At 50.2% G+C, this 60,948-nt stretch overlaps 1 protein-coding gene and 1 long non-coding RNA gene across 3 annotated transcripts; one reads left to right on the forward strand and one right to left on the reverse strand.

The window, feature by feature from the left end:
* The first annotated feature begins 12,730 nt into the window (after positions 1-12,730).
* On the forward strand, positions 12,731-60,638 carry RPL38 (ribosomal protein L38). Of its 2 annotated transcripts, none has more exons than XM_057501672.1 (5): positions 12,731-12,734; positions 56,296-56,315; positions 56,468-56,528; positions 59,720-59,842; positions 60,564-60,638. In XM_057501672.1, exons 2-5 carry the CDS (start codon positions 56,313-56,315, stop codon positions 60,587-60,589), a joined length of 213 nt encoding a protein of 70 aa, XP_057357655.1. In that variant the 5' UTR covers positions 12,731-12,734; positions 56,296-56,312; the 3' UTR covers positions 60,590-60,638. The 2 variants fall into 2 exon arrangements, with proteins under 2 accessions (XP_057357655.1, XP_036756054.1); XM_036900159.2 differs by lacking the exon at positions 12,731-12,734 and adding an exon at positions 55,982-56,089.
* LOC130683605 (uncharacterized) lies at positions 27,964-45,761 on the reverse strand. The gene is made up of 3 exons (XR_008997437.1): positions 45,687-45,761; positions 32,527-32,598; positions 27,964-28,454 (listed from the first exon to the last, which is right to left on the reverse strand). It is a non-coding gene; the product is annotated as an uncharacterized LOC130683605 (long non-coding RNA).
* Positions 60,639-60,948: the final 310 nt, after the last annotated feature.

Genomic DNA, 60,948 nt, shown 5'->3' on the forward strand with positions numbered 1-60,948 from the left:
GAGGGAGAAGGAGAGACGGGTGCCCCCTGGAGCCACAAATCTGCAGCTGGAAAATGCTGCTACTGATGCTCTGAGAGTTGAGAGTGTTTTTCTTTGAATTGTGTTTCCTGGGTTGGGGCGCCTCAGGCCTCTCCTCCCCATGCCCCACCCCTGTCACTGGGTGTCTGTAAACAGGGCCCAACCTTGGGTCACCATCCCCTTCACCCCCTCTCCTGAGTCACGTCTGGCCAAATAACAATAGCGATTAGTGTATGGAAGTCTGTATCTTATGCCAGATGTCAGGCAAAGCACTTTATCTGCACAAACTCTGAGGCCCACATCTATGCTGAGAATCGGTGTGACCTTCCTTGTGTCCCTAGTTCAATGAAGCTCTGAGAGGTTGGGGAGCATGCTCAAGGTCACCCAGCTAGGAAGTGGTAGAGACAGTGTTCAAGGTCACCCTGTGAAAGTGGGCCCCTTCTGGTTTGACTCAGAACTGTACCTGCAGAGCCACAAGAAATCAATGAGCAAATGAATCCGGCTTGTCTGATCCCAGAGTCAGTGACCACCCCTCCCCTCTCAAGGTCCGGGGGGCTGCAAAGGGATGGCCTTGGCCAGAAAGGCCAGGACCAAAGACAGAGAGGGAACGTGAGACCCTCCTTCCAGACCCCGAGCACCCAACAGGGATCAGATTAGCCACTGCACCAAGGGTTCTGCTTCTGTAACCTGCCCCTAGACCCCCAGGCAGGAACCTGTCTGCCAGGAACACAAAGTTTGGTGGTCGGATCAGTTACCTGAAAGGAGGTTCCATTTATCTTGATGCACTGCTCATCCCCACCAAGGGAAATGTCTCACGTCTACGCCTGTCCCCTTTCCTTCTCTTTCCTTTCAAAATAAAATTAGAGGCAGCCAGCAAGAGCATTAAGCCCTTTCCAAATTTCCATTCCTCATCTGTCGTGTCAAAGCCAGGGCTTCTTGGCTGCAGTGCAGGGGTGGGGGTCTCTCCGCTGGGAGCAAAAGTTGGTGGGCAAGGACTGAAAAAGAACCCAGTTCAGGAGCTGAGGGGGAAGCCTGCCCCTCCATCACCAGGAGGTCGGAGCAGCAGCATTAGTGATTCAGCCCAGCAGGGAGGCTTTGAACCAGGCTGAGTCAAGACAATCAGAAAAACAACCCGAATCATGAACAGAGAAATAGAGGCCCCAGGAAGCCTCCTGACTTTCCTATCAAAGGAGAAGCAATCAGTGTATATGCAAAATGCTGCAGATTTCCATCGCAGGCATATCCCTGGAGTTAAAGCGCATGGGCTATGGAGGAGGCGGCCCTGGGTTCAAATCCCAGCTCTGCTACCTAGTAGCTGTGTGGCCTCAGGCAAGGTATTGAGCTTCCTTCAAATTCCATTTGCCTGCTGTAAAGTGGACCTGGCAGGGAGCAGATGGCACTCTCCAACTGACCCGGACAGCTTAATCAGGTGACCGGGGCAGGGGCACTGCAGACCTGGCGCAAAAGGAAAATGCAGGCCCCTCATTCAAAAAGGGTTCAGAATTTCAAGATGTTGGAGGGCAGCGGAGCAATCAACCAAGGGGGGGGACCCTTCTAAGCTCAGGGTGATTGCACAGGGCACCTGTCCATGAAGCTGGCCCTGGAAGGGACCGTTAGCCAAGACGGGGATGGGGTCACAGGAAAGCCCAGGGGTGCTGAAACTCGGAGCTGCAATGCCTGTGACGGCCTGGAGAAAGCTAGCACTGCTGCCCCTCAGTAGAGATGGCCGTGGAGCAGGGACGGAGCCTCTGCTGGCTGCCACCTGTCACCGGGAGGGGGGCACTCGGGGAGGCCCCCACCCCTCTTCCACGATCCTTACAACCCCTGCCCTCTGCGCCACCCAGCGAGGAGCCTGAGTGAAGAGAGCCTAGTGTGTGTGCTCCGCAGACCTGTCCCCAGGCTCAGAGCAGGTGGAGAGAGGATGTGAAGCCTGATCATCTCTCAGTGTTCTTGGGGGGACTTAGTGAATTTATGTGTATGAAAGCGTCTAGCAGAGAGGAGGGCCTTAAAAGTCATTCTGCCCCCACCTGGGGCCTGTGTGACTTTGCGTCACCTCCGTGTTCTTGTTCGGGATGCCACGTCTCACCTCCCTCCTCTCCTCTCCGGTAGGTTCCCTGAGGGTGGCGCCCATTTAGATGCATCTTTATATTCCCCGTGGCACCTCCTGGCCTGGGACACAGCAGGCCTTCAGCAAGGCTGACTGTGGAATGAATCAGTTGCAAGCAGGAACCACTCATTTACAGCAAGTCTGGGGCTGCCTCTGAAAGCTGCCTTCACGGGTGAGCCAGGATGGGTGGGAGGGAGGCACTGAGCAGGCTGGTTCCCCCAGGCTCTGGGCCCCCAGGCCAGGCCAGGCAGAGTCTACAGCCCTGGGGACACAGCAGCTGGACACAGGGAGGCAGAAAGGGGGGCTGCCAGCAAAGCCGGGGAAGGGGAGGCCCAGAGCTGGAGGCTCTGGCGGGAAGGGGAAAGTGGGTGGAAACCAGGGCTGCTCCAGGAGCCAGACCCCAGCCAACACGCAGAGGCCTCCTCCTGCTGCTTCTCAGGGACAGTCACCGCGAGGGGAACAGCTGCTCTCAGCTCTAGGGAATCATGCAGTCACACCGGCCAACACATTAGCAAAGTGTCATCCTGTCTGGGAAAAGCATCCTCGTGTGCAGGGAGCTTTCTGCACCTCCCAGCAGAGCCAGCTGCAGGCTGCGGGCCGGGGCAGCCAACATCACCCCAGGAGCCACTGTCCCCTTCCAAGGAGGAAAGAGACCCTGCCTCAGTCAGGGCTGCGGGCCAAGGGCAGAGTTCCCCCACCCGCCTGGCCTGGCTCAGCAAAGCTCCCAAATGGGGGCCAGCTTTGGAACGCCCCCTGTCCTTTCTTCCGGTCCATCGACATCGCACTCCATGGGACTGCGCCACTCCAGGGTGACCTGCGTGCACTGCCCAGCGCTGCCTCGGGGCCGTCTGGGGGTGAAGGAAAGCTGAGGAAGGCTTTCCTTCCCCTTCTGTACAAATTCTGTCTCCCCATGGTCATGATGTAGTTCCCCAGGAAGCAGGACCTGAGAGGAGCTGAGAAAGAAGTACAGGGGACCCCAGCAGGGGAACAGGGAGGGCAGCCAAGAAAGGGGTGCTAATAAGGCAGCTGCCAAAGAGGGAGACAGGGCTTGATCCCAAGGGGTAACTCTAAGAAGCAGTGCAAAGCCCACGACTGGGAATAAGCCACCCCCGGCCTCCCTGTAAAGAGTGAGCAGGGGTGTTGACATCCACTCGCAAGTGTCCTTGGTTGAGGGCTGCTCCTGGAGAACATTAATTCCAGGCTTTCTGACTCACTGCACGTGAAGGGAGCAGGGTCTTCCAAGGCACGTGGTGGCCCCCCCACAGGTTCCAAGGGGCTGAAGCCCGCAGGTGGGAGTTAGCCTGCAGGGCATTCAGCCTGCGTCACCCTCCAAGGCTCAACATGCATTTGTGCTTTCCAAAAGCATTTATTGAGTACCTATTAGTTTGTGCCAGGTACTCAGAGAAGATCCAGAGAAAATGAAGTGATTTCAGCATCTCCTGGGCGGTCGGGCACAAAGCAAAGCCTCCCAGGTCAGTGCTGCGGCGAAGGCATGGCTAACGTCTGACCCGGCGCAGGAGAGGGCCTGGGGCCGTCAGGAAAGCTTCCACAGAAGGAGCAGGCTTTGTTCTGGGTGACTTTTAATATCCTCTGGCTATTGATGACTCCCCAATTTATATTCCAGCCTTGAAGCACTTCCCTGAATTCCGGACTGGTAGACCTAACTGCCTACTTGACATTTCCACTTGGATGTTTAATACAGAACTAAAATTGATTATCTACCACTACATAACAAATGACCCCAAAACTTGACAGCTTAAAACATCCAACATTTATGATCTCACAGAGATTCTGAGGGTCAAGAGTCCAGCAGTGGCTTAGCTGGGTGGTCCTGGCTCAGGGCCACTCAGGAGCTGCAGTCAGTGTGCTGGCCAGGGCTGGTATCATCCAAAGGCTGGACTGGGGGATCTGCTTCCAAGCCCTTGCACATGGCTGCCGGCTGGAGGCTTCAGTTTCCTACCGCCTGGGCTTCCCCGTAGGGCTGCTTATGATATGGCAGCTGGCTTTCCCCAGAGCAGGTGACCCAAGAGGGAAATAGAGGCAGAGAATGAAACTGACAGGAGGCACAGCCTTCCAAACCTCATCTCAGAAGTGGCACAAATCTTCTGTTGGTGACACAGAGCAACCCTGGTAGAGTGTGGGAAGGGTCTACAAGGTGTGACTACAAGAAGTGGGAGCCACTGGGGTCACCCTGGAGGCCGTCAGCCACAGGATCTCAAACTGAACTTGTCCCAAACTTCTGAAATCTCCCCCTTTATCCCCGAGAACTTCTTTCACCATCTTACATGTAGCAAGTGGCAAATCCATCTTTCTGGTTGCACAGGTCACCCTCTTGCAGACATCCTTGACACCTTTGCCGTTCTCCCCATGCACTATCCTTCAGCAAATCCTGGTAGCCCTGCCTTCAAAATAAATCAGGATTCTGACCTTTGTTCATCACCTCCATGGCTACTATGCTGGCTTAAGGCACCTGGTTTATTATCTTTCCCCTGGATTGTTGCAGTGGCCTCCCAAGTAGCCTCCTTAATTTCATCTTCCAGAGTCCTACAGCCACAGTGGTCCTGTTAAAACTCCCCTGCTCAAAATCCCCCATGACAGTAAAAAGTCCTTACAAACATCTATAGGGCCCTCCACTATCTGACCCACCATCACCCTGATCTCATATTCTACTACTAACCTGCACACATTCCATCCAGCCATCCTGGATATTCCTCACACACTCCAGACACTCTCCTGCCTCAGGGCCTTTGCACTTGCTGTTCCCTCTCCCTGGAAAGCTCTTCCTCCAGGGCTCTACACAGCTGATTCCCTTGTTTCCGTCAAGTATTTACGCAATGTCCCTGCTTAGTGAAGCCTTCCCTGGCACCCCCTACTTGTAAGATTGCACCCTGACCCTTCCCATCCCCTTCTCTGCTTTGTTCTCCACCACCAGACCATATTGTATTTGGCTTATTTTTCTTGCTTGTTGTCTGTCTCCCTCATTAGAATGTAAGCTCCAGCAGGGTAAGGATTCTTCATCATGTTTTTCACTGTGCTATTCATAGCATCTAGGAGTGTGGGAGACACATCACAGTGCTAAAAAATACATGATGAATGGAAGGAGGGGCTGTGAAGGGGCTAGGGTTCAGTTATCTACTGCATTGTAACAAGCCACTCTAAACTGAGAGGCTTAAGGCATGTTGGACAGAACTTGGAAAGACTCATCGCTGCTCCATGTGGCAGTGGCTGGGTGGCTCAAAGGCAGGTTGACCCCACAGCTGGGGCTGGAACCATTTGAAAGCTCACTCATTTATATCTGGCAGTTGTTGCTGGCTGTCATCTGAGACCTCAGCTGGAGCAGCCCCCCAGACACCACACTGGCCTCTCCATGTGGCTCTTGGCTTCCTCACAATGTGGCCGCGAAGGCCTAAAAGCAATTGTCCTAAGAGACAGGAAGTCGAGCTGCCCGTTTCTTAAGGCCTAAGCACAGAAATTGGTGCAGCGTCATTTCTACCAACTCTATCAGTCAAGCAGTTGCAGAGCCCGGATGTAAGGAGAAAAGACCCAGACTCCACCTTTTGATGGGAGAAACAGCAAAAAATTTTAGGGCCAGGTTTTAAGACCTCCACGGAAGGGGAAAGGAAGGCAGCATGGTCCAGGCACCTACTTTGTGCCAGGCTCAGGGTAATGTTCCCACTTGTCAATACAGGGGAAGTGTCTGCCCACATGTTGCATTGTATAAAAGAGACATGTGTGTGGTATGCATCTGCTCCAGAACCTATGAAGTCCAGTTTTGTTCCTCTAAATCATACCACCTTTCAGAGAAGAGAGAGACATTCTTGATAGAGGGAGAAGTCTGGGCCAAACCCCAAACCCAGAAAAGAGGGTGGAGAACAAGGGCCCTATGCAAAGGCTTCCGCGGCCTCTCAGACCCCATCGCCTCTCCCACCCCTGAGCTCGCGGATCCTTCAGAGATGGTCCCTGGGCTCCAGAGAACCCATGCCACCCAGGAGAGAGGCTTCCGCTGTCGGGTTGTGAGCCCACTGAAGGCAGGGCATATCGCCTGGGCTGCTTCCGCATTCTCCGTAGACTCTGGCCAAGTGCTGGACACCTGCCAGGGGCAGCATAAATGTGGTGATCGGTGGAGGTGCTGGCCCCATGATCTACCTTCCCCATGCTAAGATTTGAGGACTGAAAAGCAGAATTCCCCTGAGAAGCAGATTCAGTCTCAAGCCCGGGGGCATTCTGAATCTTTTCCAAGAGAGCTTATTAGTCACAGATGGACTAAAACGACTTACTTTTCAAGCGGTAAGCACCATGCCTTTGCAGCCCAAAGAAAGGATCAGACCAGAGTTTCTCAAAGGGGCACTACTGACATTTTGGGTCATGTCATTCTTCATTTGGGGGGCATTGCAGGACATTTAGCAGCATCCCTGGCCTCTACCCTTTAGGTGCATGTAGCAACCAAAATGTCTCCCGACATTGCCAGCCTTCCCCCTGAGGGCAAAACTGCCCCAGGCTTGAGAAGCACTAGATTGGAGTGACGCTAAAGCAGCCTGATAGGCAATGTTTTCTCAGTTCTGGCTCTGATGATTACTCCTCCAGCTCAGTCGTAACTGCAGGTCCTCTTCACCATCTGGACGCTGTGAACATGCACTTGACCATGTAGCTCCCCTCACGCTGATTACTGGAAAACAGGAGCAAGCGTGATTCAGTGTCTGCCCCACTGGGGCAGGTCTGTTTAGTCTACTTCTGTTCCATCCTGCATTCTTTCTTCTCTCATCCAAATTTTTCATTTATATTGGTCTTCTTATATTCTCTGCATTCTGTTGTCTGCCCTTAATCTTTTCTAGTAAAAAGGAGGATACAAAGAAAAAAATAAATAACTGCTGTCCAGGGACATATCCAAAGGGATGACATCACAGAGAAACCAGACACTTGTCCAGAGGGAAATAGGACAACAATACTAAGGGGCCAGGAGGAGGCAGAACCAGGCATATCCAAGCTACTCGCAGGGCAAGACAGAGTGCGGGGAGAAGCGTGGGGGTGACCCAGGATGACCTTCTAGAAGGACAAATTAGAGATAGAGGCTGGCATGGTCAAAAACTCCCCCTGGGAAAAAGCCATGTCCTGCCTATTTCCTGTTCACAGGAAGATGTTTTAATTGATGGTGTGGGCCAGTGGCCAAACCCAGCTAGCCAACCATGTGAATGAACCATCTGGAAAGTAGATCCTCCAGCCCCAGGTGAGCCTCCTGAACTGATGCTCATGGAGCAAAGCCTGCCCAGTGTGCAGACTTATGAACAAAATAAATGCGAGTTGTTGTTTTTAGACACTAACTTTAGGAGTGGTTTTTTATGCAATAATAGATAAGTGGAAATCTTGGTTTCATCACTTAACCCCTCCGAGGTCCAGTTTCCTTATCTGAATTGTGAGCCTTAAAGGGACCATCTGAGCACCTGCATGGAGAAGGGTCTCCAGTATCACAGGCAGTTTGGTATTCCTGCAAAGGAGGGCAGGTACAAAGCCAACACACAGCCATGCCTCTGGGACAGTCAGAGGACAAATTAGACACGAAACCGTAACAGACCACGGAATGTACAGTCCTTCATCCAGAACTTCTTTCTGGGGCTCCTTGGGTATGCCTAAGTGAAGACTAGAAGGAGGCACAGACCTGTAGGAACAGGTAGGAGGAGACACCCCCAGACCTTGGCCCTGGCCCTTTTCTCTCCCTTTGTACCCTCTCTCCAGGGCTCTCCTCTGCCCCCAGGCTGGATTACTCTCTACAACCCCAGGCAAAGCATCTCCTCTGACTCCCCCGTGTGTGTACACCCCCCTGGGTGCTTCAAAGACCTTTACTCAATATATCCAAATCTAGTCCTGTGCCCACCGCCACCTACCCACCACCATCAGCTTGACCTTCTCCTTCTCTTCCTAGCTAGTGAATGGCTCTGTCCAGGGCTATGAGTTGTAAAGTGGCCAGCCTGCCTCTTTCTCCATCACTCCTGCATCCTAAATGTCACTGAGTCCTGATGGCTTTGCTTCCTAAATACCATTCAAACCGGTCCACTGCTCTCCATCCCCAGTGACATCCCCAACTGTCACCTGCATGGACCACTGCAGTGACCCCCTAATGTCCCTCCCACCATCTGTCTGTGACCTCCCACCTATTATCCACGCAGCAAGAGCAAGCTTTTCAAAATACAAAACAAATCATACTGCCTCTCTGCGTAAAACTTTCTGCTGATTTCTTAGCACTCTTAGGACAAACAATCATAGCCTGACACCACCTGGAACAGGCCCTACAAGGTCAGACACCTGTCCAAGCTGCCCACTGCATCCCAATTCACTCCCACCCCCTGCTTTCTATGTTTCAGTGCACTGTCTTTCTTTGGTTTCTCAAACTCTCCATGCTCCCTCCTGCCACAGGGCCTTTGCACATGCTGTTCCCTCAGCCTGGGATACTCTCCACCTCATCCACCTCCACACACACTTGCTCTCTAACTGGACCAACTCCTCTCTATCCAGCCCCACTGGGACCAAGTGGTATCTCTCCTTCATGGAATTAATATCCATTTAGCTTTGCATTCCTTTGTGTGACTCTTTGATGGATGTGTTCCTTCCACACTAAACTTGAAGCTCTTGAAGATGGTGACAGGTTTTTGTTACCATTAAGACCCAAGAAGATAGTCCAGGGCTCCAGCACATAGTAAGCACTTCACAAGCATTTGTTGAATGGACAACAAAGTGGAGGAGAGGATGTTGGGAGGCAAAACAATTAATGGTCACTTGAAAAGGTGGGCAGCATTTCATGGACTAGGTGGGATTTGAGATGACCTTAAACATGAATAGATTTTGTATTGACAGAGGCATCTGGGAGGCCATTCTAGGCACATGGAGCAGAATAAATGAAGAGGTAGGTACAGGGTGGTGTGTGTGTGTGTGTATGCATGTGTTTTGGGATGGATAAATAGTCAAGCTAGTGGAGGGGCAGGTTGCGAAAAAGTGGGACACCAGGTTTGATGGCAGGCAGAATACTGAGGGTCTTAGATCCAGAAAGAGGAGGTATGCAAAAAGAATAGATTTCAGAGCACAGGTGATTCCAGGCAGGCACTCAGCAGGAAGAGAGGATGCAAAGTCTCCTAGCAGAGGGAGTGGGGCATAGGGGCAGGGACGGCTGGCAGGCCAGTTAGGAAGCTGTTTGGCACCCAGGCATGCTCTGATGAAGACCTAGGTGGTGAAGACTGTGGGCATGGAGGGGTTGAGGTAGATAAGGAGACATTAAGAAGAAAGCCATCCACCAACCTGGTGACGGCTGTCTGCAAAGGACCTCAATGTAGGAAGGGTCTTCCTCCAGCCCATATCATAAGAAGCCAGACTGTCAGGCAGATGGCAGAGCAAGGCACTGGTGTGACACGCAATCTCTTTGTCCTTATATGCTCTACGCTCTACTTCGCATCCCCTACCGACCAAGCAGATCAATACCGGCCATCAGGACTGGTGCCAGCAACACAGGACAAGGGTTGGCTGTCTGGAACAGCCGGAAAATCCAGTAGAGCAGGGCTGCCTGGGTGACTTATTGCTTATTAATAATATAAATATGTAAATGATATGGGGGCCATATTGATCCTGACATGTGAACCATCCATCATGAAGTTAAGGAACAGAGTGTTATAAATATCAAATAAGTCTGCAGCCTAAGATATACCAAATAGGTGGGCAAAGGCTGCACAGGCCCCAAGGCAATTTTTAAAATGAGAGAAAAAACCCAAAAATGTGTGAGGGTGTGGGGGAGGGGGGAGAAAAGGGGTCCCGCAGAGGAAAAGGAGGTGAACGTGTGCAGGGAAATCTAGACTGAAATCTCCCCCTTTTCTCCTTCTCCGTGGGCAGGAAGAGCAATCAGCAGATTTCCAAAATCTCTTACTCGGGGTCTCCCAGCCTGGAAAAGCACCCACCCAGGTGTGAGGAGGGTCCCTCTCCACTTATGCCCAAGCAACAGAGCTTATAGGATAAGCACACAGGCTTGGAGTCAGGCAGGCCTGGAGTCAAATCCCACCTCCACTGTTGACTAGCTTTGCAAAATCCAGTGTAAGAATCAGTTTACTCATCTCTAAAATGGGAATGTTGGAACCAACCCGCAAGGCTGTTGTGGAGATGAAAGGAGACAGTGCCTATGACTCCCGCATCTGTGGTGGTTTTAATTACTGTGGCAGAGTGGCCTGGGGCCATCAGCTCCCGCAGACCTCTCCCTGCTTTGGGCCAGAATACCAAATCCCTCCATCGTGGACACCCTACCACTACCCTGAGAAGGTCCGCCCAGGGGAGTGGACTCGCAGGAATGGGTCCAGTGGGGAGGGAGCAGCCCATTCCTGGCCACACCCCTTATTCCCCAGCTCAGGTCTCCTGGCTGATGACGTTTGAATGCCCACCCACCGGAAATGGGTCTAGGGAAATCAGTGATTTGTATGTGGTCTCTGCCTGCAGGAACTTCAAGCTAGAGATGGCACCTAACTGGTGCCACGAAGAGGGGCTCAGTGCCCTGGGGGCTTATCGGTCAGCGAGGTCATGTCTGATTGAACGGGAGGTGAGCCGAAGATAGGTAACAAGAAGGTGGAATGGGTATGAACTCACCAGCCCGGCCCCGTGCAGGGTGGGAGGTGGCAGTGAAGCTCCCACTCTTGGCAACCCCATGGGAACACAGGCCCATGGCTGTGAGTGGGCACCACGCCCCTGCCACAGGGGAGCCAGGAGTGACCCTGCTAGGAAAGGCCCAGCCGGAGACTCAAGCACCCGTCTGTCCACACAGCACTGACTGCAGGTCCCGGAGTCCTCGTACAGGGGGCCTGGCCCTGCTCAGCTTCTGGGAGCCTGTCCCCAGATCAGGTCCCTCAGGGGACACTCAGCATGTGCAAAAAAGTTCTAGCTCTCAGGGCCAGGATCAGGGTGAAGGCCAGTGAGCTGAGTTAGACAACTGCAGGGTCACATCCTGCTGTTATTTAGTTTTTGATATTTTGTTCAGTGTTGATTTTTTTTGCATTTATTTTGTTTTATTTAAAAACAATGCATTAAAATAGTACTTACAGTGTTTACTAAGTCTTGGGCACACCCTTAAATTTTGTGCCTGAGGTGCTGCCTCACCCTAAGCCCATCCTGTGAGTGACCTTTTCCCCGTTATTTCTCCTCCTCACCATCATGCCTCTCTCCTGTTTCCAGTTGCCTCCAGCTCACTTCAGCTGCTTTCCCAGTTTTCTGTCATTGGTTCCTTTTCTAGAGGCTGATTGCATCTGTCCTTCTCAGCACCAGCCCCAGGGCCTCCAGGACCCACCTGGATCATGATAAGCCTTCATACCTGGTGGTGTAGGACGTGGGGGTGGGCAGGTCCCTCCGCCTAGGCATCATGGTGGAGAACGCCTCCACCAGGCACAGTCCGGCCCACTGCCGGCCCCAGGCTGACTTCCCGTTCTCATCTAGCATCACCTAACTGCTCACCAGATCCTGAGCATGGACAGCGGTGGCCTCATTTGACAGGTGGGGAACCAGATACCAGATGCCCAGAGAGGTTAGGCGATTTACCCAAGGTCACACAGCTAGTCAGTCAGTGCATCTAGGACGTGACCAAAGGTCAACGACTCAAGCAAAGTGCTACTTCACCAGACCCAACAGTTCCCAGAGTGTCACCCTGGGAACCCACATTCCATGGGCCTCGAGTTCATGAGGCTTGAAAGAATGGGCCTCATGGCCAGCCGGGTTTACCCTGCCAGGGTGCAAGGAGACCAGGCACAGAGGGACGTTCGCCGTTCAGGAAAGTCCTGCAGTTTAAAAAAATTAACTATTTGATTTTGTTTAACTTAGCTTTTTCCAAACGTATTGGCTACAACACTCTTTTCTTCATGGAGCATCTGCCTGAGCCAGTGCTCCACCTTCCACTGCTCAGGAAACACCGACCCCTTTTTACCTTGAGTTCTCCAGCCAGGTCCAAATGCATCCTTCCAGGATCGAAACCTGAGCCTTTACCACCATGCTTCACGCCCGGTTCCAACTCAGCCTGCCCTGCCGGGAGAGGAAGGGCAGGAAGGAGGCTTCAGGAGAGGCCAAGGCTGGGCTTCCGCGTTTCACCTTCCGTATCTCCATGGTGTCGGACTGTCTCACCCTGGGCCTGAACCCTTTGGTGAGAAGGGAGGGAGGCGGGCACAGAGGATGAGGGAGGGAAGCATGTTTCCAGCCCACACTGCCCACCCTAAGCTGAAGGACACCTGACAACGTCAAAAAGAGGAGATTCTGCACACATTGCCCTGTCATGCCTCTTGTATGCCCCTCCCAGTCTTCCTCTTGCCACGCCCAGGGCCACGACCCCCAGCACCCCACTGCCCCAGCCTGTAGGTGCACACTAGTTAAAAGGCATCTCAGTGCCAAAGGCTGTGTCCCTGCCCTGTGCCTTAGCCACACGGGCTTTCTCAACAGGCGATCTCTTGACTCAACTCCCCTGCCTCCCAGAAAGAGAAGGAGCCGGGTCAAGGTCCTGCGAGCTCGGCGCCCACCCAAGCCTGCGTGCGATTAGTGTTCAGCCCCTTCGTGGTAATAGGCCCTCTTCATGCCGGTTTGATTTTATTATTATGCCAACGCGCTTGCTTAATTCTCTGCTGTCTTTCTTCTGCACTGTTGATTTACACTGTTAGTGTTTTAATTATACAATTCAGCACTCCTTAAAAACATGAAAAACTGCTCAACTTTTTCAAGCAATTAAATGGCAACGGAGTATATCAGCAGATCTGAGACGAGATAAGTAAATCAAGCAATTAAAAAACTCATTTGGTGAAAATGTAGCAACTCACCTAAAACAGTGAGACTTCCAGGGCCCTCCTGACAAGAACATCGGAGAGCGGCGGCCCCTCCATCTCGCTTTCCCCCTCTGCCTCCTGCTCGCCGGCTTCCCCTGCGGCCTGGGCTGCCTCCGTCACCTCGGCCCAGCCAAGGGGCCAGCCAGCCCGGGGCCACCCAAACACGAGTTTTAACCTGGCCACTGAGCAGCTCCCACACTTGGCTGCATCATTTCTCTCTCGGCCTGTGTCATATCTACAAAAGGGTCTGCATCACTTAGTGTTTTTCGCAGTTTTTTTTACCTTGGTAAAATACACATAACATAAAATTCATGTTAACCACCTGAACTTTTTTTAAGTGTGCACTTCAATGTATTAAGTATATTCACATTTTCGTGAAACCATCGTCACCATTCATCTCCAGAACTCTTGACCTTGCAAAACCGAAGCTCTGTACCTACTGAGCAGTAGCTCCCCATCGCCTGCTTCCTGCCTTGCTGGTATCACAGCCTCTAGGCTGCGGGGCAGGGGAGCAGGTCCAGGGGAGAATGCATAGGACTCCACTGCTAACAGAAGGAAGCAAGCATCTCTGTTTCCATCTGTTTGAGCTATTGGGCTTCTGGGTGAGGTTTCATTTGAGTAAAGAACTCTGAAGATTATTTTTTGGAGCCTGAAAACTAGACAAGATGATCTTAGAGGTCTTCTGGATTGGAAAGAACCAGGCTAAGGGGCTTGAATTTCCCCGTAAGCTCTGCCCACCAGCAAGGATGGGGGACCTGCCTGTGAGTCCAGCGCAGGACAGAACAAGTCCCCCCAGTGGCTGGGCGCACCCCAGGGATGCAGCCTCCCCCACTGGCCTTCACCTGCCCCCTTCCCCACGCGCACTACGCTTCATGACTCCAGGCTCCGTGGAGCCCACAGAACCAGAGACTTTCCACGGACTCCAAAAACGAGGGGGGGGTGAGGCGGGAGGGGGCACAGGAGATGTGCAGCTGCCACACCAGGAGCCAGAAAGGCTGGAGGTGCCACAGGGCGCCTGCTTGCTGGCCGGGCTCTCTGGGAGAAGGAAGATGATGAGGAAGAGGCGGGCAGGGGAGGTGGGGCCCGGCGCTGGCTCTGAAGGAGATGGAGAGGCCGGGGCGGCTGCCTCTGTCAGCAGCATCTGGGTCAGGGCAGCACCTCCATGGGCGGGCATACTTCCCCCATCCTTCATCTGCCAGCTGGCAGGATTATAAATGCCGAGGGCAGCGCCCAGAATCTCCGCCATGTTGGTCTCCACAGGAAGAGGCAAGGCCAGTGACCCTAGCATTTAACTCTGCCACTGGGGCTCAGGCCTCCTACGGGAGAGCAAGAACACCCCGGAGAGGTGCCTGGATCCAGCCGTCCCCCAGACTGTCCCTGTTAAAAGGAACGTGGGACATCCGGGCTCTCCCGCCCTCAGAGAAGCAGGGGTTCCTGCTACCACTTTCTTTTCCACCTGAGTCACTTCCTTTTAACACACCCCAGGGACCAGCCAGTCAGGCTCTGAAAACAGTGTCTCCCAGACATGGTGATTTCTCGTGATGTCTCTCCCCTCTTTTCTAGGAGAACAAGGTCCCTGGGTCACTGAGTCCGGCTTTGTGTCTACACTGGGAAGCAGGCATGGGACCCAACCCCTGGGCCACTGAGTCCGGCTTTCTGTCTACACCGGGAAGCAGGCATGGGACCCAACCCCTGGGCCACTGAGTCCGGCTTTGTGTCTACGCCAGGAAGCAGGCATGGGACACAACCACATACAAATGAGGGGGACAGGGACACACGACGTCCAGCTCTTATAGTAACTTCCAGTCCCTCTGGCTCCAACCCTGCCCAGACGCCGAGCCAGACCTTCCACTGGGCCAGGCTCACTCCTGTTCCAGGCCACGTCTCTCCTCCCCATCAGTCCCCTGCCCCCAGAGTGCCCCCACTTTGGGCCCACACTCTCCTCAAGATTACTTCCCCTGAGAAATTTCTGTTCCAAACGGTTTCTACCGGCTGCTCTTTGTAATTCCAGAACCTCCATTAATCATTCTTAAGCCCTTTGAATGCAATATTTTCTCTAAAAACCGAAATTTCTTCACAACTGTGCACCCTCCTGCCATCTCCAATTACCCGCTCCCATCAGTCATTAACATAAAGCATTAACATAAAGCGTATCTATGACTTCTAGATACCTTGATTCATCTGGCTTGGAGTTCTCTCCCAAATGCCCCGAAATGGGCTGGGAAGTGACCTGGATGGGGGTGGGGGAGGAGCACACGCACCTCACCCAGTCTCAGAGTTACAATGTTAGGGCAGAAACAGTCCTGATGGTATTAAATCCAACTCTTTCTTTTTGCAGGTGAGGAAACTGATGCCAAAGAGATGAAGTAGCATCCCTCCTCTTCCTCCAGCCACCCCAGGCAGCATCTCCTCAAACTAGTTGACAGTAATGCTCTGCAAAAAGTAAAAAGTGTGTGTCTGGGCGGGGGTGCATAGAACCCAAGAAATCTGCAGTCAAATAAATTTTGGAAAGCCTAAATATTATGCTGCTCTCTGGCATATTCACAATGCAGAGTAGCACATCAAAGGCTTTTGAGAAGTCTCAGAGTAAAAAAAATCTGTTAACTTTGTATAATCCTAAACTCCTTCGAGCATAACTGTCTTTTTGGCTCTAGGCCGCCTATATTAGTTTTTTGTTGCTGTATAAAAAATCATCCTAAAACCAAGTGGCTTAAAACCACAAGTGTTCATTATCTCACATTATAATAACAAGGAATCTGTGAATGGCTTGACAAGGTGGCTCTGACTCAGAGGCTCTCAGGAGGCTGTAAGTCAACATGTTGGCTGGGGCTGCGGCATCTGAAGGTTGGACGGGGCGGGAAGATCTGCTTCCAAGACTGTGCTCTCACATGGAGCTGGTTGTTGGCTGGAGGCCTCGGTTCCCCGTCTTGTGGGCCTCTCCCAAAGGCTGCTGTGTGTCTTCATGACAAAGAAGATGGCCTCTCCCATCTGAGAGAAAGAGAGAGAGAGACAGATGGAAGTGTCAGTGTCTTTTGTGAAATATCCTTGGAAGTCACACACCATCATTTCCACAATATCCTATTGGCTGCACAGGTAAGCCATATCAGAGTGGGAGAGATTATACAGGAGGGTGAATATCAGGAGGTGGGACTCGTTGACAGCCGTCTTGGAGGCCAGCTACACCACCACCTATTAACTCTACATATCTTGAGAACTGCCAACCCAGAACCTACTCTATGGGGATTAAAATAGAACTGAGAAAGGTGTGGCTCTCCCAGATCCTCCACTTGATATAACAAAGATGAGATGCCACAGATGGCCTTGCCTGGCTTAGCTTTCTCGGGACCAGACCACAGCCCTCAGTTTTGCCTGGTCTCCTCCTTCGTGGAGGCTCTATGCTTCCTCCTTGATGGTTCAGGCGGACACCAAAGCTTGGTGTCTTAGTGAGCCAGGGTTTTCCAGCCTCCAAGGCAAGGCCCAAAGCCAACATTCAAAATAAATGAAAGAAAAACTGACAGAACTATATGAAAAAATAGAAAAATCCACAATCATATTTGGAGATTTTAAGACCTCTCTTTTAGTAACTTGGTAGAACAACTAGAAAAAATTGATAAGTATAATAGGATCTGAATAGCACTGACAACCAATCGGACCTAATTGGTGTTTATAGTACACCATCTAACAACTGCAAAATAAATCTTCTTTTCAAATTTTCATGAAATATTCAAGATAAGCAATATTCTGTGCCATAAAATAACTCTCAATAAATGGAAAATGTTGAAATATTGCACAGGATATTCTCTGGCCACAATAAAATTAAATTATAAATCTAGTCAACATGAGATATCCAAATATTTGCAAATTAAACACTATACATCTTAATAGAAGGGAAGTTAGAAGACATTTATAATTGAATGCTAACGAATATACATGAAAATCTGTGGGATAGACTTTGTTTCCATTAGTAGAAAACTAATTGCTACAAGAATTGCCCTCCTATTGGAAGTAACTAGAAAACTGGACAAAATGTAAGAAATAACTTTTTTTCAGATATTGGATAACAGACAGGACATAAAAGTGATTCCTGGTATAAAAGAAAAAACAAGGTACACTCCAGCTTACCACCAAGAGGATTTCCAAGCCCCAGCAAGGGGAGGAGGAGCCCAAACAGAGCAAAGGGTCTGGAAAACATGAGAAGAGACAAATTGGAGCTTGTGGGGACAGAAGACTAAAACGTGGGAGGCAGAACACTGGGCAGAAAGGAGATGCAAAGAGAGAGAGAGCACACATACAACTTTCAAAGGGAGTCACCATGAGTCTTTGGTTATTGATCTGCATGTGTGGAGATGGTAAAATTCCATTAGGCAGGGGAAAGAACCACTGGAAAGCAGTAGGTAGCACAATGCCTGAAGGTCACACTGGATGAGGAATGTTCACCAAGCTTGTTTTCCCACCAACCAGAATGGCAGGACTTCCTAATACACAGGGTATCAGAGAGTGTCCTCAAAAAGCTATTGATTTAGTAGTGGAGCTAAATCAGCTCCAGACTAAATGATCACCTGGGAAAGCCTAAACAATTTGAAAGCGAGCCTTAAAAGCATCAAACTGATCCAAGTAGCTTCATTATGTGCCAGAACAAAATCCAAAATATTTTAAAGAAAGAAACAAAATCCAGCACAAATTCACAATGTTCAGCATCTAGTCGAAAATACCAAGTCATGAAAGGAAACAGGAAAATATGACCCTCCACAAAGAGAAAGCAGACCCAGAAATTACAGGTATGCTAGAATTAACAGATAAGAACATTTTTAAAACTATAACACATACTTAGGAAGCTGGAGAATATAAACGAAACATAAACATAATGAAGAAAGAAATTAATTATATTAAAGACTCAAAAAGATCTTTGAGACACCAAAACAAAATGCAATATCAAAAATAAAAAGTAGACATTCACTCAAGGGGACTAACAGCAGATACGATACTACAGAAAATCAGTGACCTTGAAGGCATAGCAATGGATATTATCTAAAATGAAGTACAGATAGAAAAAGACTCAAAACAGAAAACCAAAGGTCTACAGGACAGTATTAATGTTCTAAGCTGTGTGTATTTGAAATTCCACAAAAACAGAGTGGCAGAAAATATATTTGAAGAAATAATGGCCAAATATTTTCCAAATTTGATGAAAACTATAAACCCAGAGATACAAGAAACTCAGTGAATCCCAAACAGAGTAACCATTAAGACACACACACACACACACACACACACACACACACACAGCAATTGCTTAAAACCTGTGCCCACAAGCCACAGGAAAAGACATTTCAGAGGATTAAATACAAGAATTACAGCAGACTTCTCTTCAACAATTATGTAACCTAGAAGATGGTGGAATTACATCTTTACGGGACTGAAAGAAAACAACTACCAACCTAAAAGTCTATAACTAGGGAAAATATCTTCCAATAATGAGGGTGAAATAAAGGCTTTTTCAGACATTCAAAAGCTGAGAGCACTCATCACCAACAGTTCCAAGCCTCAAGAAATGTAGTAAGATATTCAAGCAAAAGGAAAATGATACCAGATGGAAATCTGAATCTGTGCAAAGGAAGGAAGGCTATCAGAAATGCTTAATATGTAGGTATATATAAAATATATTTTTCTCATTTTCCAATCTTGTTAAAAGATAATTGACCACTCAAAGCCAAATAACATTGCTACTTCTAGCCAAGATAGAGTAACAGAAAACAGATTTATTCTGAGAATTCAAAATGGAACAGCCACTTTGGAAAGTTTCTTATAAAGTTAAACATACATTTATCATATGACCCATAAACCCCAATATACCTGCTCAAGATAAATATAAACATTTGTCCACACAAATGCTTGCACATGAATGTCCATAGCAACTTTATTTACAGTAACTCAAAGCTAGAAACAATTCAAATTCCATCAACAGGAGAATGGATAAACAAATTGCAGTACAATGTAATTCTACATAACAACAACACAAAACTGATACATGCAATAGCATAGATGAATCTCAAAAGCATTACAGTAAGTAAAAGAAGCAAGACACGAAAGACTACTGCCATAGACTGAATGCTTGTGTCCCCCAGAAGTCACGTGTTAAATCCTAACCCCCAAAGTGATATTATGCAGAGGTAGGGGCTCTAGAAGTGACTAGGTCATGAGGGCAGAGCTCTCATGAATGGGATTAGTTCTCTTATAACGGGCACTCAGAGAGCTCCCTGGCTTCCCCCACCATGTGAGGGCACAGTGAGAAGATGGCACATATGAACTAGGGAGTGAACCCCACTGGGCACCAAATCTGCCTGCACCTTGCGGATCTTGGATTTCTCAGCCTCAGAACTACGAGATCTAAGTTTCTATTGTTCAAAAGCCACCCAGACCATGATACTCTGTTACCGCATCCCAAATGGACAAAGACAGCAACACACTGTATATTTATATGAAATTCTAGAAAAGGCAAAACTATGTGATAGAAAGCAAGTCCATGGTTGCTGTAGAAGTGGGAAAAGAATTACTAATAGAGACACAAGGGAACTTCTTAGGGATTATGGGAATGTTTTATATTTTGGATGTGGTGGTACTCACATGAGTAATTAGATTTGTTAAAACTCAGTAAACTGTATACTTAAAATTGGTGAGTTTCATTGTATACAATTTAGTCTTCAATAACCCTAATTATTTTTAATCTGTGGGATGCCACTAAAGCAGTGCTTACAGGGAGGTTTATAACTTTAAGTGAATTTATTAAAAAGGATAAAGTTTTAAATTAAGTGTCTAAGTTTCTACTTTAGGCTGTTAGAAAAAGAAGAGAAAATTAAACTCAAAGTGAACAGAAGAAAGGAAAACAAGAAAATACATAACAGCAGGAATCGATGGAACAGGAAACAGATAAACCATAAAGAAATTTAACAAAGCTCAAAATCTGCTTTTTTAAAAAGATCAGTACAACTGATAAACATCTACCAAAGTGGATCAAGAAAAAAGGAGAAAGTACAATTTACTAGTACAATGAAAAAGAGGGGACATCACTACAAATGCTACAAAAACTCAAAGAATCATAAAATAATATCATCACCATTACACCAAAAAATGTGTCAATTGAAATGGAAAGGACAAATTCTTTGAAAAACATGAAGTATCAAAACTGACTCAGGAAGAAACAGGAGAATAGCTGTATAACCTATTGAAGAAATTAAAATTCTAATTAAAATTTTTAAAAATCTTCCAACAAGGAAAACCCTAGACCCAGATAATTTCACTGGTAATGGTATCAACACATAAAAAAGAAATAACACCAATCTTACATAAAACTCTTTCAGAAAATAAAGAATGAGAGAACATACCCCCACTCTTTTTATGGGATATGCATAACCCTATACCTAAAACCTGTAAAAGATAATGTGAGAAGGAAAATTATAGATCAATGTACCTTATGAGCATAGTTAAAAAAAAAAAACTTTAACAAATGTAAGCAAATTAAATACAGCAACATATAAACCAGTAGAGCTTAACCCAGGAATGAAGGATGGGTTTAACACTCTAATATCAAGCTATGTAACTCAGTATATTAATGAATTAAAGGAGAAAATGCACGAGATCCCAAATGATTCAGAAAAAATACTTAAGGAAATCCAACACCCACACCTGATTTAAAACCTTCAGCAACTAAAAATCAAAAGATAAATCAAAACATAACCTTCAATCAGTTAAAAGGCATGTACAACCAAGCTATAGCTAATGATACTTAATGGCAACACACCAAATGCTTTTCTCCTAAGATTGGGGAAACACAAAGATTTCTGCTCTCATCACCTATACTTAACATTATACTGGAAGCTCTAGTCAAAGAAATAAAGCAAGAAAAAGAAATAAAAGGTGTACTTCTTAGAAAAGAAGAAAATATTTTTTACACATGACATGATTGTTTATATTATAAGAAAAAAAACTAAAGAATCTACTAAAAAACTACTAGCACTAAAAAGTTAATTTAGCAAAATTTCAGAACACAGGCTAGTATGCCAAAAAACATGTTTTTCGGCATACTACCAAAAAACCATGAGAAAATGAAATACAAATCCCGTTAACAATAACATCCAAATATGTGAAATACTTACAAATAAACATAGCAAAAGTTGTGCAAGACGTCTACATTGAAAAATACAAAACACTACTGAAAAGTTAAAACCCTAAATAAATGGAGTAATATACTATACTCATGGATTGAACTGTATTTAGCCTCAAATGGATCTATAGATTCAACACAGTCCCTGTCAAAACCTTAGCAGGATCTTTTTTGAAAATGACAAGCTGAGTCTGAAATTCATGAGAAAATGCAAAGGGACTAGAGTAGCCAAAACAATTTTGTAAAAAGGGAAGAAGTCAGAGGACTCTTGTTACCTGATTTTAAGACTTGTTATAAAGTGACAAAACAGTATGTTATTGGCATGAGGATAGACCAATAAATCAATGAAACAGAATAGACAGTCCAGAAATAGACTCACATATACATAGTCAATTGAATTTTTTAAAGACACCAAGTAATTCACTGTGGAAAAAATATTTTCAACAAACATGGTGGAATAACTGGATATTTATATAGAAAAAAAGTAGACCTTGACTCCTACCTCATACCATACACAAAATTAAATTGAGGAGGCTCATTGACCAAAATACAAAAGCTGCAACTACAAAGATTCTTGGGGAAAAAAAATTCTCCTCTATGAACTCAGGCTAAGTCAAGGTTGCTTAGAAATGACACAAAGAGCATTGACCATTTAAAAAATGATCACATTAACTTTAACAAAATCAAAAGATTTTCCTCATCAAAAGATACCACTAGGAAAATGAAAGAACACTTATCACAAGAAAAAAAATTACATGTAGTGGTGGATGTTAACTAAAGTTATTGTGGTAATCGTTTCACAATATACATATATATCAAATCATTTGCTGCATACCTAAAACTAATACAATGTTATGTCAATTATATGTCAATTTTAAAAAAAGAAAATGAAAAGTCAAAATACAGTCTGAGAGAAATATTTGCAATACATATATCTAACCAAAGACTTCTGTCCAGAGTATACAAACAATACTATCAATAAAAGACAAACAACCCAATAAAAATATGGGCAAAAGATTTGAACAGACACTGCACAAAAGAAAGTAGAAGGATGGCAAAATAACCACAGGAAAAAAAATCTCAATATCATGAGTCATCAGAGAAATACAGTTTAAAACCACAATGGATATTATTACACATGCACCAGGACGGTTAAAATCAAAAGGGCGGATAACCAGTGTTGAGAATGTGGAGCAAATGGGATTCACACACCGGTGGTGGGAATTTCCAGTGGTCTGACCCCTTTGAAAAACTATTAGACGTTTACCTTTCTTACAGCCCAGCACTTTGAACTCCCGGGAGAAATGACGACATATATCCACAAAAATACTTGTGCAAGGAAATTCATAGCAACATTATTTATAATGGCCATAAACTAAAAGCAACCCAAATGTCCATTAGCAGGAGATGGAAAGACCAAGCAGAGCCTGTCCACGCAGTGGAGTGCTCCTCAGCCGTGCAAAGGACCGAACTGCAGATACTACAAATCAGGCATGAATCTCACAGATAATATGTTGAGGAACAGACAGACACCCAGGGGTACTTGCAGTAGGATTGCATTTACATGAAGTTCAAGAACAGGCAAAACCAATCAATAGTGATAGAAATCAGAGCTGTGATCACCTCTGGAGAGGGTGGGATTACCTAAAAAGAGCGCAAGGGAATTTTTATATTCTGATTAGAGAGAGGTTCAGATACACCAGTGTTTTCATTTGTCAAACTCGTCAAACTGCACACTTAAGATGTGTGCATTTCCCTTCATGTAAATTTTACCTCAAAATGCTAAGAAAAATCACAAGTTAAAAAACAAAACCATAATCTTCTCTGCCTGGCTTGCCTTACCCTCCGAGGTCAGGCCAAGCTAGACACTGACTGTAGTCTGCACGGTCACTCCTCTGCCTACCTCGTTTTTGCCTGACCAGCTTTCTCTTGAAAGCTCGCACCTCTTTAGGACCTTTGCAGTTGTTGGGTCCCTGTTTCCAGAGTTCTCTCCCAGATCTTGGCATGACTGTGTTCCTGAGAGAGGCTCTGTCAGTCAGATGCCTGACAGAAAGGAGGTAATGCAGTCAAGCTGGGTAACTGGAAGTCACTTCAACAAGGGAATGATTTACAAGCCTAAGGTCAGCAGGTAGGAAGACCACCAGGTAAAATGCAAGACCTGGAGGTAGAACCAACCCAGGCCTCAAGTTGGAGGCAAGGAGACAGAGCCATTTCTAGCATGTGTTGACCTGGTGGTAGGGGAGCCATGAAAGAAACCCAGCTTCAAGCCTCCTTTTGAAATTTCTCCGTAAGACGTATCACTACCTGAGCTCATCTTATTTACTTATTTGGTTCCTTGCTTATTGCCAAACTCCCCTCCTCTGACTGTGAACTCCAGGAACACAGGGGCTGTGTTCTTATTGCTGTATCCCAAGACCCTAGAACAAAGCTTCCCATTCAAAATGGACACGGAGCACTCCCAGAAGTTCCTGAGAGAAAATGAATGGGTGCCTATGTCACTTCCACCACCACCAGGCTGGGAGACTCTTGCAGGCACACACATTCTTGCCATCATTTTTAAAACACCAATTAACTTTCTTTCTTTAAGAGCAGTTTGCAGAAAAAATTATCGGAAAGTAGAGAGAGTACCCAAATACCCTTTCTATCCTCTCCCACAGCCTCCCTTATTATTTTTTTAATTTTGGATTCGTGTGACATACTTGCTGCAACTGATGAACCAATATCCATACAGTTTTATTAACTCACATCCATAGCTATAGCTTACATTAGGCTTGACTCTTTGTGACATGTGTCCATGGTCACTGAACCTTACAGAATAGTTTCCCTGCCCTAAAAGTCCTGCGTTCCACCTATTCTTCCTGCTCTCTCTCCCCTCAAGCCCCTTGCAACCACTGATCTTTTTACCATCTCTGTCTTCTTGTTTTTTCCAGAATGTCATATAGTTGGAATCATACTCGGAAACCAGAGATGCCCACATTCTCTGGGGCCTGCAGTGCATCAGGCAGGGTGAGCCCAGGCCCCTTCCCTCTTTGGGGTGAGAAACCTTCATTCCATTCCCCTTTTTGCCCTCGCCTGCCCCAGCCTCACTCATATTCCTCATCCCCTTTAAATCATACAGAGATTTCCTCATATGAAAGCTAATTTAGGCGCCATAACAGAGACTATATTTAATGTAAATGGAAGAAGTAAGGGCAGAAGGATTTATGGTAATAATAACCTGCTTGCAATAACACAGAGTGGGTCACCTTCTTAAGATACAGTGGATTAAAGAGAAGGAAATTTACCTCCCATAAGAACGCGGTGTCACCAGAAAACTGCAATAGCGCCAAGACTTGGACGATCTTATTAAATCCCATAGATCTTATTATGCTTTCCTGTTGGAAGAGGGTCATAAGAATGGCCAAAGTGAGACCTGAAGGGGAAAGGGGGCGGAGGGCAAAAAGGCCTGTTGAGCGAAGGGCCCCTGTCTGCCCAGAGCCCGGCCTGGGCGCAGCATAGTCCTAAGGGTGGGAAGGAGATTCCAGGTGCCTGGAGAACCAGAGCAGAGAGGCTGCAGGAAGCCGTCCTTTGTGAGGAGTGGCTCTGCTGTCACTGAGCCAAGCCCGGCCAGCATGGGCAGCCCTGAGGCTATCAGCAACCTTCCAGAAGCGGGGGCAACAAGTGCCGGACCCCTGATGGTGGTTAGAGTAGCAGGAGGCTTTGGTCAACCATCGAGCTCTGCACAGAGGCTAGAGTTCAGATCCCAGCGCCGCCACTCACAGCCTGTGCGCTGTTGAACAGACCGTGACACTTGCGTCCTCCACTCCCAGCACTGAGTCACTCTCAGCCCAGGGTCACTCCCCTTAGGGAATCGGCCCCAGGATCAGCGTTGCCCTAGCCAGGGGGAGGGAAGCTTCTGCTGTGGGTCAGATTCAGAGCCTGGGTGCCTTCCTAGGGGCCGTAGCCCCAGTAAAGGCCCCCTTGCCTCATAAGGACTGTGATGCCCCGGAGAGACGCCAGCCCCCCAGCCCCTGCCCTCACCCCCACCTGGGAGAAGCAGGGAGGCTGCAAAGTGCTGTCTGCCCTTAGCTGGAGCTCTGCAGATGCGTACCCCTCCTCAGCCCCCTCTGGCCTCCTTCCCTTCTCCCACCTCCTTTCTGGTTAATGGTTTGTTAGGAAATGGGTAATCTGGAGAGGATCATTAATGCAATGCACAGAGATATTGCACAAAAGGATTATGGCCGCTTCCCTAGTGCACTGCGGCTTTTTTAATGTGTTCGCACAAAATCAGCCATTCTGAGGGTGTCCTCAAGGGGAAGGTGCAGGAAGGGGTGCCCTGCCTGGGAATGAAGGCAAAGCCACGTGTGCTGAGGGGAGGGGGTGGCTTCCAAGAGTCCCCAAGAATCCAGTCTGGGACCCCTTAACTGCCCCTGTCTGCTTCTGAGGTCTCGGACCAAGACTAATGCTGACATCCTGCACAGGGACCGGTGGTCTCCCTGCAGGGGAGGAAGCTGGACCTGAGTTCTTTTCCTGGGGACCTGAATGAGTAGAGCCAGGGGTGTGAGGTATGATTCACCCAGCAAAGGGTCCAGCCCCGAGCCTGCACGGCAAGCCATGACTCACCTTCTCCTGCCCGTGCCTCACCTCCCCAGAGAGCCCTTGCCTGACCACCCTTACTTCATCTGCACCTACCCTGGTCTCCCCCCAATCACCCCATTCCTTAGTTTCTGCTCTTCTTTTGCAGTTGCACTTACGGCCTCCTAACTTGTGTCACAACTAACTAATTATTATGATCATTATTATGTTCCGCCCCCCAGCTAGAAAGTAAGCTCCACAAGGCTGTTGTCTGTTTTGTTTCTCATTATATCTCCAAGGCCTAGAATTTTTTCTGGAACCTAGTAGATGCTCCATAAACACTTCATGGATGGTGCATGAATCAGGCCTGTAGGAGAGGAAGGGGCCTGCTGTCCTACCCGAGTCATTCGCATTCCCCATGCTAACTAGGGTCTCCCTGGGAATTTCCAGGCAGCCCAAACCTAAACCATATCCCCAACCTAAACAGCACCAGGCTCTTCCTGAAATCGATGGGACACCTTGAGACAAACCCTGCGTTTTGCTCAGATTCAAAATTCTGCTGGGATCCCAGCCTGGCTCAGAGGGTGATTGCGGGGCCCTCATATTTTAGGGAGCCCTCTCAAGGTTCCCATAGTTCCAGGGTGACTCTGCTGGAATCTGATGGGCAGCCCGGCCCCCATGCCCTCGTTCTCCTGACTGATGCCCATCTTGCCACCTGCAGGCTTCTCATCATCCAGAAATGTACTGTGGGTAGCAATTCACATGAGCCTTGGAAGGGCTCTCCTAAGGGAGCCATTCATCTTGGCAACCCCCCCAGACCTCCAGCCCCCACACTGTGGGAACTGGCACCTATTGGGGCTCTCGGGCTGCAATGGGTCCAGAGCTACCCAATAATGGAGGCAGTCTCTTGGGGTGCAGGCTGGCTGCTTCCGCCCCAGAACTTGTTCCACCTCTTCATATGGGTCCCATTTCCCAGGGACGCTTCAGAGATCATGAGCTGAGAACAAAGAAATGCGGGATCTAGGAGAGAAAACTGCCCTCCCTGCCCCCCACTCTCCTTCCCAGGCGAGGGCCTCACCCATTCCCCAGGTGAAGGCCTTGACCAGTGGGGGCCTGGAGAGCAGCAGCAGTGACTAGATTGGGGACAGCGGTCTGCACATACAGGGGGCGGGGGTTGGACAGGGGAAACACCTGAAACTGTGAGATACAGCAGCACCTCAGAGCAGCAGGTGCCCCAACAAAATTATACCCTTTAATCTAAATGTGACACAACTGGGGCTGCCTTTCACACGAGAAAGGGAAGGCCCTACACCTCAGAGAAATCAGGAGCTAGCGCCTGCTCCCATCCCCACCTGCAGCCCCTCCCAGCCTCCTCCTCTCTGGAACCCATCTCACCTTCTCAGGTGGCACCCCCTCCTCTTGCACACCCACTGCGGGAGCCTCGCCAGCCACTGGGCACACATTCCTCAGTGACTCACCAGATGCTTTCCCTGTCACTTCCCAGACAGATCCCCCTGTTTTCTCCAGGGAGGGTGACCAAAACGACTGGCTTGCCAGGGCCAGGGGGGTTCCAGGATGCAGGTCTTTCCATGCCAAAACCGGGAAAGTCCTGGGCAAACAGAGATGGTTAGTCACCCTATTTCTATGAAAGTGAAAAGCAGCTAAATGGGATACCCACCCCAGAATAGCCGGAGGCCAGGCCACCTATTGTTACACGAGGGATCACCGGCCCAGGGAGAAAGCTGGGTCTCCAGATGACGCATCATTAAAGTCCTGTCTGCTCCCCGGTCCTCCCCATCTCAGTGGCTGGCACCACCCTCAACCAAACACTCAGGCATAGTCCTGAAAGCGAGGCACCCTGACTCCCCCATCCCACGCCCTGCCCCCCATGTTCCATGCACTCCCTGCCCCTCTCGTCTGCTCCCTCCTCTCTGGCCACCTTGCATGGCCACCTCATAAGCACCTGGGCTAGGTGGAACAGTGGCCAGGTCACATCAGCCCATCCCAGGTGCTAATGCAGAGGGACTACAATGGGTGTTACAGGTTGAATTGTCCCCAAAATGATATGTTGAAGTCCTGCCCCTCATACCTATTAAAGCGACCTTATTTGGAAACGGTCTTTGCAGATGTAACCAAGATGAGGCCCTTAGAGTGTGTCCTAACCAGTATGACTGGTGTCCCTGTACCAAGAGGGAAGTCTGGACGCGCACATACACACAGGGAGGAGAGGGCCACAGGATGACAGAGGCAGACGTGGGAGTGACAGGTCTGTAAGTGAACGAATGCCGAGGAATGCCAGAGAACACCAGAAAAGAGAGGACGCAAGGAGGCTCCCCTACACGGGTTTAGAGGCTGCAGGTCCAGCTGGCACCTTGGTCCCAGACTCCTCGCTCCAGAGCTGTGAGACAATGCATTGCTGTCGCTTGAAGCCACCCAGCCTGGGGTTCTTCATCACAGCAGCCCTGAGAAAGGCATACACTGGGTGAAGCCCTCAGATGACACTGAGAAGCCGCGAGGAGCCTCGGAGCCAGAAGAGAAAGTGGGAGCAAAGGAAATCACCCTGGCCCTGGAGCCGAGCGGGGTCCCCACCAGAGCCATGGAAAATGACACAGAACTTCAACAACCAAGCCACAGGGACTGGACGTCAGCAGGCTCCCGCGTCTGCCCAGGCCAGGGTGCCACCTTCCTCTGTGACCCTGCGTTGTCCAACTTCAAGGGGCCAGGTTGCTGGCTGCCCTCTGACCCCACCGGGCCCAGATCCAGAGGCTCCCGTCACTGCCATGTCCTGTTCGCCTCCCTAAGCCAAAACAGAAGAGGCGAGGAAGGTCACCAGGCAGGCTTTTCATCTACAGCTTGCCCCGTTGACCCCTGGGAGTGCCCCAGCCAGGACTCAGAAGCGACCTGGGACCCCAAAACCTCAGCTCTTCTTTATCTTCATGTCCCCTTGGGGACCCTCTGAAATGTAGGTGCCTTAGCTCGGGTTCTCCCAAAAGCAAAGCCTGAGATAAAGACATGTGTGTGGGTGTTTTATTTGAGAAGTGAACCCAGAGGCAGCTGCTGGGAGCAAGGAGCCGCATTTCCTCCAGGACTCCTGCAAATGGTGCAGAAAGCCTTCTGGGCTGGGGCCTGGCAGGACGAGGGTGGGAGCACGGACCATTGCCCACATTGTCCACGTTACCCTTGCACCTCCCCGCTGGAAACAAGGAGCTGCCCAGCTCTGCCAGCACCCTCCACAGAGGAGCAGCCCTGGGGCAGAACTTCGGATGTGTGTCCTTGCTTGGGGCACCTCTGTGAAGGCAGCAGACGCCTTCAGGGACTGTCCTTGGGTGGCCTGGACCAGAGGAGGGCCAGCAGACGTGGGCCAGGAATGAGACTGCCTGCTCAGTAGGTAAATCTTCCTGCAGACTCATCACTTCTACCAAGGTGGGGAGGTTGTCCTCCCCTTCCAGGTCTAAGTAAAGAAAGAAAGAGGGGGTGGCATATGTGAGAGCCTCTCATATTGTTTACCAGTTTTACAAGCCCAAGAAAACCTCCTGCAGACCTGCCTAGGCACAGGCCAGGAGAGAGAGCAAGATAGCGGGTTCAGCTTCAGGGTGTCTGAAGCAGAGAACTTAGCAGCAGGGCTGATTGGAGAAGGGAAGCCGAGCAAACATCCCCACTCACCTCTGCCTGCCCATCTTTCTGAGCCCAGAAGCCAGCACAGGCTGTCTGATCCCAGGCTGGGAACAGGCCAGGCTCCAGAGGTGCTTGGAAAAACCTGCTGTTGGGAGCTGGAAAGCTTGGAGCACACCTTCCCATTAAAACAGTACTGTGCATGGCTCTCTGGGCCCGGCCCAGCCTTCAGGAAGCCCTGGGAGCGAAGCCACGGAAGTACAGCACCATGGACAGCGTCTGCGCTGCAGCAGGTCCCAGCAGAAAGCATAGCCCAGACCGACTACAGCTCAGGGAGCCAGGAACGCAGGGGTCCCCAGGCAGTGAGGTGAGGGGCTTCCCCTCCTCCTACCCTGGGCAGTGGAACCAGGCAGTTTCCAGGCTCCAGACACCTAGAACAAGAGCAAGGGTCTAGCAAACAAGGCAGCAGGTAGAAGCTGGTGGAGGTTGAGGGGCCTCTGAGGTTAGGACTAATCTAGAGCTGCAGGGGTACAGGGGAGAGAGCAGAGCAAAGGTGACATTGTGACCTGTTTTTGGCTGTGTCCTAGGCTGATGCAGGCAGCTGCCCAAGAATTAGAGGTCACCTGAGCCTCCAGCTCCTTGTGGCTAATGCTGGTGCCCAGGCCACCTGGATTCTCCACCTCCCTTGCCCAGAACGGGCTCCTGAAAGCTCCCTCTTTGAGGTACTTATGCTCCACTGGGATTCAGTCCCCACCCACTTTCCCTCCCTGCACCCCAGCCCAGCCTCCACTCCCCACATGGGTAAACTGAGGACCAGAATCATCCAGCAAGTCTGTGGCAGAACCCAGCCCGGGACACGGAGCCTCTAACACCCTGCCGTCCCAGCTGCTCACCAAAAGGGGGAAAAGGGACCCTTGGTTCCGGAGTAAGGAAGGCAGCTCAGCCTCTGCCTTTGGACGGTAGACTGGAGCACATCTTTGGGGGGAAATTACAGGTATCACTTTATTTTCCAGGGGAAAAAAATAACCATGTGAAATGTCTGCAATTACAGCTCATCACTGCTGACTGTGTAACTGCAGTCTAAGTACTTGGTAATCAAAAGACCGGAGACAATGAGACTGGCTTTATTTAGCACCTTTCCACTCCCCTACCTCAAGCCTTCCTGTGTGATGTGACAGGGGAGCTGGGCTCCACAGACACTCGCTGGGGCCGTTTCCCAGCCCTTCCACCCAAAGAGCAGAGCCCGGCCCCTTGGCAGTGCACAGACATTCCACCTTCTTCAGGCTGGACGCTACTGGGCCGCCTGGCCCCTCTCAGCCCCTTTCTCATCCATTAATCTTTTACTCAGCATTTGTGGAGTGCCACCCCTACAGCCGTCACAGAGAGAGGGCAGTTAGCACGGCCGTGGACAAGCCAGACAAGGCCTTGTCCTCATAGAGATTATGTTCTGACCTGGGAGGCAGACACTGTCCGAGTAAGAGAAGTACAGCACAGCACGGAAGGATGAACAAGCAGGCGGTGAGACGGATGGCAGCCCTGGGAGGACACTTTAGGCGGGTCATTGAAGGCGTCTCTGAAAAGATGACACATTGAATAAAACATGAAGGATGAAATAGAGCTGGTTGTGATACAAGGGAGGCAGCAGCCTATGTAGAGGCCACATTGAAAACAGGCAGCCCTGTGTTCACGGCAGCATCATCTACAATAGCTCTGATACGGAGACAACCTAAGTGTCCATCGGTGGATGGATAAAGAAAATGTGGCATACGGATATATGAGGGAATAGTCTTCAGCCATCAAAAAAAGAGTGAAATCCTGCTATTTGCCACAACATGGATGGACTTCGAGGGCATTTGCTGAATGAAGTAAATCAGACAGAGACGAAAACCAATGATCTCACTTATATGTGGAATCTAAACAAAAACAAAAACAACCAACCAAAAACCCCAGCTCATAGATACAGAGGACAGATTGGTAGTTCCCGGAGGTAGGGTGTGGGGCGTGGGAAAGATGGGTGAAGGGGGCCCAAAGGTCCAAACTTCCAGTTATAAAATAAGTAGGTCATAGGGATGCACTGTACAGCCAGGTGACTATAGTCACTAATACTGTGTCACATACAGGAAAGTTACCAAGAGGGTCGATCTTATAAGTTCTCATCACAAGAAAAAAAAAGGTTTGGGAGCGATGTATGTTGACAGATGTTAACTAGATTTATTGTGGTGACCATTTTATCACACAACTATCAAATCACTTTGTTGTAACCTGAAACTAATGTAATGTTGTGTGTCTTATAAACAAATACAACTGAGGTTAAGCATTACATGCGAAGCAACTGAGGTGCTCAGTTAGGGGATCATCACACGAGACCCCCTGAGGACAGGTGGTCAGGGAAGGGGTTTCTGGCACCTCCATGTACCACTGTCCCCCCCCCCACTGCCTCCTCTATCATTGGCTGCAGCAACTTTTTCTGAACAGCCCAGCCTCCCAAGGGTGTGACGTGGCAGTGCCTAGCCTCAGCCTATGCCGTGACTCCTAGCTTGCTGCTCTTAGCCTCCTCTGTCACTGTGGAGGGGACACCTGAGGGTCCTCACTCCCCTACAGTCCCAAAGAGCAGAGGTCTTCACACTCCTGGGGCCACCCTTGTCCAGTGGACCAATGAGGACAGGAGCCAACAGATAAATGCTTTCTCCTCTGGCCCCTTGCCCACAGGTCTGACACACATGTCATACAGTCCATGGCCTTGCGCACCAGTGGCCTATGGCCATTACCAACCTCTTGCATTGGTTTCGCTTCTTCCCTGGGTTACCCCTTCTGCCTCACTCCTGCTCCCAACGATCACATTCCCAAATGAACAACCTGCTCCCAAGCCCTCGCCTCAGGACCTGCCATCCATCAGGAGGATGAGAGGGAAGAGCATTCCAGGCAGCAGATGGGCAGGGGGGGGCCAGAGACCCTTGGGCTGACCGAGGAATCACACAAGGGCAGTTAGACTGGGTGACATAGAGGTGGTCAAAGAACAGAAAGTAAATGTCATCAACTTTAGGAACAGAAAGAAAAATAAAGCTGCCATAAATTAGGAAACCAACAGGGGTGGGGAGAAGCAATAGGGAGGACAGGAAATCCAGTGATGTCCTCACTGTACAGGGTGAGCACCCACAGACCACTGTCCCACATGAAGGGAATAAGAATTGGACAGTTTAAGTATTACTTAAAATTGCCAAAGTAACTACTATAAGAAATAAATATAATAAAATTACCAAAAATAGGAGGATATGGATGGGGCAGGTAAACCAAATCTTCATTTTTCACAGTAGGGAATCAATATAGGTCTGCAAATAACAAACAAAGAAATAGAAATAGGATGATATTAAAGACCAGCAAAGATCTCATACACACACACAAAAAAAAAAAAAACATAGTGGTTGCATTTGAAGGATAGAAGACAAGTACAGATCCAATGGGAGTTCTTTATGACCAGTTGTCTGAAAAGGAAGTCAATCAGATCAGTATGCAGATGGTTCTGCACCATACATTGGCATCCATGTGCTACTTCTTATTAATTTCTTATAATTCTGTGATATAACTATTATGAGAGCATAGCAACAGAAAGCCTCAGGGTCATCGAGAAGGAGAACTTCCTATACACTGGATAGGTCATGGAAGACTTCCTGGAGGAAGTAACATATAAGTTGAACTTGAATAAATAATCGGGATTAACAGGGCAAAGAGTGTGGGATAGTGAGCCAAGCATAAAGAACAAATAACAAGCGCAAAGGGAAGAAGGCAATGCAGCTTCATTTTAGGTTCGAGGAGAATTCCGCTGAAGCATCATGAACGTCGAGGCCTGCGGCTGAAGTAGGAGGAGGCCCGAAGAGAAAGGGCCTCTGTGAGATCCTTCGTTGGTGCGGAGCTGGGACATTTTCCTGAGGGCTGTGGAGATCACTACAGACCTTTCGACAGAGGAGGGGTGCAGTCATGTTTGCTGGCAGCAGACACCCCCTACTGTCCTTGTGCTGACCTTGAGCACACTCCCCTAGCTATTAGCCAAGTCACATCTTCCCAGGGCACTCGCCCAGCTTCCAAACCTCCCTGTCTCCCCAAGTACCTCCTCAAAACATTTGTGCTGTGTCTCTTCCCCTCAAAACCTTGTTAGGGCACTAGTTAGTGGGATAAACTAATTCACAGTGAAGTGTCAGCAAAATGAAAACCATTTATCTCTCCTTAGGGCATTTTCATTTTAATGGAGACTCAGTTGACAACTATTTACTGAATGGCCTATTACATGCAAGAAACTATACAAAACTCCTAAGGGGAGTCATGTCTTGACCTAAATAAATCAGCCTCTAATGATAGAACTTTAGGCTCATGGAGAACACATTACAGGTAGTAGATAGCCTTTCTTATCTGGCCAAACCTCATAAGCAACCATCGGGCCGCCCCAAGGTGCCCCAGTCACGGAGGTGAGCACAGGCTCCTGAACTGTCACCACCCTAAGTGGTGTTGAGGTTTGCTGTATCTGGGGCTTGGGGGCCAATCCCTGCCTCAGGTTCTGGGATACCTGGGTCTGCCCCCAAGCACTGGGGAGCATCATCTCTCATTCTTGGCCACCCTCTGCTCCTCCCCTACTGCTCAGACTCCATAACCTGCACCTAGGCACACTTCCTGATGGCCTCCTGAGCACCTGGCACTGTCCCAGGTCTGCAGGACGTGGAGCAGGGGTGTGGAAAGATGAACTCCAAAGAGGAACGAGACACAGCCTATTCCAGTTTGGGATGTAGTCTGCTGGGAAAGTGAAGCCTGCTCAGCCTCGTGGCCCTCCTCCACTGCCCACTTCCTTGGACAGCAGACCACAGACCAAAGCAGAGAGGATGCGAGGCAGGAAAGGAGGGAGGGATGCTGGAAGGAAGAACAGGGCTTTGCCACTCTTTGCTGTCACCCCACTCATTGTCAGGCCACCCTCCCCTCCCAAGCATGACTCACCAATGCCACACCCCATCTCTCCCCACCTCCCCACTCTCCCTTTTCTTTCCCACTCACCTGTCTGCAGCTCCCATCCTGGGCACCCCAGGAGAGGCAGATGCTGAAGGAAGAGGCTGAACCAGAGAATTGGGGGTCAGAACCCTAGGGTTCTTTGACTGATCAACTGCATATTATCCACCCAAATCCTTATGTATGCCTCAGCTATTTTCCCTCAACTCATTGCTCCTGTCTCTAAAATGGGTGTGACCCAGGAACTGTCATCCCCTAAAACAGGTTAGTACTTCTCTCTCCTTCATCCATGCTGCAGGATCCACTTTCCATCCATTAAGAAACACCGACATCTAGTGGTTGCATCGATGACCTGCAGCAAGGCTCAGCCCCCAAAGAAAGGGGCTATGGAAGTATCTAGAAACAGGAAGACACCCCCCACATCCCATGCTTCCCTCAGCAATTTCCCTCCCTCTCCCCCTTAAGTACCCTCGAAGATGCCCAGACACTCTGGGCGTCAAGACCAGTGTTCAAATGGTCGTGTGCCTGATTTTGCTAAAGATGACTGTGAAGCATCCTGGGGGACACGGGGGCAGAGACCTTGGGTGAAACACACCGTGGATAATCCACAAAGTAAGCCACAGAAACTGAGCACAAGCCCAGATTCCAGGAGTCACGCAGGGGCCCAGGAGCCACGCGGGGGCCCCACCCTCCACCGCCACCTTGGGGAGGGCCGCAGATAGAAAGATGGATTAGAGGCAGCTTTCTGCACATCATTCATCTGCCAGCCACTTCGTCATGTGGACCACAGATGCTTATTCAGCACTCCCAGGTGCCCAGCCCCATACCAGACAGCTGCCAGTGTGTGTGTGTGTGTGTGTGTGTGTGTGTGTGTGTGTGTGTGTACGCAAAGGAGGGAGAAGATGTATGCAGTGTGAATCATTGGCAGTAATAAACAGGTGAACCATATGATAATCTAACTATTTTTTCAACAAATACTCGCCAAGCACCTGCTGTGAACCAGCCATAGGGATGCACCTGGGAGCTACAGAGGGCTCCTCCCATCCGGCCACGTGCCCGCTATCCTCTAATTTGACCTACTTTTAAGTGGATGCAAGACAACTCCACCGTTGTCTTTCATCTCTGCAGGCCCAGCAGCCAGCACACAGTAGGTGCCTAATAGGTGATTATTGAAACTATTAATCCAGCCCATCCGCCTGCCCAAAGCAGGAATCCCTTCTAACAGTGCCGCTGATGGCTGCTTCCCCAGCCTGCCTTGAATCCCACTGCTCATGGCCACTCATTATTTCACCCGCTTGTCATCAGCCAGGGCCCTGTGGCAAGTGGCAGAAACACAACTCAAACTCACTCAAGCACTGAAGGGGGCTAGTGGCCCCCGTGACTGCAGGGGAAGAAAAGGTGGAGTTGGCAATGGGCAGCCTGGATGCCAGGAGGATGGGGGTTGTCCCCGTCTCTCTCATTCTGTCTTTCCTAACCCCGACCACCGCGTAACCACCTCCAGCTTCCGCTTCTTTTAGTCGCTGGCCTCACCCTGCCCTGCATGCCAGCTTCCTCCATGTAACGCAGAAGAAGGGAGATGGCCACAGACCCCTCCGGGTGGGCATGACCTTAGTTCAGAGTCCCAGAGGGCCCCCCTCTCCCACTGAAGATATCCTGAGGAACGTCCAAAAGTGGGCTGCCTCAGATCGCCTGCCCTCCAGCTCCATTCCCGTGGTCTGGGAGACAGAAAACGCTGCCCAGGAGTCACCCGCCTGCCTCTGCAGCGGCCAGGCAGACAGAGAAGGACGCTACTGTTGACTACCCGCCAGGATCACGTGCAGGGATGCGTGGACAGGAGATTCCCAGAGGAAGCGGGAAGAGTTGCCAGGACGAGGCAGGGAGAGATGCAGTGCAGGTTCAGTGACTTGAATAGCATCCTTCCAAAATTCATGATCACCCGGACCTCAGAATCTGGAAATAGGGTGTTTGCAGATGTAAGACACGCAGGCCTTGAGATGAGGTCATACGGCACAAGGGTGGGCCCCGATCCAATGAGAGTGTCCTTACAGGAGACAGAAAAGAATCCATGCAGATGCGGAGGGAAGACAGCAGAGATCGGGGTGACTCAGCTGCAAGCCAAGGAAGCCAGGAGCCGCCCACGAGAAGCTGGAGGAAGCAGGAACTTTGGGCGGGAGAGCCCCGCCCTGCTGACAGCTGGTCCCGCTCTGCTCTGCAGGACTGTGATGGAACGCATTTCCGTCGTTTAAAACGCCAAATTTGTGGTCGTTTGTTATGCCCACCCTAGGAAACCAACTTGGGAAGCAAGACCAAGAGATGCCCGGTGTACCATCCGCTGGTGGGTTTGGAAGGCACCTGATCAAGGGCTCAGATCACTTCCTGCAGCCACGCCTGCTGATGGTGGCTATGTGGCTGGAGCCATGGGTCAGGGGACTCCTTCCTCAGCTGTGTGTTCAGGGCGTATACATATGTGTGACAGGGCAGAGGCTGAAGGGTCCTGGAAGTTGTCTAGCTTGATGTCCCCACATCACCGTCACCACATAGGAGTAAACAGACCCAGGGAGGTGAAACCGGCTGCCTGCATTCAGGTGGGTTAAAGGATTTCTGGACAAAGGGAAGAATACTTCGGTAAAATTGATAAATGATCTGTTTCTTTTATTTAAATCTGATTATAGGAAAGACTGGAGCATTTGGTAGCCATTGCTGAGAACACTGGAGTCATCAGGAAGGTAAATGCTTCTGGGTCGCGGGTGAAGCCCTGGACACAGCTGCCATTTCTTTGTTCGGACAGGATCAGGAGGATGTAAAACCCCTACTAGGCCTTCACCCTCCTCTTTTAATTTAATTGTTTGGAAGTTCGAAAGTGCAGTGACTATCTCCTCCAGCCTGAAAATTCCATTCCTCGAAACAATCTTTCTTTCCTTGGTAAGGTTTCCAGAACCCGTACACGCTAGCTGGCCAGTCTCTGCACACCTCCCTGTGGCCTCCCGCCAGCCATCCAGCCTGAGTGGGGAACCCCGGGCCAGGGACAGTCCCAGGTTTGGGGGAAGAGGGTGTCCTGAGGTCAGACCCCCCACCCTCTTCTCCATCAGCCGCCGGCCCCAGGGTAGCTGCAAACAGGGCCTAACAAGCCCAGCTTCAGCCCTGCCAGCAGCCTCGCAGCCCTCCTGGCCCCTCCCAAGTAGAAATCCGGAGCGGCTGGCCAGGAACAGCTTCTCCTGGCAGCTGGCTGTTCTGCAGCCTGATTCAGGGCCTCAGATCTGTTCCCGATCCCCAGTTCCAGGGACTTGCATGTGCTGACTCCCGCCTGCCACCAGGGAGGCTAAGGGAAAGCCCCACGGAGCTGTCCTCAGTCCCTGCTCAGACTTGGCAGAATCCAGGCTGCTTTTCAGGAGATTTGGGAGCCTTCCTAGGAAACACTCTGAAGCCTCTTCAAGGCCAGTGGCATTGTGTACAGTCACCAAGTAGCAGAAAGTTCCGGCACCCCAGGGCCACCTGCACCTACCAAGCCCTACGGTCGAGCGCCAGGCACCACTCACCCCACACTAACCCCTGTGATTACAAAGCAAGGCTGGGGCTGAGCAGGGGCTGAGAGGCTACAGGTTCAGGACAGCACATCCCCCGGCCCTTCCTGGCCAGCCAAGCCCCTCGTTGCCACCCCCTCCAGCCATCGTCCTTCCGGAGCGGGAAGATGGGAGGCGGGTCTGTGCAGGACACCTTGTCCAGTGACAAGGAGCTTCAAAAACAACTGCCTCCGTGGTGCTCCCGTCTGCAGCCACGGGCACTGGGGACCAGAATCCCAGTGCTATCAAGCCCTGGGGGTGCCCACAGGCTGACCACGGGCTGCCCCAGCCAGGCACAGCAAGAAACACAAATTCAAGCTTCCCACTCTTGCCAGCTTCTCCCGTCTCCCTGGCACTTTGGGCTCTAGTCGCTGAGGCCCCATCCCAGGCAGTCTCTGGTCTGGCAGCCGGGGGAAGAGGCACAGCTCACTGGCTCCGCCACAGCCTTGTGGGGGGGTGGCTCTCCGAGCTGGCTCCTCCCCCGGCCCCTGCCCTTGTCTCTGCCTCATTCCCCCTGATCCTTAGTTAGGAAGATGCAAATACTCTTCCTGTAGCAGGATTTCACACAGATGCCCACACGGTGACAGCCCCAAGCCTGCTCCGCACCCACACCCCACACCCCCACATCCCTTCCCCATCTATACAACAAAGACTGGGTGTGGACTACTGGGCCAGGGGGATATCCAAAGCCTCAGGGGCCCCCCGAGTCATCACTAGCCCACCTGCCCCCTTAAGGTCCCAAGACCCCTCCCCACCCTGCAGCCGTGGCTTCAGAGCAGGGGGCTGAATTTCATCAACAAGAAATTTGAAGCCATTAAAATACAATAAAAGAGAAATTTAATGTAATCACTCTCTAAATTATAACTAATTGAAACATCAATTGTAATTTTTATGATGTGCATCAGAGTGACTGATGCCGTGGAGTCAGGAGTCACGCAATGAAAGCTAAATGATGGTGGAATTGTCCTAGAAAAACCACCCCCAGCCTCTGCCCACCTCCTCCTGCTGGCTTCCTTCCTTTGTCTTCCCTGCCCAAAAGCTCTCTCTTCCAGAAGATTCCCCCATGTAGCTGTTCCCCATACCCTTGGAGGCCTCAGGTTGCTCTTGTTTGGGGTGCTTTCTGTACAGGGCTTCAGCATGCCCTCCTGTTCCCCTGAAACCCTGAGAAGGGCTGGGGCTCCTATGTCTGTCCTGTTTCCCCTCATTTGCACCAAGACCCCAGGTCCCACCCACCACACACCCCAGACCCAAAACATAGGAAAGTAGGAAAGGGCCTGAAAGCTATGGAATCTCCCAGAACTTCCCTGCGTCAGCCACAAGGCAGTAGACGTCTGAACAGACTGTAGGTCATCTGGTCCAACCCTGCCCCCCAGCTGGGCCCTGGGGTTGTTCAGGCCCTGGGCCTCCCTCCCCTCTCTCTGTGCAGGTGGGGCTGTGACAGGGAAAATGTGGGTGACCCTCCAGCACCATGCAGACCTGCCACATTCAGGCAGCTCTTTGTCCCTGTTGCCTCTGCAGACTTTGTTCTCCTTGTGGCAGCCAGTTCTCAGCTCTGCACGGGCACAGGAGAGGGCGTGGTGGGTGCAGGGGTGAGGCAAGCAGGCTTGCATTCAAGCCTCCACCACAGGGTGTCTGTGGGACCCTGCAAGCCACTTAACTTCCCCCAAAGACTTGGTTTTCTCAGCAGCAACCTAAAAACAATAACTACACCCACAGAGGTCTGGGGCTAGTTAGTGACAGCGACTGTAAAGCACTTGGCATAGAGCAGAACATGGAGTAGGCACCCATTTTTATCACTGCTGTATTGTCACTCTTCTCCCCGGCTCCAGACTGCTTGATTTATTTGCTCAGGGACCAGCAAATCCAGGTGCTGATCAGACAGGTAGCCCTGACTGTCGGTTGGTGCTGCCCACACCTTCTCATGGCCACAAGCCCCTGTGGAATTTTCAGGAAATGACAGAGCCCCTCAGGGAAGGGCAAAAGCCCCTGGTCTCCTCCTGCTGGCAGGGGCAAGCTGGTCCCGGTCCTGGTACGCTTTCTGCCTGACGGAGGGCACCCATTCCCCAGGGGGGCCACCTCCCAGCTGAAGTGGAAAGAGAGATAAGGTCAGGCAGGTCAGTCCACTCCTGCCCTCTCCCAGAAAAAAGTATTTTCTTGTACAACTTTGATTTTGAGGTGTTTGGGAGCACAGTGTGGAGGACAGACTTTCAGAGCTGTCAGGACACCCCACACCCCATTTCTCAAAGCTGACTGATGTCCAGCTCTGCCCAGCACAGAGCACGGCAGACACCTGGCTGATACCCTAATGCTGAGCTTGCTGGCGGGCAGCGGGGGGCATGGGCTCGGGACCCCCGCCATTCCACCCACTGGGAGTGAATCTGAGTCGCTTTCCACGTGGCTGGAACTCAGTTTCCTCATCTAAGGTGAACCAGATCAGTATTCCTCAGCTATCTGCAGTGCAGGACCAGGGTTTTTTAGTTTCCAACCGGTGGTAGGTCAATACTTTAAAAAAAAGTTTTTAAGATGTAATTCACTCTTTTAAAGTGTGCAGTTCAGTGGTTTTAGTATATTCACAACGTTGTGCCACCATCACCACTATCTAAATCCAGGACGTTTTCATCACTCTGAAAAGAACACTTGCACTCATGAGCAGTCACCCCCCCAACCCCTGGCAACCACTTGCCTACTGTCTGTCTCTACACATTTGCCTGTTTTTGACATTTCATCAAATTGGAGTCATACACCTTTCAGCTCTGACTTCTTACACCTAACGTAATGTCTTAGAGGTCCATCCCCCTTGATAGCCTGTATCAGTGCTTCATCCTTTCTCATGGCTGAAGAATATTCTATTATATGGACATACCACCTTTAGTTTATCCATTCCTCAGTTGATGGACATTTACATTGTTTCCATTATTTGGCTCTTGTGAATAATGCTGCTGTGAATTTTCATGTCCAGCATGGATTTTCAGTTCTCTTGGGCACATACATACCTAGAATTGCTGGCTTATGTGGTCACTTTAAACATAGGGCTCTCAGGTTTACCTTTTTAAGGAACTGCCAAACTGTTTTCCAAAGTGGCTGACCATTAATTCTCCATGAAATTAATATAAAAATGAGTGATGAGAAAAATGAAATTTAAATAACTCAAAAAACAAAGCCTAATTTTTATTACTATTAAATCAACAGACATAAAACTACTCTGTCAATTGCTGTGAGAACTTCTCAATGCTTCCTCTCAGTTTCTGCACTCACTTGGGTGGGGACAGGCCAGGAGCAGTCGTCGGGCCAGCACGCAGACCCCACCCCCACCACGGCTTCTCCACCTCGTCTCATGTCCGTGCCACCCACAGGCATCCTCATGCATCCCTCCCATGTCACCTAAGATGTAAGCCAGGATGTTTTTTAGAGTGAAAGGGGGAACCATTAATTATTATGCCAAGACAGACACTAGGCATAACTCAGAAGTGACCTGGACAATGGAGGACACATGACCATTCTATCAAGGGACCTTAGCCAAAGGGACGATCTATGGATGGGAGGGTGGGAAAAGGAAGGGATGAGAACATGCCCAGCCCTGGAGAGAGTGAGAGCAATGGGTCCCTAACTCCGGAACCGGCTGTTCCTCCTCCTCGGGCTGGTCATTCCTCCCAAAACTGGTGCTGTCTCCACTCCTCTACATGGGGGATGTGCCGCTCCTCCTGAGCATTCTCACCAAGCCCTCCCTCCTAGGCAGATGACCTTCCTCGGCTCTCATCTACCTGATGGCTTTTGGCTTGGATGTTGACCCTGGGTTCCAATGGCCACAGCCAGAGTCTTGGAGAGCACATTAGGAGAGAAGAGGGGACCCCCTGCGGCCCCCCAGTTCAGATGGGAGACAGGAGTGAACGACTCGCACACTGGCTGCTGGCACTGTTTTGCATCTTTGTACCGCCAGCACCCCACCTAGTAAGCACCCCATGAGTGTCAGTCAAATGAATAAAGGATCATAAACCTCAGTGCCCTGAGACAGCCAATTATATCCTAGATGCCAAAGACTCTTGGGCTTCTCACAAGGTGGAGGGAGTCAGCCAGCCACGGAGTCATCTTTCCTGCTAAAAACTGAGAAAAGAGTGATAAGAAGCAAAAAATGACAAAGCCAGTGGCTCCCTGTGCTCCTGGGTTATAGAGCGAAAGGGTGTCCATGGGGCCAAGTCCTGCGGTCCCTGGTTAAATGCCTGGTTTAATGGGCTTGCTAGAGAAAAATATTTTTTAGCAAGTGGTACATGTCTCCCTGGTGCCTGCAGCAGTGATTACTTCAGTGGGACAATCTCTCCTTAACCGGCTCCTGGCCAGAAGGTGGAGAGGCACTCTGGGCAGAGGGACCAGGTCCAGGGGATGTGGCTGAGGTCATCTCTTTGAGGAAGTGGAGTGAAGGAAAGAGAGAGACACACAGGTCAGCCCACAGCGGGACCAAGCTAGTATGATGGGCCTGGGGCCCTAGGACACTGGGCAGCCAGGTGGGTGGGCTTAGATGTGTGAATGCCTCTAGGCAAATTATTCGGTCATTCAACAAACCTTAACAAAGCAGCTAAATAATAATACAGGTCAAGCCCTTATGTGCCAGGCACTGTGCCAAGTAAACACTTTGTTATTACTATTATATAATTTAATACAAGAAGTATTTTATGATATCCTTATCATATCCTTACAAATGAAGGCACTGTCTCAGAGAGAAAAAGACTCCAGATTAAAAATACAGAGCACACAGAGAGAAGTAGGATACGGTCTCCATCCAGATGAGGTTTAATCAAGGGTGAGATGGACTACTCCAAGCACAAGCAAGATCATTTTAAAGTATACTTATTATTGAGTTATAAAATACACACATAAAAGGCACAGATCACAGGTGTATAGCATGGTAGTGGACAGCAGTAGAAACCAGCTCCCAGGTCAATAAATAGGGCATTCCCCTCCCCTCAGGAACCCAGGACCCCCTCCCATCCTTTCCCATCACACCCTCCCACAGGTAACCATCGTCCAGACCTTCGTCATGTATTAGCTCTGCTTGAACAACTAGATTTGATCAGGGGTGACAAATGCTAGGGAAACTGTCATATGGTGGTCTGAATCACACAGCCCATGACATGGAGAAGACTCCAGAGGAGGTGAGGTCTGCACCAAGTTTTGAAGGATGAACAGGAGTGAAGGCAGAGGTGGAGAAAGGTGTGTGTGAGTGTGTGTGTGTGTGTGTGTGTGTGTGTGTGTGTGTGTGTGTGATCGTCCAAGTTTACTGGCTCCAAATCTTATCTCTGGCTACTGATCTCCCTTCTGCTCTATAAAAAGAAATGAGTTCAAGAAGGACTCAGATTAGCTCCGGGTTTCTCCACGTCCACACCACTTACTGACACTTTGGGCCAGATGGTTTGTGGGGAAAATGAAAGTTCCTGTGGCCAGGATCCTCACCTGAGCCTAAACTACTTGATGATGTAATTGGCCTTCTGCTAGGCTGATGCTTCCTCACACATAGGCAATAAGCTAGTATTGACTGAGTCACTCTGTAAAGAGCTCTGTCTGGTGCTCTGGGTGGAGGCAGAGATGGAGGTGGATTACAGACCTGCAGACTTTTGGATGCAGACATGATTCTAGTGCTCGACCTACCACTGGGAGAATAAAGCAGGTTATAAACCCTTTTACCCCAAGAATGTTCCATTGTCATTCCTCAGGCTCACTGAATCCATAGTGAATTTACCCAGGACTGAAACCCTCAGGAGAGACACCATTCCTTGTGGTGGGGGCCTGGCCTGGCCTGGGCACTGGAGGGTGCTCAACAGCAGCCCTGGCCCCACCCACCAGATGCCAGTAGAAACATCCTAAGTGGTAACATCCAGAAATGTCTCCAGATGTTGCCCATGCTCCTGGTGGAGGGGGACAGAACACTCACCCCCCCCCACTTTGCAAGCCAGTAGGTTAGCTAAGGAGATGTGCCCTGAGGCTGAGAAGAGCAGAAAATAGAGACCCTGGTGTGTGTTCTCAGGAGGGCGGTGGCAGAGACTGGCTGAACTGGGCAGGAGGCACTAGGACAAAGTTTAGCTGTACCCAGCATCTCCCAGCAACCAGGGAGCACCTGGTAATTCACAAGGGGTGGGCCCCAGGAAGCAAACGTCCCTGAGCAGGCGCCCCAAGCCAAGGGCAGGATTTGCTCCCTGCTCCAGGGAGATAAGAGGAAAACGCCACTCAGAGGAGCCTTCCCCGCCGGAGGGATCGGATTTCAATTAAAATGATTAGCACCGTTTACTTAGACCCCACAGCTGCATACCAGCTACTGTGCATCACGGGGAGTTTAAAGAAATCAAGGAGGGATGTTGGGGGAGGGGAGGTAATTCAGCCCAAATTGAAAAAGTCCTCCTGTAATTATGAAATTGGAGAATATACACTGAAGGGATCAATAATGGGAAATCTAAGTGCCGCTGTTTGCCGAGATTACAGTTTGTGAATCTCTCCATCTTGGATTTTAATTTTCTCTCTCGCCGTCCCGTGCCACAGGCAGCAATTCCAGCCTCATCTCCCAGCTTTAGAGAGGCAGGTGTGGGGCTGGGCCAAAGAAGGCGTACCTGACCCTCTGTGAATTGTTGGCGCTGTGTAACAAAGTACCACAAGCTCAGTGGCTGAGCATGGCACCCATGGATGACCTCAGGTGCTGTGGGCCCAGAGCAAGGTCATGATTAGGCTGGGGCCTCTGCTGGGGTCTCACCAGGATGCTCTCAGCTGGGACTGGAGTCTCCTCTGAGGCACAGGTCTTCTTTCAAGCCCCTGAGGTTTTTCACAGAATTCATTTCCTTACAGCTGTAGAACTCCTAGCAGCTGGCTTCTTCAAAGCCAGCAGGAGAGTCTCTGGTTTTCAAACCAACTTTTCAAGAGCTCCCCTGATTAAGTCAGACCCACCCAGGATCATCTCCATTTTAATTAACATCAAGTTAACTGTCTAAAGACCCTAATTATATCTGCAAAATCCCTTCACCTTTGTCATATTCTACAGGTTAGAAGCAAATTACAGGTCCCACCACACTCAAGAAGTATTTTTATGATATCCTTATCATATCCTTACAAAGGTGTGGGTCAATGGGAATCATTTTAGAATTCGGCTTACCACCCCCTCAGAGGTGCCTCCCCAAACTCACAGAGCCAGGCCATGGGAAGACATCCCCTCCTGAGCCAGCCTCACATCCACAGGCCTCCCCATTCCCAGCCTGATGGACTATCCCAACCACCAGGCCCAACCCAGTGGCCAGTCCTTATTGACCAACAGCCATCCCACACGGGAAAGGAAATAGAGCAACCAAAGATCTGACACAACCTGCCTCCCCGTCCAGTGCTCTCTCCTCCTGGTCTCTGGTCTTCTCTATTTCCAAACCCAGCAAGGATTCCTGACTGCCCTGACCTGGCAGCCTTGACCAGCTACCTTCTTTCTTCCCAGGATGCTGAGCACAGGATGAGATGCAAGCAGCTCCCCCAGGATGGAAGAGGAGAGCCCAGGATTCAGGAGCCCCATCACCATTCTAACAATTACCCCCTGCCCACCTTCCCTCCTTTGAGACCTGGCTTAGATGTCCCCCTGGATTAAGCTCAGGCAACCCTGCTTGATGCTAGCTTCCATGGTTTTTATAGCACTGATGCATGGTACTGATTTGCCCTTTATTCTTATGTTTGAGTCTCCCTTTCATGATGGCACAAACATTATTTATGATTAGGGTCACCTACACATTGAAACTTATAACAACAGGAAAAAAAGTTAAGAGGTTAATCTCTTTCTCCCATTGCAGTCTGGATGTTAGCCCAGCCCAGGGCTGGTCCAGAAGCTCTGTTCTACACAGTCCTTAATGACTCACCCCTCTTCTGTCATGTTGCCCCAACCTGGCTGTCTTCTAAAACTACAATGGCTGCTCCAGCTCCAGCCATCACCCCCACAGCTCAGCCAACAGAAAGAAAGAAGGGAAGGAGAAGAGCATGTCGCCTCCCTTTATACCACTTCTCCTAACACCCCATTGGCCATTAGTTAGTCTTGTGGCCAGAAATAATTACAAGGAATGCTGGGAAGTGTAGTTTTTATTCTGAATAGTTCTATATCATGGAAAAATGGGGGACCGGATGTGGGAATTTCTGAAAATCTCTGTTCTAACTCCCCTATCTTGTGATGCAACCTAAGCAATAGGATATTTCTTTTGTATCCAAATCCTTCCCCACAATTTCAATAGCCTGGCCAAGATTCTATATCCATTGATTGTTTCATCAAGCACATCATTCTTTTTTTTTTCACATATTCATGTATTTTTTTTCACTCAATCCTCCTTTTATGCATTTATTCACTGGTTCATTCATTCATTCACTTCTCAACAAACTCTCTCCATACACCTTTCACAGTGCTGGGCATGTGGCCAGCATTCAGGATATAGAGAAGATAACTCAGACCCTGCACTCAAGTACTTACAAAGTAGTAGGGAAAACAGCCAAGGAAATGTATCATCTTCACACCCTGACGGAGGTGCTGCGAAAGTGGGCAAAGGTTGCTGTACAGACACTGTAGGTTCTAACCCATCTGCAACTGTGTGCAAGGTTTCCAAGAGAGGAAAAACAAACTTTATCAGGAAACAAAAGGAACAAAGGACATTGCAGATCATGGAAGCATTTAACAATGCTACCCCTGTCCGTGGTGCTGACCCACGGGCCCAGCCCGGAGCCCCCTTTGGAGCTGAGGTAGCGCCAGTCCCTACTTCCACCTCTCACCCACTCTAGGCTGGCACTCTGGATGGTAAGGTGGGATGGCAATGGTGTGGCACTCAGCTACACACTTCATTTTCGCAGTGACCTTCCAGTCTCTCCTCTCAGTCTTGCTTGTCAGTCTGTGACCATTAAATTCCTCATTAGCAAACGAAATGTGGATGAGCTCATTAAGATGAGGGATGGCCCCGAGGTGCAGTTGGCTGGGGGTGTTAGAACTCCTCTTCTCCCTCCTTACTGAAAAGAATGCACCTCACATTCTGTGAGCCACTCTCCGGGTCTAATAACAGACTCCCTGGTGTTATTCAGGCGACCAGCTTAAGGAAAGGCTGGGCTACAGTGGGCAAAAAACAGCGTATAGCTGCTGATTCACGCGCACCCAAAGCTGCCCAGTCAGGGCCTGGGCTTCTGTCACTTCATGCTGCAACTCAAACTCCCAAAGGTGTCACCCTTTGCAATCATGTCTCAGTGCACCTCCCCAGCCTCCCCTCTCGTCCTCCCTGCACGTCCCCCCCATTCAGGCAATGGCAGATGACCTCACCAGTGGCCTGCTGAAACTGGATCTTCTCAGCTGCTGACAGCTGCTTGTTACATATTCAAGCTGACATCACAGCAGCAGCTGGAAATCCGCCATGGTGAGAATATTTACACCACAGGAATCAGCAAATGCTACAAATTAAGAAAACTTTTTCAGTCAGAAAGCCAGATTTTTAAACAATTGCCAGCACACCCTTGTCTGAAGGTCCCCGAGCTTCTCAGGCACTTCTGTGTCTCCCCGCCTTTGTGTGCACTGTGCCTTCTGCTGGGTGTCCCTCCTGGGATTGCCTCCTCTGTCTGTCTGCTCTGCCTGTCATTTGTTAAGGCGACCAGAAGGGAGCCCATTCCCCTCCTGTGTGTCCTGTGAGGCAGGGACGCTATGCCCCCAACCAGGACCTCTCCCTTAAGGGTCATTCCATTTCCAAAAATGAAAACCAATTCAAACCATCCAGAGGAAAGGATAGAAATATATGTGCATGGGGAGGTGCAGGGGAGGGACCTCACAGTGACCAGGGCAGGAAGTGTAGCTGCTCTCACAGGTGCTAGGAAGTTGTGTGCAACAGCTGCTCTTTCTCAGTGGCCACCTGGTCTCTGACATGCTCACCCCTGCCCATTGTGCTTTTCCCAGAGAAATGCCCCTTGCCTCCCAGTTTGCACGAAACTCCAGACCAACCAGCCACACACCAGAGTCTTTAAGTTGACGCTGCAAACCCAGGACTGTCCCAGGTCAGTGCAGTCATCTGAGGCCACGTGGTCACTTGGGCCAGGCTCACACAGCCACCACCACCTCCTCAGCATGAGCTGTGGGGATGGCTCTGAGGACAGCAGGCAGAGCTGGCCCATCTCCTAGGCTGGGGTCAAGCTCCATAAGGACGTGCTTACACATCTCTAGATCCCCAGTCACGGCACCGAGGAGGTCTTAGTAAGTATTTGTAGATTAGATGAATCGCCTCACAGTTTTGATCCTTCTCTCAGCAACCTGTGACCCAGATGGTCCCTGTAGAGGGAGGGAAAAGGTTTTGAGGAATTCAATGAGGAAACATTCCATACCCAAGTAATGAAGCATCTGTTTCCTCCAGCTACTAACTGTGTGAGCTTGGGCAGATAGCTTAACCTCTCTGTGCTTCAGGGGCCTCATCAGTACAATGCGGATTGTGAATTTGCCTAATTTAGGGCTGCTGTGAGGATTACAGGAGATGATCTTCATGGAGCAGCCGGTGTGACACCTGACACATAGTAGACTGTCATCACAGTGAGTGTTTTTATCCCCCATTCTATCCTGAAGCTACAGAACAGGGTCCCTCACTGCCCTCCCAGAAGGCTTCCTCTCCGGGTCCAGCGTGACTCCAGCCAGCCGCACATGGTGATGCTCTTCCAGTCCCACCCAGGCCCCTGCTCTCAGAGTCAAATCCAAGGGCAGGGCCACTTTGACAAGGACTACGGCCACTTTTTCCCCATGGCTCGGGAGGGCTGGCTGAAGACTTCATCTGCTCTAATTAACCAGCCAACTGCATCTGTCTGTCTTGCTCCATTGATAGCAGATCAGCCTTGCAGGCAAGGACTGAGAGGGAGGTTCTGAACAGAGTGGACAGGAACAGGGGCATGACCCGGCCCAAGCCCAGCCTGCCCCCCTGCCTCCACCCTGCACTCGGTGCCTCCCGTCCCTCAGCTCCTGAGGCTGACTCCGGAGGCCACCGGCTCATTCAAGGGGAGCAGTAGCAGGGCAAACGGAGCAGCCTGAGCCACCTCACCAGGCGCCCCGGGAGCTGGAGGCTGGGGGCAAAGAGGAGAGGTGGAGCCATCACTCAGAGGTCTAGACAGTGGGAGCAGCCATGGCCCATGTGGGAACTCCCTCGCCCGAGACCCACCAGGGCAGGGGGCTTGCCAGGCCCCTCCTGCCTCCATCTTTCCTTCTCCAAAGGCGCTGTGATTCCCACCACGCGGGAGCCTTTGGGGAGGAGGTGGTGGCAAAGGCTTCTTACCATGGGGACCCCTGCCACTTTCCCCCCACTGGCTCACAAGCGGGCATGCCGCCTCCCTGTCCCCCTGGGTTTGAGTCTAGATTAGTACAAATTGTTCTCCCTGCTCACACTTCAGAGAAGGAAACAGGGAGGACCTGGGAATAGCAACCCAGCTCCCACCCCAGCTGTGGGGCTGCTGGCCTGCACAGCCTGACCCCAGGCCGCCTCCTTCCCAGCTCTGCCTTCCTCCGCAGGACCCTCCCCCGAGTGCCCACGTGCTCTTAGGCGGGGAGGATGCAGATGCGTGGTGCCTCGGTGTAGACAGCCCAGCCCCCTCAAGCTCCTGCTCCCAGCCCGCAGCCCTAAGCTTTCTCCTTCATCTCTCTGCCTTGCGAGGCATTGCAGCACTCCCAGGAGTGCTTTTGGAAACTCGGTCACCAGTTTAATTGGCAGAACTTGTCCTGGGCGATCGATGCACACAAGGAAGCAAACTCAGGCCCGTTTCTCTGGAAACTCAGGCAGGCATGTGGCTATGGGTTCATGTGACTCAGGTGTGTGAAGGGTGCGCTTCCTCCAGAGCCCGTCTGCACCTGTTGACTGGCACAATAGCTGATCGTGGCTTGCATTTGGGGGATCAGGGGATCGGGGAGTGTGACGGACACCTGGATGATGGACAGGACAGAAGTGAACTGGCTGAGCCCTGGGGGACTTCTTGGCTTGGGAGCATGAAGGAGACAGTGACACGGTCATGTTAGGTCATGAGGTCACCCCAGGATGAAAGTGGGCCCTTTATGTGGATATCTTCCATTGTCTCTGGGTCTGTGCCTTCACCCTGACCCATGAACCTGTTGGGTTCAGCCAGTGGGGTGCCCTGGCAGGAGATAAGAGGGAGGGAGGCTAGGAGGGACAGGGGGAGGAGAGCATGAACTCAAGATAGCCATTCCAGTTTTCTCTGTGATGTGTTGCCACAGGCGGGGTGGGGCCCCTCCTGCCACACAGCTGGCTGTCTGAGTCAGGGGACACCCCCTACCACCCCCAGGTCCAGGGGCAGGTCTCTCTTCTGGTCTCATGTACCCACCCATCTTTATTAAAATCACCTCCAAGCACTCAGTCTTGCTGCGTCTGTTTCCCATCAGAACCTAGAAGGGTCCCTGGGGTGCTGGGAAGCCGTGTGGATGGGAATGGGTCTCTCCTACCCCCGCACCGCCCTGCCCTCCACCCTGTTGTGGGGCTGATTCTGGCTTCTGCCCTGGGGGCCTCCCTGGACAGGTGGGCTCTGGCAGGAGGTGAGGACAGCGGGACTGCAGGCGCCTCGCATGCTTGCGTCCTTCCCAGTGTTTCATACCAGCTGGCCAGGGGTCCCACAAGGGTTGCTATCCAGGCGCTCCAAGAAGGGGCTGAAGCATCCCCCAGGGCCTCTGATTAAAAGGATTCAGTGTAAGGGGGTGGAAGGCAAGAATATCTGACCTTGGGGAAAAAGCAGGCACCCAGCAGGCAGGATACTAACTCACAGACAGGGGGCGCCAGAGAGGAGTGGACAGAAGGACTTACAGGGAAGGAGAGGACAGGTGGGCGGCACTCAGCCGGGAGAATCAAGCACAGCGAAGTGCTGTCCCCCCGTGGAGGTCCTGCCGTCCACAGGCCTGCCCCCAACCCAAAGGACCCCACACCCGCATCCACCAGGTTATGAGAATAGAGATTATCACTCATTTCATCCGGCTTCCCTCACCCCCACCCCCACATCCAGCATCAACACCACGGACACGAGAGGCCCGCCCACACTCTGCCCTCCCCCCGGACTCCCACCTGGCAGACGGGCCCCAAAACCCACCGCTGAAGATAAGGGTTTCCTGTCATTCACACCCAGGATGCTCTCTGAGACTCATGATTTATGGACTTTAGTTTTCCCAGTTCCTCAGCTCCATCCCCTCTTCCCCTCTGGTCTGTCAGGGTGTTTATCTCCCACCCGTGTTTCAGCCCCTCCTGCCCCGACTCCCTGTTTTTTAATTTGAAGCATCCGTCTGGAGCATCCTGAGATGGGGCCGTCTTCTGGACTGGATGCATTAAACTGCTGACAGCTCTATTGATTTTCCCTCTCCACCTGCATAATGCAAGATACATGCAAGGCGACGGGCTGGCCCCTGTTTCTTACTGTGAAGGGGCGTTGCCCTTTTTCTTTCTCACTCTGGTGTCCCCTCACCCTGGCACATGTTGATACAAAGGAGGCGGTGCCTGCCCCTATGCCCCAATATTATGTTCCTCACCACCAGTGAATGCAGTCTAATCTGTCCTCTTTGGTAGCAGATTGGACACCATGGAGACAGGCACCTCACGGAGTAGAAGAGGCCGGTGGAGGGAGGCAGGGGTGTTGAGGAGATGTCGTCTGTCAAAAACTGACTATGCCCCGCTGGAGACCAGGCAGGCTTTCCGAGGGGCCCCCTGCCTGCCCCACCAAGCTTGGAGGAGGACACTTGCCCCTCAGCCCACCTCCTCTTCTCCAGGCCTGAGTTCTCCAAAGTCGCCGGCACCTCTTGCCTAGGACTCACAGTTAACAGTCACAGAGCCAGCAGCTAGCTGGGCACCTTCAGTTCCTCTTATCTCTGATTTCTCAAAAGCAAGGCAGACACGGACGGTTGTACAGGCTGTGTACCATGGCACATGGCCAGGAAGGCTGGGAGGAAGGGATTACTACCCTTCCTCAACAGAGACTGAGGCTCAGAGATGCCATGAGATTCATTCAAGGGCTCCCAGCTAGACACAGGATTTGGACCCAAGACTGGCTATCTCTAGAACAGTTTTTCTCCCACCCTATACCATGATGCCTCCTCCAGGAAGACCTCCTGCATTGAAGCCACCCAGTCTGATTGCTTCCTTATGTTTTGGCAGGCTGCTCTGAGTATGTTGAGTGGGTTCTCTCTCTGTGAATCAGCATCATCACACTTCCTCCTGGAGGATTTCTCTGGACCCATCCCATCCCCAGCCCGGATCAGACCGTCATCTGGTGCCACAATATATATATATGCTATATACTGCATATATGGCCCTGCCTTGTCATGGCCTTCTCTGCTAGTCTGGGGGGCCCTTGGAATGGGGACAGAGACAAAGAAAATAAGGCAGGATCTTATTTCTGTGTCCTCATCACCTGCCCAGGGCCTGGCACAAAGGTGTGTTGAAGGATGTTTCCAGGACTGGAAGAGAACCCACCCAGGGCCTGGCCAGCTGAGGAGCTCTCTAAAAATAGGTGGAATCTATTTAATCAACCAATGAGCCATCTGCTCCAGTCTGACCTGTCATACTTTGGGGCTTTTAGCACAGCAGCTGGGAGACCATGAGACCCATGTGCCTTCAGAACATCTGAGGTTCTCTGGGACTCTGCAGGGCTGGAGCCGGAAATAACCTGGTCACTTTAGCCTCACCTTTCCGGTTCCCCACAAAGAGCTCCAGTCCCGACACGTGCGCCTGCTACCTTCCCTCCCTGCCCACCCTTTTCCCAGGTAACCAAGTTCAGCCCAGGACTCCAGACTCCCCACTGCTTAACACCTTTAAGATTCAATAAGCAACTCCCTTCTGAGATGGTTTAAAGGCCAGTCCTGCCAGTAGCACAAGGCACGGCCTCTTGGGGAGATTAAATGAGACGGTAGATATGAAAGCAGCCAGCCCGGTATGAAGCAGAGTGCAAATATTACGGAAAATCTCCCTAAGTACTGTCAGCCTGACACTGCAGACTTCAAGGCCGAAAGGGGCTGCTTCCCTTTCTCTCCTTCTCTGGTCATGGCCTTGGCCCTCCTGTCTGGCCCTTGTTGGGGGGCGCCAGGGGGGTCTGGCTATACTTATAGACCCCCCTGGAGGGAAGTCAGGGTGGCACTGACTTTAGATTTTTACTTAGCCCCCCATAGGCTTCACAACAGCCCTGGGAGGAAAGAGAGAGGTAGCGTGACCCCCCAAAACCTCATTTTGGAGACCAGTGAAAAAGGCTAGCCCGGAACCACAGTGGGCAAGCCCAGGGTGCCTGCACAGACCCACTGAGCAACAGGCAGTAGGAAAGGCCACTCGGGGGCCACTCCTGCACCCTCTCCCCCCAGCCTTCATGCAAACAATGGGCTTCCGGGCTGGAGCCCCCACCAAGGGCCAGGGAGGGGCTTGGTCCCCATTATACCACCTGGCACAGTGCTTGGTGCTGTGGGCATGGGCCGGATGAAGCACCAAACCCCACCAACCCGTCACTACTGATGTCCTGACCACAGTTCCCGCCAAGCTGGCCCAGCCTCCTCATTTCCTGCAGCTCTGGAGGGATCCCAAACCCAAGTTGTGGCTCTGCAATGGGGGCATGTCCAGTTCCCAAGGGTGGAGGTGAGGCAGGAACGGGAACCCCCTACAGCCCCCTCTGGCCTCTGCTCCCCTGCCCCCACTCCCAGGCCTTACTAGCCACACTGAAATGCTATTTCCAGAAACTATGCTCTGCTGGACCGTGCTATGCCCTGCTCTCAAGTCTGGGGAACTTTATCTCCTACAGGGTCCACCCTTGGGCCCCTTTGAGGGTTTTCCCTGCTGCATGTGTGCATCAGCATCACCAGGGAAGCCTGCCAAGTGCAGCCTCCGGGGCTCCACTCTCGGAGACACAGGCTGTTTCACTGAAGGCCTGGGCTTTGGCCCTTCGTTTCCAACAGTCCCTGCCACACCATGACATTTTGGGTTCATCCTCCCATGAAGCATGGCGAGCATTCCCTCCAGGCATCATGCTTCGCTTTTCAGTAGCTGTAGCTTATTTTACTCTTGGTCCATTGGGGTTGCTGGAGAAACACTTCAGTACTTGAACAGATTGGCCTTCTTTGTGTTTTGTTTCTACACCTCTACATTCTCTTATTACACAATTCAAGAGGGTGAACAGCCTGTCTCTCTGAAATTGCTGCCAAAGGAAGGGGCAGCCCTCCCCCTGTCCCCTGTCCCCGCCCAGTAGGTCTTGCAGTGGGAAGAAAGTACCAGGCATTCACTCGACAAATATTTCTGTGGACCTATTATATGCCAAGCACTGCTTTGTCCCAATCAGTCCCTCCTTCCCTCCATCCATCCATCCCCCCATCCTCCCCGTGTCTCTCCATCCATTCATTCGTCCATCCATCCCTCCATCAGCCCATCCACCATTCATACAGTGAGTGATCTCAGATGCTGCAGCCAGCTTGAGAAGCTCATGATGTTGATATATGAGCACTACAGATATATGAGCACCACATCTTGAGAGTTATCAGAAGACAGCTTGCCTTCAAAGAAACCTCCTTAACAAATGTATGAAAAGTTCAACGCTGCTGCACAGTCTATGGAGAGATGTGTGCAGGTAAGTGCTGCATGAGTGACCAGTGACAGGAGTCAGAGGTGAAGGGTCCTACCTGAAGAGGGGTGGGGGCTGAGCTTTGAAGGAGGATCAAGACTTAGTACCAGGGAGGACAGCACAGGCAAATGCCTGGAGTTAGAAAGTGCCCCACGCATTAAGAAGCCAGTTGGTTGGGCTGAAAGGGTGGTTGCTTGTGGCCAGAGCAGTGCGGGAGAAAAGACCAGAAAGGTACGAGCCTAAGACAGAGGAGGGCTGGCAAAGTCAGGCTGAGGGATTTGGGGATGTCCATCTCAGGTTAGGGCTAAGGCACCCATGATTCTCAGACTGGACCCTGACCTTCAGACATCTAACGTTAAGCTCCTCCCAATTAACTTTTCCCATGTTAACACCCAGATGCATTCATAGTTACAGAAACATAGTTTGGCTTCTTTTGAAAGGCTCTCCAGCACAATGGGAGGACTGTGCTGGTCTCCCTGAAGCAAGGACTGTATCCCCAGTCCTCCTAGGAAGATGCTCAACCTGGCTTTGTCCAACCTGGATAGGAGGTTGGGGGCAGGGCACGAAGGAGGAAGGAGAATGAGCTCAAAGTAAAGTTCGTGGTAAAGTACTCTTTCTCTTTAGGTGGACTGCTCTGTAATAATAAACACAAGGCAATAATTACATTCTGTTGTGCAGTTATTAAATTTGAAGGAAACAAAATAAAATGTAGACATTTGTAGAGAGGTTAAAAATAAAAGTGGAGGATAAAAATAAAATCAATAGCCTCAGGTTTCCCAGAGCCTGCCTGGAAAGACGTTATATAAGAGCTAAAGTGTGTACTAAGAAAACAGTATCAGGCATGGATGAGATGGAGGCTGGGAGGACCCAAAGGGGCCAGGGAAATGCTGTCTTCCAGAGCTGCCAGCCCGTTTTTTGGTGCACAGCCTGGAAAACAGGAGCTTGGGCTTGGGGACCTGTCCAGCGTGGGGTCAGTCCTGGCTTCACCTCTCCCAGCTCCGACAAGCCTTCGTGCCTCCATGGGTGAGACTGGGGTAAGGACAAGAGCCACCTCTCACAAGTAGCACGAGGATCACTGAGGCCCCACAGTGAAGTGCTCAACACAATGGCTGCCCAACAAACGTGTTCCCTAAGTGTCAGCTATTGGAGTATTACTTATGTTGTATACCACTTCTTAAAGGAATTGGAAGCGGCAAATGGAAAAGAGGACCCTGCTCGTGACAGATTAAATGCCGGTGGGAAAGGAGACCAGAAGGAAATGTGAGAAACCCCTAGAAAGAGGTTCTAGAATGTACACAAAAGAGTGCCCCTTCGTTTAAACGAGATATCTGTGCAATGTACAGTATATGAATGTATATGCAATGCCCAATGCACAGTATAATGAACGTGGTAGATAACAAGTGCTGGGTCTTCAAACGGGATCTGAAATAAAGCATCGCAAAGCCATGGAGCGGTTTGGGGTCGGCGGGAGGCGAAGGGAGAAAGTGGAGGAACCACGCGGCCATCACGAGAAGATGCACTATTAATCTGGACCAGAAGGGGGCCGTTATGCTGCAGTGGGAAATGCGACCGCCTCGGTAGATCTTGACCCTTTGCAAGCACCGTACCCTGTTTCCTCAGGGGGCGGGTTTAACTGCCCGGAAACGGAAGTCCCTTTCTCTTCCGTCTGCCTCGCTGCTTGGCGCTTGCCGTGAGTATCCTTGGGGCAGTATTAGGGGAATAGGGGGTAATCCGGGGTAATCCATGGCTTAGTGAAATTTGGAGACCCCGGGTCTGGGTCAGGGGTGCGGGGCAGAGGGGGAAGTGCGGTGGGGCCCGGATTTCCGGGACTGGGGAGGGGAACGGGGGTCGCCGCAGGTTCCCGCGCTCTGTTAACCAATGCCTGTCTCCCCGCAGGTGCCGGCCTCGTGGCCATGGTGAGTACGGCCCCTGCTGGACCTTCCCGGGGAGGATCGGGGCGAGGGAGGGACGCCTTGGCAAGGGTCTCCCGAGGCTGGGGGTGATTGGTCCAGTCCCTGCCAGAAATAAGTTGTTTCTGCAGCTCACTGCTCTCTCTTGTGTGTTGCAGCCTCGTAAAATTGAGGAAATCAAGGACTTCCTGCTCACAGCCAGGCGTAAGGATGCCAAATGTAAGCGAGGGGTGGAAGAGAAGGGTCGTGTTTGCGCGGAGCGGTCCCTGTGCTGGTGCTGCTCTCGGAGCATCTCGGGAATGTCAGGCGGGAGACGAGAACCTGATTAAGCACGTGCCTGGCTGGCTGGAAGCAGTGATTTTTATCGTTTTTCCCAAAACAAAAATTTTCTTTCCGTCAGAGGTTTAATCAGTTGATCTCAAGTGAGCATTTTAAAAGCCGTCCTGAGTGTGTTCTATTCCATTGTGCATATGGTAGGTGGTGAACGGAAGCGTTGCTGGATCGAAGTCTGGAAATTCGTGTCCCACGAGCCTGCGTTAGTGCGTGTTCAGTTCTGGGCAGACGGTGGGCTGAGTACAGGCCTTGCTCACAATGAGTTTTATTAAGTAATTTCAGTGTTACGTGTTTCCCGGCCTGTAAATGAAGAGAAAAGGAAGAGATGCATCAAAAACAAGTTTTTTACTGATACATGCTGGTCCCTGGTGCATATGGATTCTCTTTTTTTTAACACCAGAGATGGAGGGAATTCTGTTAACTCCTTTGTTATAGTTGAAGGTGGTTTGGGGGCCTGCAAGATGCTGAATTCATACGTTGTTTCTGTAACCCAGGCTTTTTTGCCTCCTATCCACCCCTCACCCCCCCGCTACATCAAATGCTCCTCATAGCTTCCTTTCCCACTCACATGAATGGGAAAGAGCATCAGCTAACTTGTGGGAGTAGAGCAGTGTGGCTGGCGAATGGGAGTGGGGTGAGACGGTAGTGTGCGGGGAGAGCCTTTTAGTGGGTTTGCGGGTGATGGGTTGTCATGTTTGTGTTCCTGTTCCCTGAACAGTCTGTTGCCTTTGGTCCTCTGGTACTGTATGAAATGGTGACCACGTGTGGGAATAGGTGGCATCTGGTGGAAATGTCCACCGTGCCTGGTGGCACTGGGGACCACGTGCTTGTGTTGTGCTGTTATCTCATACTGTAAAGAGATAATCGCTTCAGTTTTTGTTCAGACCAGGGAATTTGGGGTCACTGCCTAGTTCAAATCCCAGCTCTGTCAGTAGGTAGCTATCCTCAAGAAGTTAACACAGCACCACCACTTCCTTCTGTCAGAGGGGGTGATACTAGTGTCTGTGTCATGAGATTGGTGCAAGGATCCCATCAGGTGATCCATTTAGAGACCTTGGTACATTCAAGGAATGACACGAATCCATTGTTTTCCTTTGCAATTTAATTCTGTTCTAGGAGCCTGATGTTAAACAGTGTGGTCTGTGAGGGTAAGAGTCATGGTCTGCTGGACATAACAGGTGTTCAGTAAGTGTTAAATAAGATTCTTAAAAATTTTTTTTATTTTTAGTTGTGAGATACACATAACTTAAAGTTAACCATTTTTACATATGCGGTTTGCTGGCATTAAGTACATTCACACTGCATCTCCAGAAGTCTTGATCTTGCAAAACAAACTCTACCCATTAAACAGTAACTCCCTATTCTTTTCTCTCCAGCCCCTGGCAAAACCACCATCTACTTTTTCTCTATCATAAAGTACGCTGAATGCTTCATAAGCGAAATCATACAGTATTTGTCGTTTTGTGACTGGCTTATTTCGTTTAGTGTGATGTCTTCAATCTCCATGTTGTGGCATTTTGTCAGAATTTCCTTTTTAAGAATGAATGATCCATTGTCTGGATAGACCACTTTTTTTTTTATCTATACATCCATCGATGGACATTTGGGTGTCTTCCTCCTTTTGGGAGTCACCTTTGTGAATGCTGTTGCTGTGAACGTTGGTGCACAAACACCTGTTGGCCTTGCTGGCAGTTGGGGTATATACCCTTAAGTGGAATTACTGCAATGTATGATAAAGTTGAATGAGCTTTTTTTTTTTAAGACATCCATGTCTTACTAGCATTCAGCTTAGGTCGTAGGTGTACAGCAGCTGTTACGGGCAATGCAGTATACTTAGCTTTAAGCAGAATATCAAGGTAGCAAAATAGGTTGTTTGAATAAATATCCAGGTTTCTGGATGTATTCAAACAAAAGCCAAGGCAGCCAGTGCCTCGGGCAGGCTCAGAGCCACAGTGTTTCTGCTCCCTGTGATGTGCCTTATCCCTTTAGCAGCCATTGGCAGAAATAGAGTTGTGGGTTGTGAGTACAAGTTAATCTTGCACTGCTTCTATGAGGTGCCAAGTGCCTGTGTGTCTTGTCAGGTACTTGGGTGAGGCACTAGATCCTGTGTCTAATCCTTAGCCACCTGATTCTCGATTGGCACTTTACTGCTTTTATAATGAGTTCCTGGGGAACTCAACACACCCTCCTGGGATAGCTACTGGGATTGATGACGACCCCCATTTGTGCAGGTTGGAAGACTGATAAAGTATAATAGGCTGTGAGCATAGGCTCAACAAAAGGGCTCTTCTGAGTTGCTTTTTTTTTTTAATTGGAATGAGAGGTCACAGACAAAGAGAAGGCAGAGAAATAGGTGCATGAAATGACTGACCTGCTGTGAGCCGGTCTTCCAGCAGCCAGATTAGCTGCCAGCCACAGGGAAATGCACTGACATTCATCCATAACCAGACTCTGCAAAATTTCAAACCTTGCCCTGTTGACTGTGAGGTACCCTTGGGGCTCTTTACTGGCTGAGCTGTGGTCCTGAGACAGAATTCGGCAGCAGTAAAGAGCCCAGAAAGTGAATTCTGGATAAATTTTAGGAAATGCTTCTGCATGTACCCTCTAAATCAGGTGGAGGGTGGGGAGCTTTAGCTTTACCATTGCCAGGAAGGTTGTCACATATGCAAAGAATTGATCCCCAGAAGTAGAGTGATGGAAAGTTCTTGATCTCAGCAGATAATCTGTCTCTTTACTTCATGATCTGCTTGCGTCTCCAGAAAAAAAAAATTTTAAGGTTGGATACAGAACATGCTGGGTCATGTTCAGTGTATCAGAGACCTATGTTTTAAGTACAAATAAGCCAATTAAGATTAAGTCCTAGGCTCGAGTATTAATAAAAGGGAAATGTGGATTTCTGGCACTACTTTCAAATGTTGAGGTCACCAAGGGACCTTGTTCTCTGCCTTAACGGGGGCAGCACACTGTTGGTGGTCACAATCACAAGTACCACTTCTTGCATCAGGATGAAGCAAGTGAACTGTGCTGCCATCTCTCTCCTGTGACACCATGTAATTACTAACTGGTCTCTTTGATAGCTGTCAAGATCAAGAAAAATAAGGATAATGTGAAGTTTAAAGTTCGATGCAGCAGATACCTTTATACCTTGGTCATCACAGACAAAGAGAAGGCAGAGAAACTGAAGCAGTCCCTGCCGCCAGGTGAGTGAGCCTGGAATTCCAGGGGAGCCACCAAAAATGTGGGAAATGTATGTGTTGCCCCCATTTTCTCAACTTGTCCCCAGATTTATCCAAGTCTGTCTTGTGGTTTGTCTTGAGTCTCTGCTCTTGCTGCTGACAGTTTGATTCTCAGAGGTTCTGTCCCATACCAGTTTCCCTGGCCTGAGGGAAGGTTGTTTCATCCCCATCTGCTTTTCCCAGACCCCTTAAGTGCTTTTCGAATGTAGAACAGTAACAGTTTACACTGTGTGTCACTCACCACACCCTCCTGGGATAGCTACTGGGATTGATGATGATGACGACCCCCCTTTGTGCAGGTTGGAAGACTGATGAAGTATAACAGGCTGTGAGCATAGGCTCCACAAAAGGGCCCATCCTGGTGATGGAAGGACCCAGAACAGCTGAGAGCTGTGGAGACCGTGGCCGAGGAGTGCCGAGTGGTCCTGCAGACGGCCTCCTCACCATGGAAAGCTACCCAGGACTGCTGGTCTTTGTGAGAGCTAATTGGGACATCCCTAAAGGCTGAGAGTGTTTTTAATATGAACACTTAGTTTACGCAGAACATTTACGCAGAACCTCCCCAGAGGGCTTAATTTCTCAGGTTTGTGAGCTCTCTTTAGCTTACGCACAAAATCCAGACAAGCAACAGTTAACTCAGAATGTATCTTCTGGATGACTCGCTTTTGTATCTCTTGTCCTGTAGGTTTGGCAGTGAAAGAGCTGAAGTGAACCAGGCATGACAATGTGAACTGTATTAAAATTTTTTAACCTCTGAAAATGTCCTTTGTCTTTGAGGATGGGGAGGGAACTCTTAACTTGGTGTCCTGGCTTCTGGTGGGAACAGGGTGGGGATCCTGGTTGCATCTTCCTCGCATCCCGAATCTTGGGCTGCCATCCCAGAGGTCAAAGAAACCAATCCTTTTTTTTTTTAGCCTAAGTTTGAAAATAAATAGAAGCAGGCAGAGGAGATGGATACTTGTGGAAATAAGCCAGTATGCCCTCATGAGATTTAAAAGTCACTTGGGTAAAATGAGCTCCCTGATAATGAAAAATGATACTTAAAAGTAAGAGCTGATTAGTGTTCTTGG

Source organism: Manis pentadactyla, chromosome 4 (genome assembly GCF_030020395.1).
Source record: "Manis pentadactyla isolate mManPen7 chromosome 4, mManPen7.hap1, whole genome shotgun sequence".
Taxonomy (NCBI): domain Eukaryota; kingdom Metazoa; phylum Chordata; class Mammalia; order Pholidota; family Manidae; genus Manis; species Manis pentadactyla.

Excerpts from the sequence above, each read along its gene's own strand:
- RPL38 (XM_057501672.1), top strand. Across the intron at positions 56,529-59,719 it reads CAGGCGTAAGGATGCCAAAT|CTGTCAAGATCAAGAAAAAT; the intron begins GTAAGCGAGGGG and ends TCTCTTTGATAG. Across the intron at positions 59,843-60,563 it reads GAAGCAGTCCCTGCCGCCAG|GTTTGGCAGTGAAAGAGCTG; the intron begins GTGAGTGAGCCT and ends CTTGTCCTGTAG.